Source organism: Crinia signifera, chromosome 7, assembly GCF_055691185.1.
Source record: "Crinia signifera chromosome 7, ASM5569118v1, whole genome shotgun sequence".
Lineage (NCBI taxonomy): Eukaryota > Metazoa > Chordata > Amphibia > Anura > Myobatrachidae > Crinia > Crinia signifera.
The window spans coordinates 61493328-61565416 of record NC_139223.1 but is presented as its reverse complement, the minus strand read 5'-3'; the positions used below and the strand labels follow the sequence as shown (position 1 = coordinate 61565416).

The window sequence follows — 72089 nt, the reverse complement described above, 5'->3', positions numbered from 1 at the left end:
TGGTGCGCACGACTGGTATGGAGTGGTCACCTGACCACAAGGATCACGGTATGATTATGGTAATACCTTGGTCTGGAATGTCAGGAGGCCGTGTACTAGGAAAGGGCTTCCTGATGTTGCCTTCAGAACTCTCCTCTCCATCTTTGCTCTGGCCCTTCCTCTCACTGACATTCCACGTTTTTTCAGGACCTTCAGGGCTACGTCTTTCCTGGTGATGTTATCGTACGCCAGCAGGACCTGAATGTGTCAGAGATACAGATATGTTACAGGGTCAGGGCACACATGGCTGTATCAGTAAATATAAAATAATGCTAAACATAATAAGGACTATTTGCACTATGGACACTTTCCATGTACTGTATTAGACGTTACATGTAAGTGGATGCTGCTTACACAGTCTGTCTGCCTGTCCTCAGTCCCACCCACATTCACACTGTTACTATCTGCACTGGCGACCACCCAATGCTCAGTGAAAACTATACATACAGATGGGTCTTCTCCCATCTTGGCAGGGGATGGCGCTGGCGTCGCCAGCCGCCATCCCCCGCCAGCACCATGGCGATGGTGAGAAGGGGACGCGCGCACGAGCGGCGCGCGCGTCCCCTTCCGACGGCGCTTCCATCCGTTGCCCCGGGTCCCCGCCGGCTTGCCGGCGGTAACCCGGGGTCCCCGCCGCCTGCCCGCACCCCCCCCTAACCCCCGCTAACCCTGTCCGTCTCCCTGAGGTGGAGACGGACAGGGTTTCCGTCGCGCTAGCGACGGAGACTGAGACGCGCGTGCGCGTGAGACGCACGCGCGTCTCAGTCTCCTCGCTGGCGTGGCTGCTGGCGGGTCGCCAGCGCGTACGTTCTGGCGACCCGCCAGCAAGGATGGGACCTGCCCCATCTGTATGAAACAGCCGTCTCATCTCCATCCACCTAGATGCCATACCAATCCTACTAGAACTAGAACAGATGCATGAATTTGCATATAAGAAGCAATAGGTAGCCATAATACAGTCATGGCACTTACCACTCCAAAGCCGCCCCGGCCTATCTCATGTCGGATGGTCAGCCTCTTGATAGAATCCGAGACATTGCCGGGGCAGGGTGCTGACTCGCTGCTTGTTCCTTGTGGGGTAAAATTACAGACAGTTTATATATTGTATAACAAAATGGTGTAATAAGGAGACAGTAAGACAGGGTTGTTGACTTTGTGTCTGCTCTCTCTGGGAAAGGACAGCCAGCTCCAGGAGGTAGGGGCAGGGGCGAATTTAGGGGTCAGGCCGCCCCTAGGCACAAAATGTTTGGCCGCCCCCCCCCCCCCACCATTTTAACATATGTAAGAAAACACAATACAAACGCAATAGATAAACTGCATAATAAATAATAATAATATAATATTAATATAACCAATATTACCCTCTGCTGTCACTAACTAAGGCCTTTATTCAGATCTGATCGCAGTACAAATTTGTTTGGAAAATGGGCAAAACCCATGTGCACTGCAGGTGGGGCAGATGTAACATGTGCAGAGAGAGTTAGATTTGTGTGTTATTTTGTTTCTGCGCAGGGTAAATACTGGCTGCATTATTTTAACACTGCAATTCAGATTTCAGTTTCAACACACCCCACCCAAATGTAACTCTCTCTGCACATGTTACATCTGCCCCACCTGCAGTGCACATGGTTTTGCCCATTTTCCAAACAAATTTGAACTGCAATCAGATCTGAATAAGGGCCATAGAGGGCTCTCTATGGACAAGGGGAAGAAAGTGACTCCGCTGCAGTCATATCCCTCCTTCCTTTGTCAGCCCAACTCCTCTCCTTACCTCCCTCACTCATCCTATGTTCCTCTCCCTCCCTCTGTCTGCAATACACTTCTCCTTTCCTCCCTCTCTCTCTCTCTCTATGGGGTATATTCAATGACTTTTGCGTGCTGTGACAGCGAGCAGTGATGCCTGCTTGCTGTTACAGCGAGCAGGGTCAGTATTCAACTCACCCCCTGCACACGCCATTTTCACGTCGCTGCATTTTTGCAGCGAGGGGGAAACGACATGTGCGGCCACAAAAACAATGAGTCTAGCGGCTAAATGCATTAGCCACAAGCCTGACTCTTTGGGGGAATCCTCACTGGCATCTGACAGCGAGGGTTCCCGGTTGCTCGCCGGTCACATTGAATACAGGCCTATGTACCTCTCCCTGATAAATATATATATCTCTCCTTCCCTCACTCACCCCATGTAGCTCTCCCTCTCCTTGATAGCCATGTATCGCTCCATCCCTCCCTCTCTCATACTATGTACCTCTCCCTCTCTGACAGCCATATACCTATCCAACCCTCCCTCTATCCTTCTGTCTGACAACCATATATCTCTCCATCTCTGACCTGATATACCTATCCCTCTCTCTTTTTCTCTCTGACAGCCCTACACATCTATTTCCCTTACTATGTGACCCTATGTACCTCTTACTTATCAATACAGCACCTTTCACTAGACTGTACCTTACTTCCTGCAGAGGGATGAAGGACAGAAGGGTTTGGCAGCACAGGATGATGGAAGAGGTGCTGTGCAGGAGCTCCGTGCCCAGTACCTGTCACTCGTTTTCATGAGGTGGGGGGAGTGGGGGGTTGTGCGGAGCGGCAATGGATACTCAGTGTCCAGTACCCGGTACTTACATGCCGGGCTCCTCCAGTGGTGACTTGGGCGGCAGGCGCATGTATGCAGGCACTGGCCGGGTGGCTCTGTTTTTAGCTATAATATATATGCTGGGCTCCAACGCTCCTCTGTGGGGGAAAGGACAGTCCATGGCAGTGTTACAGGTGCATCAAACACTGGGGCTTGTGCGGTGCGCATCACAGGAGCTGCCTCCTCTCCTGCTGCTGGCCACTCCCCGCAGCTGACACTGAGGACTGAGCAGTATGCACCCGCTGCCCCACCATCCTCCTTTCTCCCACAGAGGAGCGTTGGAGCCCAGCATATATATTATAGCTAAAAACAGAGCCACCCGGCCAGTACCTGCATACGTGCGCCTGCCGCCCAAGTCACCTCTGGAGGAGCTCGGCATGTAAGTACCGGGTACTGGACACCGAGGATCCATTGCCGCTCCGCACAACTCCCCCCGCCTCATGAAAACGAGTGACAGGCACTGGGCACGGAGCACCTGCTTCTGTCTCACACCTGCCTGAGTCCAAGTCAGCAGCACGTCGCACAGTAGCTTGCTTACGAGGCACATGGGAATTGTCCCTGACTGACCAGGCAGCAAGAGGTGTCTGCCAGCTGCCGACCCTAATAGGTGCCACCCCTAGGCCCGTGCCTCACAGGCCTAGTGATAAATCCGGCCCTGGGTAGGGGGCGATGGTGGTGGAGGACCTGCAAATGGAGTGGAGCCAGGGGTGGGGCTATTTAAATAAGTGTACAAGTGGGCGTGGCCAATGCTATTGCATCATCGTGGCAACTGCTGTGTAATGCCGGTTTTACAGACATTACACAATGGGGAGGAGGGCCACAATGATGAAATTTGCATCATCTGGTCTCCATGGACCCTCCCATTGGACACTTTCACCATTCTAGGGGACGGGAGGTGATCCCGAATATCGGGGGCCTCCCGGTCATTCCAGGAGGATAGGCAACTATGCAGTAAGATGATGATTACTGAACTGGGATAAATGGGAACACTAAATACACGCCTATCTCTTTAAACTCTGTATTATCCTATGTATTGTTATGAAATTCCAGTTCCTACTAGGTATGTACATGTGCATTTGTCTAATGTCAGCTCCTCAGCCATCAATTCACTAGAACAGTGGTTCTCAACCTCGGTCCTCAAGGAACCCCAACAGTGCACGTTTACCAGGGCTCCACTCAGAATCATAGATGGAATAATTAGCTCCACCTGTGATCTATTAAAATGTGACAGTGAATAATGAGTGCACCTGTACAACTGCCAGGAGACATGGAAACCCTGCACTGTTGGGGGTCCTTGAGGACCGAGGTTGAGAACCACTGCACTAGGACATCAGCAGAAGTCTCAGACCGCAATATACTGGTAGTAGTGATGCTGCTTATTTCCATGTTCTCATACCTCCCAACTGTCACAATTACAGCGGGACAGTCCCGATTTTCGGGTCCTGTCCCACCCGCGGCAGGCATTGTCCCGCTGCGGGGGGGTGGCAGTTGGGAGACCCCCCAATGTAGTAGAATAGACGCTGTGCGCTAATACCCCTTCTCCCCCATACCGACCGTTCATACATCTGCCCCACTGTTCTATGTTTCCTAACCTCCCTGTGTATGTGGTCAGTGTCAGACTGGGGCATGAATGGACCACCGGGTGATTGCAGTGGTAGAAGCCCATGCTTAGGGCTGTGGCCTGTCTCCAGAGGGGGTGTGACTAGCCAACATTTAGGGGGTATGGATCATTAGGTCGACATGCATTTAGGTTGACATGAGTTAAGTTTGACATGACTTTAGTTCGACAGGGTCATTAGGTCGACATGGGTAAGGTCGACAGGGTCATTAGTTCAACATGGGTAAGGTCAATTTTTTTTTAACCAGAATGTTAACACAGTCAACATAAACACTAAAATGTAGAACCACGTCCCCTCGCATGGCTCGTTGCACTCTGTATGCTTCGGGCCCAGTGCCTCACTGTGTTCGGCACACTATTTTATTCTCCCACCACACCCTAGTGCAGGGCTGGGCAACACCGGCCCTCCAGATGTTAATGAACTACACATCCCAGCATGCCTTGCATCAGTTTCAGCATGGCCACATAGCAATACTAATGCAAAGCATCCTGGGATGCGTAGTTCATTAACATCTGGAGGGCCGGTGTTGCCCAGCCCTGCCCTAGTGGATGGTAGGGCATGAAATACCGCCTGTCGGCATATGTCGGCTCAAAAAAGCAGTAAAAAACCCCATGTCGGCCTATTGACCCTGTCCACCTTACCCATGTCGACCTAATGACCCTGTCGACCTAACCCATGTTGACCTTAAGTCATGTTGACCTTCCTGCATGTCAACCTAAATGCATGTTGACCTAATGGTGTCAACCTAATGCTTGTCGACCATCATGCTGGAGACCAATGACCGTGTCCCCACTGAGGCTTGGCTAACCACTAGAGAGTGCATAGTCTGGGCCCATTTATACATATATTCCATGCATGATAATAAGTATGGTATCTGTGCACTGGTGTCTCCACCCATTCCCCTTCCTTACATATATAATGATCATTTACAGATTATTGCACTGTAGAATATGCACCATAGTCAGTGGCATAACTAACATTTTTGCGCCCCCAACGCCGAAATTGACATCATGTGTCATGTGTAAGGGGCATTACTGTGTGGTATTATCAGGGGTGCCGAGAGAAAGGGGTAGAGGGTGCAAATTACCCAGACCAAATTCTGATGAGAGGGCCCAGTGGGGTCCCTGGGCCCCCTCCCCTTAAGTGACAGCAGCAGCTGCAGCTCTTCTCCTCTGCCCAGCTCACACTGCTTTGTGCTGGGTTGCAGTGGGCCATGGAGGTGCTTAAAATACAATATTTTCTCAGGATTATTTTCTAAGGGTATAATGTGAATAATGTGAGGAGTAATGTATATAAGGTAAAGTGGTACTACTGTATGGTTTAACGTGAATAAGGGACACCATCGCATGATATAATGTGAAGTTAACAACAGAACAAAAGGACAGAGAAGAATGTCTTTTTTGTTGGCGCACAAAAAGAGGTTTTAAGAGAAATGTATGAATTAAAAAGTTTTTCTTTATTTGATTAAACTTAAAATAAAACTGTCCAGTATGTGAAATATTTTATATGCATATATATGTGTAAAAAACCCTTTCTTAATTTTATAGGTTTTGATTAATAAATTACACTTTACTTGTGATCTGTGTCCTTTATTTTAAATTAAATTATGTTAGGTCCTTATATACTAAGGAGTTTTACTGATTCTGCAAGGTCGTGGGTACGTTTTCGTCCTTAACTGTATTTATTAAATGGTTCGTAACCTATTATTTGCAGTGTTACTCCCTTGTGATGCTATTCTTAGATTATTCTGTCATTGACTGTTCGAATTTTAATGCTTACAAATGGATTACTTGACAATTGTCACTCAATATCAATAATTCATTTCTCACTCTATGTGTACTGAATGGATTGAACCTGTTGTCTATTGTTGCCACTTTTGAAATAGATTGTACTTTGTTGCTTTAACAGCATAAATAGCTGTATTGTAATTTGTACCTGAAATGAAAGTACAGAAGGTTGCTGTAGATCTTATTATTGCTGCTCCAATTCCTTCTATTAATAAATATAAAATTGTCTGTGCAACTTCAATCCCTACAAGTTGTTTTACATGTCTACCATATATCCACTTATGCAGACTGACAGTAGTAGGATTTAAATTGTCCAGCTGGTATTGCCGGTTATCCCATTTGTCAAATCTTGTCTTGTGGAAATTGGTAATTTTAATTTAACATGTTACCAGCATATGGTATTAATAATATTGCTGGTTATACAATCAGTGTGGGAGAATAAGATTTTGTATAGATCTCACAATTAATTCAAGTATAATTGTTGCTAGCCAGTTTCACAAGATATGATTTTAATGCGGGTTCCACTATTATAAATTGTGCTGCCGCAATCTTAATTTATTGCTACCGACTGAGCAACTTGTATATATGCTGAAGGTAATTGGTGTTCCTAAGATCTTATTTCGATTTGTGGCAGGTTTCAACAGGATATATTTGTACAAATGTTACACCTTTATTGGAAAATATAGGAAACAATCGTGGCTGTTACTGCCTTTGCTTCGGCTTTATGTGTGCCATTGATTCCCTGGTGTATATTCTATAATTGGGTGCGTTATCTGCTGGTGTGTATCACCTCTTATATTATTGCAGGTGCACTCTTGTGGATTACCATACAGTATCTGCTGGTGTGTATCACCTTATACGCAGTCATTCTTTTATGGTTTTATCCACTAGAAAACATTTGTACAATTAATTTTTATTTTTTAAATATATGTGCACATATGAGTATGTCGATACTCCTGCTGTGTCGATACAGCCAGCAGAGCATGCACAGATGTACTTTAGGTTTGTGTTAATTCTGCATACATATATAGCGTTTTATTATAGATAAATCAATCGCTATTCCTACTGTCTTTATACAGCCTGGCAGAGCATGATAAACATGATATATCAGGACCATATCATGAATCACAGGTATTCCTAATGGATGATTATATCCAAAGTATAACATATTAATTATAAGAGAATGACAAAACATATCAGATAAATTCTGATTAAATGAAGGGTTATTAAAATATTCAGAAATAATCTATGTATGATATATCCAACAATTCTACAAATGATAAATTAATGATAATATTTACAACACTTTTTCACTAATATATTTTTTCTTCATATTTCATCATATTTAACAAAGATGATCCTCTGCACAATCACAAAGGTTTTCTATTCACAAAGGTTTATCCCGTTTTTGCACATCACCGTTTTACTAATTTTTTCACAATTATCATCCTAATTAATTGAGATATTAAAATATGAAATTATACAACAAGAATTCATTCAATACAGTATAATTATCACCATTTGAAATATGTCCCACGCATTACACTACACTTGCTAGTATTTTTTATTTATTATTTAGTATTTATTATTTTATTTATTTATTTATTTATTATTTATTATTTATTTATATTTTTTATTATTTCTTATTTCAATATTCACAACTTTTACTCTGGAATATTCACTACACAAAATATTTATTTAATTTCATTAATTTTTTGACCTATATATATATGATTTATTTAATATCTGATTCACAATCATGCAAACACCTATATACAAAAAAAAATATGGATTATCAGTGCATGATATATGTAATTGTAATTATACATTCTCTTTTCCCTTTTTGTTTATAATTTATAAGAATTTTGTCTGATATCAGAAATAATCAGAGATTATCCAATGTACTTCCCAGATTTAGGTATACAAAGCTCGATCTATTATAAAGAAACAGGGACTACCGGTACCCTGTATAAGGCATAATTTGATTTCGTGAAGAAATAGTGGATGAGGAAAGCACGTGAACTGAGAGATAGCCTGTCATTGGTGGCAGTGCATTTAAATACCATCCAAACAGGATGATCGGGTTCTGCCTTGAAAAAACTGTCATAGTGAAACGCGCGTCGGCGTTCACATGTCCTAAATGTTAGGTCCAGGATAATTTGTCTATTGTGATGCTAAAACTGTCATAAACTGTAATTTGCGGAGTGACAGTGCAGCGTTAATACACGACTGTACTCGCTCCATTAGTTGTCAGAGTAAAGCTCAAGCAGCGGCTGGCTTGCCCGTTAAAACTGTGATACACAGCATACGGACACAGTGGCAGAGCGGCGCTAGCACGCGGGTGCACCCGCTCTGTCGGCTGTACTTATATAGCTGGAACAGTGGCTGCGCTATGTGTTTGATATCACTATATGTGTGCGCAGCACCAGTATAACCTTGCTGCACCCATATAGTTGCTTAAATTTGCCTAATATTACTATATATGTGCGCAGCATCAGCATAATCTTAACACACCATTGCACTCGCTCTGCCGGCTGTATCAATACAGCAGGAGTAGCGAATGATCTATCTATAAGAACCTCACTCTATATTTGCACAGCCAGTGTAATATCAATGTACTAACTGCAACTGCTCTGCCAGGCTGTATAAAGACAGTAGGAATAGCGATTGATTTATCTATAATAAAATGCTATATATGTATGCAGAATTAACACAAACCTAAAGTACATCTGTGCATGCTCTGCTGGCTGTATCGACACAGCAGGAGTATCGACATACTCATATGTGCACATATATTTAAAAAATAAAAATTAATTGTACAAATGTTTTCTAGTGGATAAAACCATAAAAGAATGACTGCGTATAAGGTGATACACACCAGCAGATACTGTATGGTAATCCACAAGAGTGCACCTGCAATAATATAAGAGGTGATACACACCAGCAGATAACGCACCCAATTATAGAATATACACCAGGGAATCAATGGCACACATAAAGCCGAAGCAAAGGCAGTAACAGCCACGATTGTTTCCTATATTTTCCAATAAAGGTGTAACATTTGTACAAATATATCCTGTTGAAACCTGCCACAAATCGAAATAAGATCTTAGGAACACCAATTACCTTCAGCATATATACAAGTTGCTCAGTCGGTAGCAATAAATTAAGATTGCGGCAGCACAATTTATAATAGTGGAACCCGCATTAAAATCATATCTTGTGAAACTGGCTAGCAACAATTATACTTGAATTAATTGTGAGATCTATACAAAATCTTATTCTCCCACACTGATTGTATAACCAGCAATATTATTAATACCATATGCTGGTAACATGTTAAATTAAAATTACCAATTTCCACAAGACAAGATTTGACAAATGGGATAACCGGCAATACCAGCTGGACAATTTAAATCCTACTACTGTCAGTCTGCATAAGTGGATATATGGTAGACATGTAAAACAACTTGTAGGGATTGAAGTTGCACAGACAATTTTATATTTATTAATAGAAGGAATTGGAGCAGCAATAATAAGATCTACAGCAACCTTCTGTACTTTCATTTCAGGTACAAATTACAATACAGCTATTTATGCTGTTAAAGCAACAAAGTACAATCTATTTCAAAAGTGGCAACAATAGACAACAGGTTCAATCCATTCAGTACACATAGAGTGAGAAATGAATTATTGATATTGAGTGACAATTGTCAAGTAATCCATTTGTAAGCATTAAAATTCGAACAGTCAATGACAGAATAATCTAAGAATAGCATCACAAGGGAGTAACACTGCAAATAATAGGTTACGAACCATTTAATAAATACAGTTAAGGACGAAAACGTACCCACGACCTTGCAGAATCAGTAAAACTCCTTAGTATATAAGGACCTAACATAATTTAATTTAAAATAAAGGACACAGATCACAAGTAAAGTGTAATTTATTAATCAAAACCTATAAAATTAAGAAAGGGTTTTTTACACATATATATGCATATAAAATATTTCACATACTGGACAGTTTTATTTTAAGTTTAATCAAATAAAGAAAAACTTTTTAATTCATACATTTCTCTTAAAACCTCTTTTTGTGCGCCAACAAAAAAGACATTCTTCTCTGTCCTTTTGTTCTGTTGTTAAAATTATTGTCTTTGGCTGCACCCCCTCTGAGATCTATAATTGACAAATATCTCGTTTGGGGCCACTTGGGTGCTGTAGCACCAGCTTGTGCGGATTTATCCCCCTCCCCTTATCCCTAAAAACTTTTATAATGTGAAGTTGCACTACTGTGTGGCCTAATTTCAATTGGGGGTACTATTGTGTGGCCAAGCCCCTCCCAGCAAGAACACACCCCTGTTTGGGCTACGTACCGAATGTGTGCACTGTTTCTATTTAAAATATTGCGAGTAGGAACACCAAAATGATGACTGCTATGATGAGGGTTGATGGTGCTGGGAAAGGGGAGCAGGGTCAGAGGCAGGACTAGTGGCGGTGCTAGGGGGCACCAGCCAAAATCTTGCCTAGGGCATCATTTATCCTAGGGCCGGCTCTGAATTTAGCACTGTGTAATACATACACATTATTGTGTAGATGTGTACTGCCTCCTGTGATAACTGGCTTATTCCATGCCTTCTACCACACTCTTCATGGAAAATTCCATACTTTTGTTCAATTAAATAAAATAGAAAATTTTATGCACCTTTAAGTCTGCACGCGTTTACATTTGTACTTGTGCTATTTTTGCTATCTTCATGTATGTATGTAGTTTTCAGTCAACCTTATTAGTGGATCATCATCACATCGCTTATGCAGAAGTATAATAAGTCTATTATTGTTTACATTCTTATTCCTGTATCATTGTACATCTTATGCAACCCATGTAGTGCAGGAAAGGACGGCAACTCTCCCGCATTGTCTGTGGGGGGGGTCCGTGGGGGTTCCGTGGGTCAAATGACGCAATCGCGTCACTTAAACCACGCTCCCCGCAGTGCAATGCATAAAATACCGGCATTGCACGGGGCGTGGCTAAAATGACGTGATCGCTCTAGCCACGCCCCTAAATGGGTCATCACAGCTGTGGCTCCGCCCTTTTTTCTCCCGGCTTTGGGCCCGCCCCCCTGCCATACTGAGCTGGCTGCTCTCTCCCGGAGAGAGCAGCCAGAAAGTCGGCAACCATGATGTAGTGGCTTCAAATATATTTCAAGCAAGTCTCCCGCATTGTAGTCAATTTCGGGGGTCTGCGGGGAGGGGGGGGGGCTAAAATTAGGTAAATTACATCATTTTGCGCCTTTTTAGCCCCTCCCCCATCTACAAACCCGCAAATTAATGCGACTGCCGGTCGTGGGGGCGGGGCTTGGTGACGTTAGCATCGCCCTGCTCCCAAAACGAAGCCTCGTCCAGCCACCCTTTCACTCCTCCTGGGCTTCTCCCGGAGAGGAGTTTTAAAAAGTCGGCTTGTTTGGGCCTCACAACATACTACATATCTCTGCACAAGATGCGACCTAGACAAATCCCTTGCAATATACCTTTAAGAATTACCAGGCAATAAAACAACTTTAAAAGGAAGCAATATAATTAGTACATTTCCATAAAAAATTGCTGAATCTAGGACAGGTGTCTTTAAATCAACAGCACTATTCAGCATGAGTGTTACAGATAACTTAATGTCCCAGTACTGTAACTCCATAATTGTGCGACACACTCCTTAAACAAAATCTAAGATTTATTATTTGTCTTTCGTGTTTTGACTTTTCTGTAGATTTGGAGTCCTTTGTTGAATAAAACATATGTCTTTAGCTAGTGAGCAGTCTCTAGGTTAAGAATTAGTTTTATGGTCTAGTCAGTGGTGGAACTACCGAGGGGGCAGCATAATGTGTAAGGGTATTACAGTGTGTCGCATATTGTGTAAGGGGCATTGCGGTGTATTGCATAATGCGTAGGGTATTACAGTGTGTCGCATATTGTGTGAGGGGCATTGCAGTGTGTTGCATATTGAGTAATGGGTATTGCAGTGTATTGCATAATGTGTAGGGTATTACAGTGTTTGGCATAGATTGGAATGGGCATTACAGTGGGCTGCATAATGTGTTTTTGGGCTTGCAGTGTCTCACATAATGTGTAAGGGTATTACGGTGTGTTGCATATTGTGTAAGGGGCATTACGATGTGTTGCATAAAGTGTAAGGGGCATTGCGGTGTGTCACATAATGTGTACGGGGCCTTGCGGTGTGTCACATAATGTGTACGGGGCTTTGCGGTGTGTCACATACAGTATTGTGTTAGGGTATTACGGTTTGTCGCATAATGTGTAAGGGGCCTTGTGGTTTGTCGCACATTGTGTAATGGGCATTGCCGGGGGGGGGGGGAGGAGGGGGCATTTTAAACTTTGCTATGGGGCCCACAAAGTTCTAGTTACGCCTCTGGGTCTAGCCTGATGCTGTCCTGGTATATATTTAGTGATAAATCATAGTCAATATAGAAATAAAATAGAGAAACTTCCTATTTAGTGCTTAGATTTCAATGTGGGTGAGTTATTTTTAAAGTGTCAGATTCGGAGGTTGTAGTTATTGTTGTCCCGCTATTTCAATAAGAGTAACATTTATTTAGTGATATATCACCATCGATATAGAAATGAAATAGAGAAAGTTGCTATGTACAGTAGTTGTGCTTGGATTTTTAATAGATGTGAGCTGTGGTGGTTTTTACCTTTGGGCTGCAGGGCTGCAGCCCACCAGGTAAAATCTGCTGCTGTTCTCTGCCTATGAAGCCAGATGCAGTGTGTGAGACTGCTCTGGCTTCAATGTGACTAGCAGGGACTTCCTATTGGAAGTCCGACCTGCCAGTCACTCAAGGCAGTCCCATTGGGAGGTGTTCCCTCCCTCCGGAATGCCTCTTTGTGCGCAAATGCAGGGCAGCCCCAAAAAAGCGTTTTACGCATGTACAGTACCACGGACGACTGCGCATTCGCTGGACTCAGGAACCTGATCAAGCCTCTGGGGGCTGCTGCAAAGGCAGCCCATGGAGACTTGGGCCAGGGCATGCGCAGTACGTATGAAGTTGCTGTGCATGCACTGGCCCCGTGCAGGGGACCGTCAGCAGCATGGAGCACAGCGGTGTCAGCAGCCCCCTCCTCCGCAAGGGTAAGAGCCACCACTGCATATGTATAATGTATAAATTAACTGCACAGTCTGGGACCTGATTCCTAGAGCAGGGGGTGGGTCTTCAGGCAGTGGGGCCCACCGGGGGTTTCCCCTGTACCCCTGTGGGCATGTCCAACAGTGTATATGCTCATTTGTTACTGCTCTATATGTAGGCTTATGGATATTCCCTCTTCTGTGGCACTGCAGGGGGCAGCTGTGATCGGCGATCCCAAAAATATCACCCACCAGCCTGGGCTGTCTGCACTGCAGCAGCGCTACCTCCCCTGCTATCGCCCCCTCCTGGCCAGCCGTGAGCAAAGTATTTTTTTTATACAGAATAAATCATTTTTTTTCCAGAAATGACCCAAAATTTTTGACATTTTTTTTATTCTCAAATTATGTAAATACAAGTTATATAATCTTTGTTCACTATAAGCAGCATATTTATAATACAATTATACTGAATTGGATTTAAATTGCTATAAGGAAGGAACCAAGAAATGCAGCATCAGGTGAACACTATAGCAGCTAATGGGCCAGATGTACTATGTATTGAGAAGTGATAACCTGGAGAAAGATTAACTAAAATCCAACCAGCTCCTGTCAGTCTATATCATGGCAGTTAGGAGCTGATTGGCTGGTACATTATCACGCTCCACTTTATCAGTTTTCAAGGCTTAGTACATCTGATGTTACAAATGTTTTTAAAAACATGCAGCATTTTATCTCATTATGTAATACTGAAGAAAAATAATAAGCACAGGTAGTCCCTATAATACCCTAACATTCAAGAAATGTAGTAAAGAGCGTTCCCTATAATGCCTAAAGTAGGAGATAATCCCAATAATGTCTATGTACCAAATATTGGTTCTCTAGTAACATTTTAAAGATACAACTTTGTCAGTATAACACTCATTAAATATATCAGGCCTCCAACTGACACTGCTGGGTTATTACCAATGCCCCGTACTAAGAAACACTTTGCCTAATAAAGTCACTTTCCTCCCTGTACCTGGTCTAGGCTGATCTCCATGATCAGCCTCTTTCGGTGCACTGGTCCTCCTTTTCTTCTCTCCAATGGTCAAATCCGGTGTGTGTCGTCTTTTTGGGGTGATCTTTATCCTCCTCTTCCCTTTGCCGACATCAGGACGCAGTCTCTTCTGTGTCGGCTCCGAGGTCTTCTCATTCTCACTCTCCCTGCTTCGCTTTCTTCCGTCCATCGTCTCTTTCCGCTGTGATGTCTTCTCCATCTTCTCACTGGACACCATCTTCATCAGAAACGTCAGTTGGAAGTGGCATGCGGCAGTTGGAAGTGGCATGCGGCAGTTTGAAACGTAAACAAGGTGTCATGTGATGTGGCCAGCTTGCTGCTCACCCATATACATTATACTGTATACTGTATACTGTATATTATCCATGAGGATACCTGTATGATGGCTGGTGAAATATATGGATAAATAGTCCAATATTTATTGGGCATATTATTGGAAGTGGGTCCAATGTTCTTATTACTTCTTTATTTATATCTATTTATAATGGCAATAAAGGAATATAGGTTACAATGTACATTTGTATATGAATTGCCAGCATGGTAACTGATCCTAAAAGCTGATACAACAATAAAAAATGAATAGGCAAAACCTGGAGTCACACAGTGACAAGCCACGGACTTAACAGGTGGGGACTAGTAAAATTATTATTTCAACATGGGCCAGAACAGGACACTAGTCTTTGCTGCGCTTGCCCCACCCCCTATACCATGTGATGTCATCATGTCACCCATAGGGGGCAGGTCACTGACTAGAAGTAGAGCAGTGCTTGGAGCATCATACGAATGCTTTGGGCAGCCCCACTAGCTGCAGGCTGCTGCTGCAGGTGCTATTGGCATCAGCTAATACCACTGGTACAGACATAACTGACACATATGCAGCTGTTACCAAGGAGCTTAGCACTACCCCTAGGCTAATACTGACCCCAATGCTAATGTCAACATTTAACAATGTCGACTCTTACATTCTGGTACTGATATCATGAATGTCTATTTACTGGTTATATACAGGAGCATCACCAGCTAGGCTGGGCCCCAGCAAACTAATGAGGGTGTGTGTGGCTATCGGTCCTTGACAAGGAGACAGATGACAGGCTGCTGCTGCAGTTGTCTCTCTCTCTCCAGCTCAGCACACAGCACTGAGCAGCAGGATTTGAGCTGGGGAGAGAGGCTGTGCTGCGGAAGCCTATACTCTCTGCTTCCCACTGCCAGGCTCTCTGCAAAGTGGGCGGGCCCCGGGCCCCTCCAGCAGACCGGGGCATGGGTGGAATGTACCCCCCCCCCCCCTCTCAACGGCCCTGGCTATATACTGTGTCACACACAAGGACAGTGACCACTGCAGTTTTGGGACCTGGACAATCATAATGACTGAGCAGCACATTACATGATGTATTGCAGCAGTGTATGGCCATTAGGGATGCCAATCGCGGGGCACTTTTTCAATCCCAGGATTGGCATTCCTAAAAGAAAAACTCCCCTGTCCCGCTTAGTGGAGCTCGGCAGCAGGAGGCGGCTGGGGATGCAGCTTAAATCCCAGCGGTCGGGATCCCGGCGTTCAAAATCCCGACGCCGGAATCCCGAACGCCGAAATCCCGAACGCCGAAATCCCGACACTTTCTCCCCCCGTTCGTGTCTACGACACCCTCGGAGGGAGAATAAAGTAGTGTGCCGAGCGTAGCGATGCACTGGGCCTGCTGCGTGGCGAGCGCAGCGAGCACGCAAGGGGGGGGGGGGATCCATGTCCCCCCCTTGTCGGGATTTCGGCGTTCGGGATTCCGGCGTCGGGATTTTGAACGTCGTGATCCCGACCGCCGGCTTTTCATGCCGAATTAGGCGGCTGTAACTGTCCTGTGTGAGAGGTTGGGGATGCCGCGAGCAGTTTCCAGCACCGGAGGTGCATCGCTGAGGCCTGCGCAGCGTGACACATAGGTCGCGCTACGCAGGCCGCAGCTCTGCACCTCCTGTGCTGAAACACGCTCACTGCCCGTGCCCTCCAGTGTCGCACCCGCTCGTACCCACGGGACCCGCTCACCGCCAGATGGTGAGTGACAGTGGCTGAAGTCTTGCGACTCTGCCGCACGCTGGGTCGGGAACAGCCGGGCACCGTCTGAGCGGGTGCTCAGACGCTGCCTGGTAACTTACTATGCAATCCCGAAATCCCAGGATTTAAATCCTGGACATATTGTGGCCAAGTCCCGGGATCCGGCCGATCCCGATCCTGGGATTGGCCACCCTAACTAGGGGGATACGGTCATTAGGTCTACACCAACAAGGTCGATAAGCATTGGATCGACACCACTAGGTCGACATGGATTTAGGTCGACATGGGTCAATGTCGACATGTGTCTAGGTCGACATGGGTCTAGGTCGACAGGTCATTCGGTCGACTCAAGCATTAGGTCAACATATGCTAGGTCGACAGGCAAAAGGTCGACATGGGGTTTTTCACTGTTTTTTTGAGCCGACATGTGCCAACAGGCGGTATTTCATGCCCTACCATGCACTAGTATGTGGTGGGAGAATAAAATAGTGTGCCGAGCATATCGAGGCCCCGTGCCCGAAGCATTGCGAGTGAAGTGGTGCACTTCAAACTGTGTCCATGTTCACTGTGTCGACATTCGGGTCAAAAAACTGGAAAACACCCCATGTCGACCTTTTGACTGTCGACCGTGCCCATGTTGACCTAGTGCTTGTGTTGACCTAATGTCCTGTCGACCTAGACCCATGTCGACCTAGACCCATGTCAACATTGACCCATGTTGACCTTGCTGCCTGTCAACCTAGTGGTGTCGACCTAACAACCCACACCCCCTCTAGGGCATGGAGGGAGAATGAAATAGTGTGCAGAGCACAGCGAGACACCGTTCCCGAAGTGCAAGGGGACGCGTTGCTATGTTTAACTGTCTATGTAATCAGATCTGAATCAGGCCCAATATAATGTGCATTGTTTGGTAGTTTGGTTGGTAATGATATATGAGATATAAATGTAGGTAATGACAGCCTCAGTTTGAGCAGCATGTAGGGCTGAACAAAAGACGCGGTGAATAATGCATGTCGACCTAATGGTGTCCACCTAATGCATGTCGACCATCCTGCTGTAGAGCTATTGACCGTATCCCTCTCAGCAAAAGCTGAAGTGAATTTTCTCCAGGATTTAGAGCTTTTTTCCTGGGTTAAATAGCCCCAAAGTGTTGATAGAGAAAGGTTGTTTTCCGGCGGAACGGCCACTCGGTACTAGTGATGCCAATCCCGGGGCACTTTTTCAATCCCGGGAATTGGGATTGAAAAATGCTCAATCCTGGGATTCCCGGGATTGGCATCCCTAAAAGAAAAACTCCCCTGTCCCCATTACTTAGTGGAGCTCGGCAGCAGGAGGCGGCTGTAACATTCCTATGTGAGAGGTTGGGGGTGCCGCGAGCGATTTCCAGCACCGGAGGTGCAGCGCTGAGGCACCTATCCCCTCCAGTGTCGCACCCGCTCGCACCCGCGGGACCTGCTCACCGCCAAACGGTGAGTGAGAGTGGCCTAAACCGCTCATCTTCCGGCCGCACGCCGGGTCGGGAACAGCCGGGCATCGTCTGAGCAGGTGCTCAGATGCTGCCTGGCAATTTACTATGCAGTCCCGAAATCCTGGGATTGGATAGTCCAATCCCGGGATTAAAATCCTGGACATTTTGTGGCCAGATCCCGCCGATCCCGATCCCAGGATTGGCCACCCTACTCGGTACTCAGGAAACTGTGATCTTTACAGCTTACCGAGTCACCCAGAATCAGGCCCTTTGTGTATTGAAGACCCTGGGCAGCATCTTAAACTGCGCAAATTGGTTTTACACATTTACAATGTCACAGATTAAGAAATAAATTAAACTTTTAACAGAAACTAGGCCCCTATTCAGATCTGATCGCAGTACAAATTTGTTCTCAAAATGGGCAAAACCCATGTGCACTGCAGGTGGGGCAGATGTAACATGTGCAGAGAGAGTTAGATTTGTGTGAGTTATTTTGTTTCTGTGCAGGGTAAATACTGGCTGCATTATTTTTACACTGCAATTTAGATTTCAGTTTCAACACACTCCACCCAAATTTAACTCTCTCTGCACAAGTTACATCTGCCCCACCTGCAGTGCACACGTATTTGTCCATTTTGAGAACAAATTTGTACTGCGATCAGATCTGAATAAGGGCCCTAGTGTGCGGAAACTGTGTTTATTCGCATCGGAATCCTTTTTGTACAGATGCAGATGTACAAATGTCTGCTTACACTAATAATACCGTTTGGACACCTCCAGTAGCTTTATTTGTACATATAGGATACACATTATAAATGAAAATCTTCCCCACTCAGAGGTGTCCTGGGATCTGGCGCACCAGGAGAGGCTGCTTAGTGCGACTGGAGCAACACTGTATGTAGGCACATCTGTACTTTCAGAATCCTTAATAATTGAACACTGTAATTATTATAGAACACATACTATATTGTAGTTGTAGGAAAATAAAGCAGTAGTCAACAAGGCAAAAATAGTATTTATTTTTATCATTTATTTTTATAGTGCCACTAGTTTTACACAAAAGCACTATATGAATAATGTCAATTATTTTAATCCCTGCCCCATTGGAGCAGTAATGCTAACCACTACACCACCCACGCTGATGCAGATGTCTTATTTAGACATTGTTGCAGAGACAATGTGTGTGGACTTGTTAGTGTGTACACATTTGTTACTTTGTACACATTTGTACACACATTATTATTATTATAAATTTTATTTATAAGGCGCCACAAGTGTTTCGCAGCGCCGTACAAAGGAACAATACAGGGAGACAAAACTTGGCATAACATTGAATAAATAACAAAAATACAGTACAAATAAAGAGCACCACAGTTCAAAACAGATTACAGCTTAAATGTAAGTAGTGAGGACCCAATCAAAATACAACTAGAGGCTTGAGGCCAATGATGGAGATGAGTATGGAGATGGTCACTGAGTGTTGGAGTAAAGGAGAGCTGTGAGTGAAATGTGAAGAGAAGTGGGCTTTGACAACAGGAGGGAAGAGGGCCCTACTCGGAGGAGCTTACAATCTAGTAGGAAGGGGAGACACAGGGCCGGCGCTACCCACTCAGCAGCTCCTGCAAAGCAGGGAGGCGCCATGCTGAAAAGGCGCTGTCTCCCTCCCTGCTCTGCTAAAGCTGCCTCAGCCCTCACTGTCACTGCCTCCTGCACGCCGCCCGCAGTGCCTGTCTGACAGCGTGCGGCAGTATGGAGAGGCTGAGCAGCTCCCTGCACCGCGCACACACTGTCCTCCTCCTGAGAACTGCCCCCTCTTCCTCACGGACACTTGCGCTGAGGCATGTAGCACTGTCTGTGAATGCCTGGATGACATGTCTTGTCCAGATCCTCCCCCTACCCATTGCTCCCTGTGCCTGTCAGCTTTTAATCCATCGACGGACAGGCAGCAGCACCGCCTCACCTTCCTTCCCTCTTCTCAGTGTGCTGTGCCAGTGCCACTGCCAGTCCTCAACACTCCGCCCCCTCTATCTCCTCCCCTCTTCTCCCATCTCCTCCTTCTCTCCCCTCCTTTCCCTCTCAGTCACGAGAGGGGTGTAATGTGCTGCACATACTTTTTGTACTGCTTTAGGATCGCATCCCATCGCACACACACATGCCGTGCGATGCGATCTAGCCCATAACGTGATTCTCGCAGTGTGTATGGGAACCTTTAGTGCCTGCAACATTTTGCGGACGCAGCATTGAGATGGTGTATGCATACATGTACATGCACCCGAGATCCTCAATAGGATTGGATGTTGCATATATTCCCACAATCGGGCTGCAGCTTGTTGCAATGGCAATGTGAAAGGGTGCAAAATGTATGGTTTGCAGGAGGGCGCCGGACACCTTAGCCCCGGCCCTGGGGAGACAGACAGATTACAAGAGGTGCAAGCGAGGGGGTGGTGGTTAGATAGCAGGATGTAAACAGGCAAGGGGTCGAAGAACCAGCTGGTTTATGCAGTGGAAGGGTATGCTTTGATAAATAGGTGAGTTTTCAGTGCCCGTTTGAAGCTTTGCAAGGTCGGGGAGAGTCTAATGGAGCGAGGGAGTGCTGTGCGTTCCACTGAAGGGGTGCAGCACGGGCAAAGTCCTGTACTCTAGCATGGGAAGCAGTCATCAGGGTGGAGGAGAGACGACATGTACCTGCTCCAGGGCCGGCGCCACCACTAGGCAAGGTTAGGCATTTGCCTAGGGCGCCGGCCACTGGAGGGCGGTAGTGAGCAAGCCAGCAGCAGTAGCAGCAGCAGGAAGCTACCACGCACGCTGCCGCAGTCCGCAGAGGAGAGGATCAAGAAGAAGCTGCCTGCCGAATTAATCAGACGACTACAGCAACAAGTGCAGCTATTGTGTAAGTAATTATTTGGTCCCCAGCCTGTCGTAGTGAGCGGAGCTACATGGAAATGGAGGGGGCGGAGCTACACGGAACTGTGTCAGAGTGTGTATCTTGGCTCAGGGTCAGTGGCAGTTTTGTGATGATTCATCTGCCACTGGCCGGGTCCCTGTCCCCTCTCCCGGTCTGCTTAATGTGCCTGCCTGCTGCTCCTACATTGAAGGAGCTTGTTTTCATAAAAGGGGCGTGGCCACGGAGGTCCGTGATTAGGCCACGCCCCTGACTTTGCATGGGCACGGTGACCTTTGACTGAGCACTGCAGCAACCTTCCAGCTCACCCTATGTCTGACTGGAGCAGGATACCATTATATGGAGCCCTGCCCTGATGGTGCAAGAAAAGGAGCAGACTAGTATCCCAGCAGCCAGGAAGTAGAAGGCAAGGTGTGTTTACAGTGTGTGTGGAGTGTCAGGGTGTGTCACATGGATCTCGCCCCTGTGTCTATCTCTTTATGCCTTTCCTAGTTCCCTGCAATTTACTACATCTTCCCTAGTGCCCTGTGTCTCAAAAAGTCACCATCCGTAGCACCCTGCATCTCACCACACCATCCCTGCATCTCACTACATAATCGCTAGCACCCTCCGTCTCACTAAGCCAACCCTAGCGCCCTGCGTTTCACTACAACCCCCCTCCTGCCCTGCATTATACTATGCCCTCCCTCCTGCCCTGTGCAGTGGCGTAGTTAGAAACTTTTCTCCCCCCTGCCAAAAAATATCTGGTGCCGCCTCCCCCCCTTAACCCAAGAAGGGGCGAGGAGATTAACTATGGGCGCCACTGGCTTAGCTGACCCAGGCAGCAGTGAGCTCTGAGCATATGCACAGAGCGGGACCAGCTCAGCGCTCACTGCTGACTCAGTCGTCTGTCAGTTCAGCCAGCGGCGCCCACCATAGACCCTGCTGGCGCCGCTCCCCCAAGCGGCTGAACTGACAGACGACTGAGTCAGCAGTGAGCGCTGAGCTGGTCCCGCTACATATGTAGCTATGCCACTGGCCCTGCATCTCACTACACCCTTCCTAGCGTTGTGCATCTCACTATGCCCACTCTTCCATCCTGCGTCTCACTATGTCATCCCTACCCACAAGTCTCACTACCCCTTACCTACCACCCCGCATCTCACTATCCCCTCCCTACCGCTCCGCGTCTCACTATTTCTTACCTACCGCTCTGCGTCTCACTATCTTTTACCTACCGCCCCGTGTCTCACTATCCCCACCCTACCGCCCCAAATCTCTCTATCCCCTCCCTACCGCCCCGGCATCCCTCTTTAACCTCTCTACAGTCTTTCTATCCCTACATCTCCCTATACCTTCCTTACTGGCCTGTGTATCTCTGCTTCCTCTGCATCTTTCTGGTGGGATGCTCTAACCCAGAAATGCGGTAAAAACCCAATTATCTGGGTTTTTACTGCATTTGTATATTCTCTAACCCCCCTCCGCAGTGGCAGCGCTGCGGATGGAATCACCAGCAAAAGCTGGCGATTACCTGCAGAAGCCTATGGGCTTTTTACTGCAGCGTTGTGTGAGGGATCCATCACGGATCCCTCCCAGCATGCCCTGCGGCCGGTGCCGTGCTCTGCACTTGCGCAGACGGACTCCCGGGTCTCAGACCCGGAAGTCCAGCACCGTGGCCGCATCGCAAGGGACAGCTCTCATCGTAAGAGCTGTCCCTTGTGTTAATGATTGCATATGTTAGAGCATGAGCGATCATTAAGAATGCGGTGGCCGGTAGAGGGGGGCGGCGGATGTTAGAACATCCCGTCCTCTATCCTCACGAGCAGGTAGCAACTTGTGCTGCACCACTGTGTATCAGTATATTTTGGTATATATTACTAAAGTGTATATCAGTACATCAGTATGGATCTGTGGATCAGTACATCAGTGTGTATTTGTGTCTATCCGTAGATATCAGTACATCGATGGGCAGATTGGCCCTGGCCGGCCCATAATACATTAGAACCGGCTGCTCTCCCCGCTGGCTGGGCCCTGGACCAGGGCTCCATCCTCCTCCCTCTGCTCTCCTGCAGGGAGCGCTGCAGTGTTTGCATGCTGGCCTGAGCTGCGCCGGTGTGGGGTGCTCTGTACGGCTGCAGGCCCTGACTGGGTTGTGTGGCTGACTGTGCAGGGGGGAGAAAAGCAAGACGGAGGACTGTATGGGTGTGTGAGAGAGAGGTGCCAAGGCTTCATGAAAAGGATCCCGGGAACCAGAGGTCCCCGCCGGAGATATGCTTGGGATAGGCATATTGATATCCTTACAAAAAAATAAGGATCAAATATGGTTTGAGGTAACGTTTAAAAAAGAGGCAGACTAGATGGGCCAAGTGGTTCTTATCTGCCGTCACATTCTATGTTTCCAGAGCTGGAGTGCAGTGACATGAAGTAAACCCGGTCCGGTGCATCTTCCAAAAAGCAGGCTCCTTTCAACCACGTGAAGGCCAGGTTAGTAGCTACTACACACCCCACCCCCATGTAGCCTAACCGTATCCATATAAACACACCCATAGCCTAACCCTATCCACACACACACATACGCCTAATCCTATCTACACACATACAGTACACAGAGTAACCCTATCCACACACACACACACACACACCTGTAGCCTAATCCTATCCGAACACATACACAGCCTGACTCTGTCCATACGCACACACATACACACACACACACGTAGCCTAACACTATACATTCATCCCCCCTTCCGCAGCCTAACCCTAATCTTTCATACACCCTGGCCTGCAGCATAAGGGCTATTTCACACGCTCCGGCTCCTATTGGGCGGCGAAACCCCGCACGGCCAAGAATCCGTGCCGCATTCAGGAGTTCCCAGTGGTGGGATCCGGCTGCAACCGGGCAGCCGGGCCGTGGCCGTCCCATGTGAATGGACATAATTGTGTCCATTATTAACTACGGTGTGCGGCACAGCTTTTCGCCGAGCGTGGATTTGCTGCCCGGCAGGGGCCGGAGCGTGCGAAATAGCCCTCACTGTGGTGGGGGCGTAGTCAGCCTGGAGGGGAGAAGTGATATATGAGGTGGGCGTATTCCCTCCCCCTTGACTGACCATGCCCCTCATGAGATCCCACCCTCTTTAGGGCTGCTTTGAGAAATTTCCTGGGCTGGTTTAAAATCCCAATCCGCCCCTGCACCTTGCTTACCTCTATGCAGCAGCCAGCCTGGAGAAAGGCATTCCCCATGGGCTATATGTGAACCTGATGTTTATGGCAACTACTTAGAGAGAATGTGATTGGGGCCTGTGTTCCAGCTATGACGCCATGTTAAATACCCCTGAAAATTATTTCCTTTTTGCCTCATTATCTGATTAGAACTGGTTGGAACTGGCCGGGCTTGATGAGATTAGAGTCTGTCCCCACCCCGAAGTGCCTGACAGCATCTCATCTCCCTATGATGTAGGGACTGATACAGTGGCACAGCAGTAGAAGAACAAGAGACTGCAATAGTAAATTCTGGAGATAATGAGGGCATGGATTCATATTTTTGCATTATGTAGTGTGAGATAAACACATATTTATTCTCAGATGCATGTAAGAGCATTTCGAGAGAAACTGGATGTGGGGGACAAAGGACCGTTCTGTGCTCAGAAAGACACCTACTGTAGGCACACTCAGAGAGCAATGCTTCCTTGAATCTCCGGCCTGGTTCCTACTGTGTGGCATGTGATTTGTGGCCCCTACTGTGCAGCATAATGTGATGTTTGGCTAATACTGTGTGTCATAATGTGATTTTTGGGTCCTACTGTGTGGCATAGTGTGATTTGTGGCCCCTACTGTGCGGCGTAATGTGATTTTTGGCCCCTACTGTGCAGCATAATGTGATGTTTGACTCCTATTGTGCAACTTAATGTAATGTTTGGCTCCTACTGTGCGGCGATTATGTTGTTAATCTAAAAATATAGTAAAAATGTTAAGTCAATTGTGTATGTGGGGGGTGGGGGCGAGAGGGGGGGGGCGGTATCCTGTAGGTTTGCCTAGGGCGCCTAGATGCCTTGCACCGGCCCTGACCTGCTCTGATCTTGTGGTCTCCTCAATGGCATTTCCCAAGAGAAGAGATAATCGGTTTCTTTCTTGACATTTAATGTAGAATTTTTGAAGCACAATTTGAAGTGTTTATGACATTAGCCAGTTACCTGATCACCGTATATGTATCTGTTATACAGTACAATCATTTAAAATAAAGTAGAATCTTGTCAAGTAGCCAATATATTTATTACTACTATTCTTTGGTTTATGTTTGGGAAACAATTCTTTTTCTCCACTATTGGCAATTGTTAGAATTTGAGCTTCACTAGGTCACTTATAGAGGATTCGTTATCCACCACAGTGCTAAGCTGCCATCTTGTGGTAATTATACATTTGTCAATTTGAACAGAACAAAATGTTCAGAGGGATTTTTAAGGGCCTGTACCAGATCAAATTTAAATTGCAGTAAAAAATAAAGCTCCCCACCATGTCTGGGCTACATGCAAAAGCAGCCAGTATTTACCCTGCATGTAAAAAATATATATATATTTGCAACCATTGTAGATGTCCATCTAGAGAGGAAGAGGCCTGTGTGCAGAATTTCTGGGCTTCCCTCTTCTCTAAAGCCCCGTACACACGGGGGGGATATATCGCTCAGTGTCCCGTTTGCATCTCTGGTTGCTGATGAAAAAGAAACTGCCGGGGGAGCCCGGCAGTGGAAATCAGCTGGTCGCAGGAGCATGTTCCTGCGACCAGCGATCACTACGGGGGAGAAAATGGGAGCATGAACCCGGCGATATATCGCCGGTGCACTCTCCCATCGCGGGCAATATGGTAGCTCATATTACACAATCGCCCCCGTGTGTACACAGCCTTACCGGCAAAGCTGTATACTCTGGGCACTATGGTCACTAGAGGACCCCAACACTGTCCCAGAGTCTACTGCGCTTGCAGGTCCCTGGAAAAATGGTTCAGCGGCCATTTTCCCAGTGACATTCCTACGGCACATGCACGAAATGCAGGGAAAATGTTCGCTGTATAATTTTCCTGGTGAACTCTGCAGTACTGCTGCCAATGCGGGACTCCAGAGGGTAAGTATTGAAAAAGATAGGTGCAGGGTGTGCACCCATAGTAAATACGCCAGTGAACACTTGTATTGCAACATGGTGAACATGGTTTATCCAGGAGCACTGTTAAACTGAGTACACACTGGGTGATATATAATCAATGATATGCACGATACCTATAAAGCTATATCACGAACATCTATAAGTGTGTATGCTCAGTATTATTAACGGCCCCCCTATCGCCTGTACATGCAGCTCAATTTGTCAGTATCACCAGGGACTGCATGTACGGAGCGGAGGTCCCGGTGACATAAATGCCGATACAGCTAGCAATATCTTCGGTACCAGAAATTGTCCAGTGTGTACCCAGCTACACTATTAAAAAAAAAAAAAAAACCTGTTAAAACTTTAATAAAATGTCATATAATTCATTCCCGCTGTATAGTGTATAAATGATTAGCTCTAACATTTCTTTTTTAACCCCTTCCCGACATTTGACGTACATTTACGTCATGGTCGGGAAGTACTTCCCGACACATGGCGTAAATGTACGTCATGGCATTTAACTGTCACCGCGTCTATAGACGCGGTGACAGTTTCAACATGTCTGCTGTCCCTGACAGCAGACATGTCCGTGCATGCCCAGGGGGGGCTGCGATGCCGCCCCCCCGTCGGCGATCGCTGTGATTGGCTGTTCAGTGTGAACAGCCAATTACAGCGTTTTCCTGTGTCACCGGCGAATAACGTTCGCCGGTGACACGGGATCAGAGGTGATTGGTGCTGTAAAGTACAGCACCAATCACCGCGGGGTGTAAGGGTGACACTGGTGTCACCCCACCGCACCCCGCCCGCCCCCAAAGGCCGTGATTGGTTCGTCGGACCGACGGACCAATCACAGCCAAGGAGGGGGATTTAAACTAACGGTGACTGCACTGCAGACGCCATTCCGGTCTGGAATAGCGTGCAGTGCGGTCACCGTACCTCCCTGCCGCCATACTGACCAGAACCTTGCTCCATAGCTTGCTCCATACTTACCTGATCGCTGCTTCATCACTGCTTCCTGGATCCTGTTACTACTTGTGCCTTCCTGTGAAATTGTGCTGCTGCAGTGTACTAGCTAGATAGAGAGAGATAGATAGAGAGAGATAGATAGAGAGATAGAGAGAGATAGAGAGAGATAGAGAGAGATAGAGAGAGATAGAGAGAGATAGAGAGAGATAGAGAGAGAGATAGTGTCAGAGAGTGCTATATTTTGTGCTGCTGCAGTGTGATCTAGTTATAGATAGAGAGAGAGAGATAGAGAGAGAGAGATAGATAGAGAGGCCTAGTGACAGAGTGCTATATTTTGTGCTGCTGCAGTGTGATAGTTATAGAGAGATAGAGAGAGATAGAGAGAGATAGAGAGAGAGATAGTGTCAGAGAGTGCTATATTTTGTGCTGCTGCAGTGTGATATAGTTATAGATAGAGAGAGAGAGATAGAGAGAGAGAGATAGATAGAGAGGCCTAGTGACAGAGTGCTATATTTTGTGCTGCTGCAGTGTGATAGTTATAGAGAGATAGAGAGAGATAAAGAGAGAGAGATAGAGAGAGATAGTGACAGATTGTGCTATATATTTTTGATATAACTGACTGCTGCCCCCTCCTTTTGTGCTGATCAGTATAAATTAACTGATCAGCAACTTTTTGGGGGCGCAGGTTTTTTTTTATATATAGATATACCTGTCAGTGCTGCTGCTGCAGTGTCATAGAGTGATAGATAGTGAGAGATAGAGAGATAGAGAGAGATAGTGACAGAGAGTGATAGAGAGTGCTAAATTTTTTGGCTGCTGCCCCCGCCTTTTGTGCTGATCACTATATCTGAGGTGATCAGCAACTTTTTTGGGGGTACAGAGGTTTTTTTTTTTTTATATATACCTGTCAGTTGCACCAAAGGTTGTGCACCTGCTGCACCTCACTGGTAATCAGTGTCGCATCACTGATCACCTTTTTTTTTTGTGTGTGTGCTGTGGGGTCTTTTTTTAATTTTTTTTTTACACACACTGTGATTTTGTGGGTGTCCTGTGGCCGCTGTGCGCTGATCAGTGACGTACATCACTGATCATCTTTTTCGGCACAGGGTTGATCTATATATTTTTTTTTTTGATCAAATTCCTGTTGCCTTTGAGCGCTGTTCAGTGACAGACGTTACTGACCAACATCTGTGCTCAATTTTTGGCGCAGGACCTTTTTTTTTTTTTTTTTTAACCCCTTCAATTTTTTTTTTTAACCCCTTCAATTTTTTTTTTAACCCCTTCAATTTTTTTTTTTTTTTAACCCCTCCATTTTTTTTTTTTGTATAAAGTATTTTTTTTTCCCGCACACTACATACACACTACAACCTACATACCCCCCGGGTTGAAATAAAGTTTGTACCCCCCCTACACTATACACGTGTTGAAACATTTCACTACCTGTAACACAAAAATAAAAATGGCATCCCAAATGTCCTCCCAAATGTCCTCCCAGTCATCCAGGAGAATGTATTCAGTGGAGGAGGCATATGCCATGCTTGCCTCTGACTCTGACACAGGCAGTGATGCAAGCGGGGAATTTGAAGGATTCGCCTTAAGCTCCTCTTCCTCCTCTGGTGATGAGGGACCCCCTCAAAGACGCCCCCGTAGATCAGCTGAGACCCCCCCCCCCAATAATTGATCTCGTATGGACCCCACCACCAGACAATTTTGAGCCCCAGGTTCCTGAGTTTTTGGCCATGCCAGGAATCCAATTTGATTCCACAGGTCTCAGAGAAATTGACTTTTTCAAATTATTTTTCTCTGATGATTTTATAAATTTAATGGTGGACCAAACTAATTTATATGCCCAGCAGTTTATTGCTCAAAACCCCACGTCATCATTTGCTAGGTGGACCCCTGTAGATGCAGTAGAGATGATGACGTTTTGGGGTCTGGTGTTTCATATGGGCATAGTAAAAAAGCCAGAAATTAGGCAATATTGGAGTACAGATGTTCTGTACAGTACTCCATTTTACCGTATGGCCATGCCCCGGACTCGATTTGAGACAATTCTTAAATTTATACATTACACCGATAATGCACAGTGCCCACCCAGAGATGATCCCACCTTTGACCGGCTATTCAAAGTCAGGCCGGTCATTGATCATTTCAGTGCCAAATTTGAAGAGGTGTACATCCCTGAAAAATTTATTTGTATCGACGAGTCCCTTATACATTTTAAAGGAAGGGTTAAATTCCGCCAGTACCTTCCCAGTAAGAGGGCAAGGTATGGCATAAAAATGTATAAACTGTGTGAAAGCACCTCAGGGTACACCCACAGGTTTAGGGTTTATGAAGGGAAGGATTCAAGAATTCAACCGCCAGAATGCCCCCCCTCCCTCGTAGGTGTTAGTGGGAAAATTGTCTGGGATTTAGTGCACCCCTTCCTGGATAAAGGTTATCACCTCTATGTGGATAACTTTTACACCAGCATCCCCCTGTTTAAGGCCCTTGGTTCAAGAGGTACAGCAGCTTGCGGTACTGTGCGCAAGAACCAAAGAGGCCTCCCAAAAACGCACATTGCCCAAGTAATGAGAAGGGGTGAAAGCAGGGGAATATGCACCGAAAATATGTTGTTGGTCAAATATAAGGACAAGAGGGATGTCCTTATACTGACAACAATTCACGGAGACAGTACCACCTCCGTCCCTGTACGAGGTACCAGTACCCACACCTCAAAACCTAATTGTATCCTGGATTACAATAGGTACATGGGCGGAGTGGATCTTTCAGATCAGGTACTGAAGCCGTACAGTGCCCTGCGGAAAACAAAAATCTGGTACAAGAAGGTGGCCGTGTATATCATCCAGATGGCACTGTATAACGCTTACGTGCTATTCCGTTCTACCGGCCAGAGGGGGACATTTATGCACTTTCAAGAGGAAGTCATAAAGGGCCTAATATTTGGGAACCAGCAGGCAGAGGGCCCCAGTACTTCTAGTACTGGCCCCCGTATTGTACCAGGGCAGCATTTTCCTGATGAAATCCCCTCCACTGGAAAAAAGGGCAGGACACAAAAAAGGTGCAAAGTTTGCTATAAAAAGGGAATAAGAAAGCAAACTATTTTCCAGTGTGACACTTGCCCCGACAAACCCGGCCTATGTATAAAGGAGTGTTTTAAAATATACCACACATCTATGGAATATTAGGTTCATAATTTCACCGTGCTTCGGGGGTCTTGCTAATGCCACATAGCACCCACCATTCATTCCACCAGAATCTGAGCCGCAAAATCCAAAAATCACTCCTTCCCTTCTGAGTCCTGCCATGCACCCAACTGGTATTTTTTGGTCACATGTGAGGCATTGCCGTACTCGGGAGAAATTGGGGCACATATTTTGGGGTGCTTTGTCTCCTTCATTCCTTGTGAAAATGAAAAATTTTGAGCCAGAACTGCATTTTTGTGTAAAAAAATGTAATTTTTCATGTTCACTGCCCACTTGTATCAAAATTGGTGAAACCCCTGGGGGTTTGAAATGTACACTATACCCCTAGATGAATTCCCTGAGGGGTGTAGTTTGCAAAATGGGGTCACTTGTGGGGGGGTTCCACTGTATTGGTGCTTTGGGGGTCTTGCTAATGCGACATAGCACCCACCATCATTCCACCAGAATTTGTGCTGCAAAATCCAAATATCACTCCTTCCCTTCTGAGTCCTGCCACTTTTTGGTCACACATGAGGCATTGCCGTACTCGGGAGAAATTGGGGCACATATTTTGGGGTGCTTTTTCTCCTTCATACCTTCTGAAAATGAAAAATTTTGAGCCAGAACTGCATTTTTGTGTAAAAAAATGTAATTTTTCATTTTCACTGCCCACTTGTATCAAAATTGGTGAAACCCCTGGGGGTTTTAAATGTACACTATACCCCTAGATGAATTCCCTGAGGGGTGTAGTTTGCAAAATGGGGTGACTTGTGGGGGGGTTCCACTGTATTGGTGCAACATAGCACCCACCATTCATTCCACCAGAATATGTGCTGCAAAATCCAAAAATCACTCCTTCCCTTCTGAGTCCTGCCATGCACCCAACTGGTATTTTTTGGTCACATGTGAGGCATTGCCGTACTCGGGAGAAATTGGGGCACAGATTTTGGGGTGCTTTTTCTCCTTCATACCTTCTGAAAATGAAAAATTTTGAGCCAGAACTGCATTTTTGTGTAAAAAATGTAATTTTTCTTTTTCACTGCCCACTTGTATCAAAATTGGTGAAACCCCTGGGGGTTTGAAATGTACACTATACCCCTAGATGAATTCCCTGAGGGGTGTAGTTTGCAAAATGGGGTCACTTGTGGGGGGGTTCCACTGTATTGGTGCTTGGGGGGTCTTGCTAATGCGACATAGCACCCACCAAAATTCCACCAGAATCTGAGCTGCAAAATCCAAAAATCACTCCTTCCCTTTTGAGTCCTGCCATGCACCCAACTGGTATTTTTTGGTCACATGTGAGGCATTGCCGTACTCGGGAGAAATTGGGGCACAGATTTTGGGGTGCTTTTTCTCCTTCATACCTTCTGAAAATGAAAAATTTTGAGCCAGAACTGCATTTTTGTGTAAAAAATGTAATTTTTCATGTTCACTGCCCACTTGTATCAAAATTGGTGAAACCCCTGGGGGTTTGAAATGTACACTATACCCCTAGATGAATTCCCTGAGGGGTGTAGTTTGCAAAATGGGGTCACTTGTGGGGGGGTTCCACTGTATTGGTGCTTGGGGGGTCTTGCTAATGCGACATAGCACCCACCAAAATTCCACCAGAATCTGAGCCGCAAAATCCAAAAATCACTCCTTCCGTTCTGAGTCCTGCCATGCACCCAACTGGTATTTTTTGGTCACATGTGAGGCATTGCCGTACTCGGGAGAAATTGGGGCACATATTTTGGGGTGCTTTTTCTCCTTCATACCTTCTGAAAATGAAAAATTTTGAGCCAGAACTGCATTTTTGTGTAAAAAATGTAATTTTTCATGTTCACTGCCCACTTGTATCAAAATTGGTGAAACCCCTGGGGGTTTGAAATGTACACTATACCCCTAGATGAATTCCCTGAGGGGTGTAGTTTGCAAAATGGGGTCACTTGTGGGGGGGTTCCACTGTATTGGTGCTTGGGGGGTCTTGCTAATGCGACATAGCACCCACCAAAATTCCACCAGAATCTGAGCCGCAAAATCCAAAAATCACTCCTTCCGTTCTGAGTCCTGCCATGCACCCAACTGGTATTTTTTGGTCACACGTGAGGCATTGCCGTACTCGGGAGAAATTGGGGCACATATTTTGGGGTGCTTTTTCTCCTTCATACCTTCTGAAAATGAAAAATTTTGAGCCAGAACTGCATTTTTGTGTAAAAAAATGTAATTTTTCATTTTCACTGCCCACTTGTATCAAAATTGGTGAAACCCCTGGGGGTTTGAAATGTACACTATACCCCTAGATGAATTCCCTGAGGGGTGTACTTTGCAAAATGGGGTGACTTGTGGGGGGGTTCCACTGTATTGGTGCAACATAGCACCCACCATTCATTCCACCAGAATCTGTGCTGCAAAATCCAAAAATCACTCCTTCCCTTCTGAGTCCTGCCATGCACCCAACTGGTATTTTTTGGTCACATGTGAGGCATTGCCGTACTCGGGAGAAATTGGGGCACAGATTTTGGGGTGCTTTTTCTCCTTCATACCTTCTGAAAATGAAAAATTTTGAGCCAGAACTGCATTTTTGTGTAAAAAAATGTAATTTTTCATTTTCACTGCCCACTTGTATCAAAATTGGTGAAACCCCTGGGGGTTTGAAATGTACACTATACCCCTAGATGAATTCCCTGAGGGGTGTAGTTTTCAAAATGGGGTGACTTGTGGGGGGGTTCCACTGTATTGGTGCTTGGGGGGTCTTGCTAATGCGACATAGCACCCACCAAAATTCCACCAGAATCTGAGCCGCAAAATCCAAAAATCACTCCTTCCGTTCTGAGTCCTGCCATGCACCCAACTGGTATTTTTTGGTCACATGTGAGGCATTGCCGTACTCGGGAGAAATTGGGGCACATATTTTGGGGTGCTTTTTCTCCTTCATACCTTCTGAAAATGAAAAATTTTGAGCCAGAACTGCATTTTTGTGTAAAAAAATGTAATTTTTCATTTTCACTGCCCACTTGTATCAAAATTGGTGAAACCCCTGGGGGTTTGAAATGTACACTATACCCCTAGATGAATTCCCTGAGGGGTGTAGTTTTCAAAATGGGGTGACTTGTGGGGGGGTTCCACTGTATTGGTGCTTGGGGGGTCTTGCTAATGCGACATAGCACCCACCAAAATTCCACCAGAATCTGAGCTGCAAAATCCAAAAATCACTCCTTCCCTTCTGAGTCCTGCCATGCACCCAACTGGTATTTTTTGGTCACATGTGAGGCATTGCCGTACTCGGGAGAAATTGGGGCACAGATTTTGGGGTGCTTTGTCTCCTTCATACCTTCTGAAAATGACAAATTTGGAGCCAGAACTGCATTTTTGTGTAAAAAAAATAATTTTTCATTTTCACTGCCCAGTTGTACCACAATTGGTGAAACCCCTGGGGGTTTGAAATGTACACTATACCCCTAGATGAATTCCCTGAGGGGTGTAGTTTGCAAAATGGGGTCACTTGTGGGGGGGTTCCTAACTTTTAGCATCTTATGGTGCCTTGAAACCTACATGGTGCCTAAAAAATAATCTCATAAAAAGGAGGCTCCAAAATCAAGTAGGTGCTCCTTCTATTATGAAGCCTGTGGTTTGGTCACCGTGCACACTAGGGCCACATATAGGATATTTATGAAAACAAAAGAATTGGGGGAATCAATTTTTAGTCACATTTCTCTAGTAAAATGTACTGTGTTCCTTATAAAAATGTATTAAAATTGCAAATCTGCAAAAAAAAAGAAATTTTGAAATTTCACCTACACTTTGTTTTAATTCCTGTGAAACACCTAAAGGGTTAACAAACTTCCAAAATGCTGTTTTGAATACTGTGAGGGGTGCAGTTTTTGAAATGGCATCATTTATGGGGGTGTCTCACATACAAGTCCCTCAAAGTCACATCAGAACTGAACTGGTCCCTAAAAAAATCAGTGTTTGAAATTTTCTTGAAAATTTGAGAATTTGCTATTCATATTGTAAGCCTCCTAGTGTCCCAAAAAATTAAAAGGAAGTTGAAATAATGATGTCAACATAAAGTAGACATATGGCCTATGTTAGTTATTCACTATTTTGAGTGGTAAGATTATTTGTCTCACAAGCAGAAAATTTAACATTTTGCAAATCGCTAAATTTTCCATTTTTTCACGATATTTTGGTATTTTTCACAAAAAAACACAGACTGTATCGACCCAAATTTACCACTAATTTGAAGTACAATGTGTCACGAAAAAACAATCTCAAAATCACTGGGATAAGTAAAAGCAAAAAAAAGTTATCCCCACTTAAGTGAGACATGTCAGATTTGAAAAAAAGGGCTCTGTCAGGAACGCAAAAACTGGCTCTGTCAGGAAGGGGTTAATAAACTTTTACATTGAAGCTCCGCTTGTGCAATAAATCACATGATACAGCAAGATAATAATAATAAAAGGCAATGTTAACACATATCAGAAACAACAATGAAAATGACATTAACCCCTTCCTGACAGAGCCAGTTTTTGCGTTCCTGACAGAGCCCTTTTTTTCAAATCTGACATGTCTCACTTAAGTGGGTATAACTTTTTTTTGCTTTTACTTATCCCAGTGATTTTGAGATTGTTTTCTCGTGACACATTGTACTTCAAATTAGTGGTAAATTTGGGTCGATACAGTCTGTGTTTTTTTGTGAAAAATACCAAAATATCGTGAAAAAATGGAAAATTTAGCGATTTGCAAAATGTTAAATTTTCTGCTTGTGAGACAAATAATCTTACCACTCAAAATAGTGAATAACTAACATAGGCCATATGTCTACTTTATGTTGACATCATTATTTCAACTTCCTTTTAATTTTTTGGGACACTAGGAGGCTTACAATATGAATAGCAAATTCTCAAATTTTCAAGAAAATTTCAAACACTGATTTTTTTAGGGACCAGTTCAGTTCTGATGTAACTTTGAGGGACTTGTATGTGAGACACCCCCATAAATGATGCCATTTCAAAAACTGCACCCCTCACAGTATTCAAAACAGCATTTTGGAAGTTTGTTAACCCTTTAGGTGTTTCACAGGAATTAAAACAAAGTGCAGGTGAAATTTCAAAATTTCTTTTTTTTTGCAGATTTGCAATTTTAATACATTTTTATAAGGAACACAGTACATTTTACTAGAGAAATGTGACTAAAAATTGATTCCCCCAATTCTTTTGTTTTCATAAATATCCTATATGTGGCCCTAGTGTGCACGGTGACCAAACCACAGGCTTCATAATAGAAGGAGCACCTACTTGATTTTGGAGCCTCCTTTTTATGAGATTATTTTTTAGGCACCATGTAGGTTTCAAGGCACCATAAGATGCTAAAAGTTAGGAACCCCCCCACAAGTGACCCCATTTTGCAAACTACACCCCTCAGGGAATTCATCTAGGGGTATAGTGTACATTTCAAACCCCCAGGGGTTTCACCAATTGTGGTACAACTGGGCAGTGAAAATGAAAAATTATTTTTTTTACACAAAAATGCAGTTCTGGCTCCAAATTTGTCATTTTCAGAAGGTATGAAGGAGACAAAGCACCCCAAAATCTGTGCCCCAATTTCTCCCGAGTACGGCAATGCCTCACATGTGACCAAAAAATACCAGTTGGGTGCATGGCAGGACTCAGAAGGGAAGGAGTGATTTTTGGATTTTGCAGCTCAGATTCTGGTGGAATTTTGGTGGGTGCTATGTCGCATTAGCAAGACCCCCCAAGCACCAATACAGTGGAACCCCCCCACAAGTCACCCCATTTTGAAAACTACACCCCTCAGGGAATTCATCTAGGGGTATAGTGTACATTTCAAACCCCCAGGGGTTTCACCAATTTTGATACAAGTGGGCAGTGAAAATGAAAAATTACATTTTTTTACACAAAAATGCAGTTCTGGCTCAAAATTTTTCATTTTCAGAAGGTATGAAGGAGAAAAAGCACCCCAAAATCTGTGCCCCAATTTCTCCCGAGTACGGCAATGCCTCACATGTGACCAAAAAATACCAGTTGGGTGCATGGCAGGACTCAGAAGGGAAGGAGTGATTTTTGGATTTTGCAGCACAGATTCTGGTGGAATGAATGGTGGGTGCTATGTTGCACCAATACAGTGGAACCCCTCCACAAGTCACCCCATTTTGCAAAGTACACCCCTCAGGGAATTCATCTAGGGGTATAGTGTACATTTCAAACCCCCAGGGGTTTCACCAATTTTGATACAAGTGGGCAGTGAAAATGAAAAATTACATTTTTTTACACAAAAATGCAGTTCTGGCTCAAAATTTTTCATTTTCAGAAGGTATGAAGGAGAAAAAGCACCCCAAAATATGTGCCCCAATTTCTCCCGAGTACGGCAATGCCTCACATGTGACCAAAAAATACCAGTTGGGTGCATGGCAGGACTCAGAACGGAAGGAGTGATTTTTGGATTTTGCGGCTCAGATTCTGGTGGAATTTTGGTGGGTGCTATGTCGCATTAGCAAGACCCCCCAAGCACCAATACAGTGGAACCCCCCCACAAGTCACCCCATTTTGAAAACTACACCCCTCAGGGAATTCATCTAGGGGTATAGTGTACATTTCAAACCCCCAGGGGTTTCACCAATTTTGATACAAGTGGGCAGTGAACATGAAAAATTACATTTTTTACACAAAAATGCAGTTCTGGCTCAAAATTTTTCATTTTCAGAAGGTATGAAGGAGAAAAAGCACCCCAAAATCTGTGCCCCAATTTCTCCCGAGTACGGCAATGCCTCACATGTGACCAAAAAATACCAGTTGGGTGCATGGCAGGACTCAAAAGGGAAGGAGTGATTTTTGGATTTTGCAGCTCAGATTCTGGTGGAATTTTGGTGGGTGCTATGTCGCATTAGCAAGACCCCCCAAGCACCAATACAGTGGAACCCCCCCACAAGTCACCCCATTTTGAAAACTACACCCCTCAGGGAATTCATCTAGGGGTATAGTGTACATTTCAAACCCCCAGGGGTTTCACCAATTTTGATACAAGTGGGCAGTGAACATGAAAAATTACATTTTTTACACAAAAATGCAGTTCTGGCTCAAAATTTTTCATTTTCAGAAGGTATGAAGGAGAAAAAGCACCCCAAAATATGTGCCCCAATTTCTCCCGAGTACGGCAATGCCTCACATGTGACCAAAAAATACCAGTTGGGTGCATGGCAGGACTCAAAAGGGAAGGAGTGATTTTTGGATTTTGCAGCTCAGATTCTGGTGGAATTTTGGTGGGTGCTATGTCGCATTAGCAAGACCCCCCAAGCACCAATACAGTGGAACCCCCCCACAAGTGACCCCATTTTGCAAACTACACCCCTCAGGGAATTCATCTAGGGGTATAGTGTACATTTCAAACCCCCAGGGGTTTCACCAATTTTGATACAAGTGGGCAGTGAAAATGAAAAATTACATTTTTTTACACAAAAATGCAGTTCTGGCTCAAAATTTTTCATTTTCAGAAGGTATGAAGGAGAAAAAGCACCCCAAAATCTGTGCCCCAATTTCTCCCGAGTACGGCAATGCCTCACATGTGACCAAAAAATACCAGTTGGGTGCATGGCAGGACTCAGAAGGGAAGGAGTGATTTTTGGATTTTGCAGCACATATTCTGGTGGAATGAATGGTGGGTGCTATGTTGCACCAATACAGTGGAACCCCCCCACAAGTCACCCCATTTTGCAAACTACACCCCTCAGGGAATTCATCTAGGGGTATAGTGTACATTTAAAACCCCCAGGGGTTTCACCAATTTTGATACAAGTGGGCAGTGAAAATGAAAAATTACATTTTTTTACACAAAAATGCAGTTCTGGCTCAAAATTTTTCATTTTCAGAAGGAATGAAGGAGACAAAGCACCCCAAAATCTGTGCCCCAATTTTTCCCGAGTACGGCAATGCCTCATGTGTGACCAAAAAGTGGCAGGACTCAGAAGGGAAGGAGTGATATTTGGATTTTGCAGCACAAATTCTGGTGGAATGATGGTGGGTGCTATGTCGCATTAGCAAGACCCCCAAAGCACCAATACAGTGGAACCCCCCCACAAGTGACCCCATTTTGCAAACTACACCCCTCAGGGAATTCATCTAGGGGTATAGTGTACATTTCAAACCCCCAGGGGTTTCACCAATTTTGATACAAGTGGGCAGTGAACATGAAAAATTACATTTTTTTACACAAAAATGCAGTTCTGGCTCAAAATTTTTCATTTTCACAAGGAATGAAGGAGACAAAGCACCCCAAAATATGTGCCCCAATTTCTCCCGAGTACGGCAATGCCTCACATGTGACCAAAAAATACCAGTTGGGTGCATGGCAGGACTCAGAAGGGAAGGAGTGATTTTTGGATTTTGCGGCTCAGATTCTGGTGGAATGAATGGTGGGTGCTATGTGGCATTAGCAAGACCCCCGAAGCACGGTGAAATTATGAACCTAATATTCCATAGATGTGTGGTATATTTTAAAACACTCCTTTATACATAGGCCGGGTTTGTCGGGGCAAGTGTCACACTGGAAAATAGTTTGCTTTCTTATTCCCTTTTTATAGCAAACTTTGCACCTTTTTTGTGTCCTGCCCTTTTTTCCAGTGGAGGGGATTTCATCAGGAAAATGCTGCCCTGGTACAATACGGGGGCCAGTACTAGAAGTACTGGGGCCCTCTGCCTGCTGGTTCCCAAATATTAGGCCCTTTATGACTTCCTCTTGAAAGTGCATAAATGTCCCCCTCTGGCCGGTAGAACGGAATAGCACGTAAGCGTTATACAGTGCCATCTGGATGATATACACGGCCACCTTCTTGTACCAGATTTTTGTTTTCCGCAGGGCACTGTACGGCTTCAGTACCTGATCAGAAAGATCCACTCCGCCCATGTACCTATTGTAATCCAGGATACAATTAGGTTTGGAGGTGTGGGTACTGGTACCTCGTACAGGGACGGAGGTGGTACTGTCTCCGTGAATTGTTGTCAGTATAAGGACATCCCTCTTGTCCTTATATTTGACCAACAACATATTTTCGGTGCATATTCCCCTGCTTTCACCCCTTCTCATTACTTGGGCAATGTGCGTTTTTGGGAGGCCTCTTTGGTTCTTGCGCACAGTACCGCAAGCTGCTGTACCTCTTGAACCAAGGGCCTTAAACAGGGGGATGCTGGTGTAAAAGTTATCCACATAGAGGTGATAACCTTTATCCAGGAAGGGGTGCACTAAATCCCAGACAATTTTCCCACTAACACCTATGAGGGAGGGGGGGCATTCTGGCGGTTCAATTCTTGAATCCTTCCCTTCATAAACCCTAAACCTGTGGGTGTACCCTGAGGTGCTTTCACACAGTTTGTACATTTTTATGCCATACCTTGCCCTCTTACTGGGAAGGTACTGGCGGAATTTAACCCTTCCTTTAAAATGTATAAGGGACTCGTCGATACAAATAAATTTTTCAGGGATGTACACCTCTTCAAATTTGGCACTGAAATGATCAATGACCGGCCTGACTTTGAATAGCCGGTCAAAGGTGGGATCATCTCTGGGTGGGCACTGTGCATTATCGGTGTAATGTATAAATTTAAGAATTGTCTCAAATCGAGTCCGGGGCATGGCCATACGGTAAAATGGAGTACTGTACAGAACATCTGTACTCCAATATTGCCTAATTTCTGGCTTTTTTACTATGCCCATATGAAACACCAGACCCCAAAACGTCATCATCTCTACTGCATCTACAGGGGTCCACCTAGCAAATGATGACGTGGGGTTTTGAGCAATAAACTGCTGGGCATATAAATTAGTTTGGTCCACCATTAAATTTATAAAATCATCAGAGAAAAATAATTTGAAAAAGTCAATTTCTCTGAGACCTGTGGAATCAAATTGGATTCCTGGCATGGCCAAAAACTCAGGAACCTGGGGCTCAAAATTGTCTGGTGGTGGGGTCCATACGAGATCAATTATTGGGGGGGGGGTCTCAGCTGCTCTACGGGGGCGTCTTTGAGGGGGTCCCTCATCACCAGAGGAGGAAGAGGAGCTTAAGGCGAATCCTTCAAATTCCCCGCTTGCATCACTGGCTGTGTCAGAGTCAGAAGCAAGCAGGGCATATGCCTCCTCCGCTGAATACATTCTCCTGGATGACTGGGAGGACATTTGGGAGGACATTTGGGAGGACATTTGGGATGCCATTTTTATTTTTGTGTTACTGGTAGTGAAATGTTTCAACACGTGTATAGTGTAGGGGGGGGTACAAACTTTATTTCAATCCGGGGGGTATGTAGTGTGTAGTGTGTATGTGGTGCAGAAAAAAAAAAAATACTTTATACCAATAAAAAAAAAAAAAATGAAGGGGTTAAAAATAAAAAATTTAAGGGGTTAAAAAAAAAAAAAGGTCCTGCGCCAAAAATTGAGCACAGATGTTGGTCAGTAACGTCTGTCACTGAACAGCGCTCAAAGGCAACAGGAATTTGATCAAAAAAAAAAAAATATAGATCAACCCTGTACCGAAAAAGATGATCAGTGATGTACGTCACTGATCAGCGCACAGCGGCCACAGGACACCCACAAAATCACAGTGTGTGTAAAAAAAAAATTAAAAAAAGACCCCACAGCACACACACAAAAAAAAAAAAGGTGATCAGTGATGCGACACTGATTACCAGTGAGGTGCAGCAGGTGCACAACCTTTGGTGCAACTGACAGGTATATATAAAAAAAAAAAAACCTCTGTACCCCCAAAAAAGTTGCTGATCACCTCAGATATAGTGATCAGCACAAAAGGCGGGGGCAGCAGACAAAAAATTTAGCACTCTCTATCACTCTCTGTCACTATCTCTCTCTATCTCTCTATCTCTCACTATCTATCACTCTATGACACTGCAGCAGCAGCACTGACAGGTATATCTATATATAAAAAAAAACCTGCGCCCCCAAAAAGTTGCTGATCAGTTAATTTATACTGATCAGCACAAAAGGAGGGGGCAGCAGTCAGTTATATCAAAAATATATAGCACAATCTGTCACTATCTCTCTCTATCTCTCTCTCTCTATCTCTCTATAACTATCACACTGCAGCAGCACAAAATATAGCACTCTGTCACTAGGCCTCTCTATCTATCTCTCTCTCTCTATCTCTCTCTATCTATAACTATATCACACTGCAGCAGCACAAAATATAGCACTCTCTGACACTATCTCTCTCTATCTCTCTCTATCTCTCTATAACTATCACACTGCAGCAGCACAAAATATAGCACTCTGTCACTAGGCCTCTCTATCTATCTCTCTCTCTCTATCTCTCTCTATCTCTCTATCTATCTCTCTATCTAGCTAGTACACTGCAGCAGCACAATTTCACAGGAAGGCACAAGTAGCAACAGGATCCAGGAAGCAGTGATGAAGCAGCGATCAGCACTCTCTGACACTATCTCTCTCTCTATCTCTCTCTATCTCTCTCTATCTCTCTCTATCTCTCTCTATCTCTCTATCTCTCTATCTCTCTATCTATCTAGCTAGTACACTGCAGCAGCACAATTTCACAGGAAGGCACAAGTAGTAACAGGATCCAGGAAGCAGTGATGAAGCAGCGATCAGGTAAGTATGGAGCAAGCTATGGAGCAAGGTTCTGGTCAGTATGGCGGCAGGGAGGTACGGTGACCGCACTGCACGCTATTCCAGACCGGAATGGCGTCTGCAGTGCAGTCACCGTTAGTTTAAATCCCCCTCCTTGGCTGTGATTGGTCCGTCGGTCCGACGAACCAATCACGGCCTTTGGGGGCGGGCGGGGTGCGGTGGGGTGACACCAGTGTCACCCTCACACCCCGCGGTGATTGGTGCTGTACTTTACAGCACCAATCACCTCTGATCCCGTGTCACCGGCGAACGTTATTCGCCGGTGACACAGGAAAACGCTGTAATTGGCTGTTCACACTGAACAGCCAATCACAGCGATCGCCGACGGGGGGGCGGCATCGCAGCCCCCCCTGGGCATGCACGGACATGTCTGCTGTCAGGGACAGCAGACATGTTGAAACTGTCACCGCGTCTATAGACGCGGTGACAGTTAAATGCCATGACGTACATTTACGCCATGTGTCGGGAAGTACTTCCCGACCATGACGTAAATGTACGTCAAATGTCGGGAAGGGGTTAACATAGTAAGAAATAGTACAACAATAACAAAGTAAAAACAAAGTAGAGCGCCTGCGCAAGAAATAATCATAAAGCATTCAGATCAAATAAATAAATTAAACTGTAAAAGAAAAAAAAGAAAAGGAAAATAAATTAAAGATTTTTTTTTTAAATTAAGTAATTTTTATTGAGATTTTTGAGAAACAAGACAAAAATCAAAACAAAACTCCCATAACAAGTAACAGGAGTATCAGACACATATTGTAAATATCACAATTGACACAATCGTAGGCAACTAGGATAGCATGGTAGAGAACAAAATATTATATCAGGAAGTGGTCGTGAATTGAGTCACCCAACCCACCCCCAATGTTAAGAGAATAGCCATAGAGATGTCAGAATTATAGATCAACATTGCAATAGCTATTAAATATATATCGCCAAATCGTGTCAGATCAACCGGATAAAAAAAAAATATAGAAATAGAGTTAAATAAAATAAAACTTCCCAACACAAACCTCCCCCAAAAAAACCACCCTGTATGGCCTAACCCAACCCTAGGCATACTTGGATCCCAATAAACTGCAACCTTCCCCAATCTATATTAAATGACATTAACTCAAGAGGAATTAGATTAGTGGCCATCAGCTAAATATTAACTAATCTACCCCAAGTAGCTAATCTAGCCCTCCCATCCCACCCACCCTCCCCCCCAACTATTTAAATATTCCCTATCTAAACCCCCCCCCCCCCCTTCCTTCCCCATAAAGGATAAGAGAAACGGATGGCTGACAGGGGTAATACAAGACAGGAGCAAATTATTTTAAGACCCAAGGGCATAATATTCAACCACCGCTCCCCCGGTGCCAATGGTGAGAAAGGAGTAAACATAAGATAAAAAAATACGTTTGCCACACAACCCCAATATTTTGTCTGCAGGATGTGTAAAAATACATTTACATAGCATTAAGGTTTACTCAAGTATGGGCTATGTAAGCAACATTGCAATATGACACATATAGAGAAACATGAAGGCTCAAATAGGATATTTGGTTATATAACAGAAAGCAGGCAAATAAAAATGTAGAAATTCACAGAAATTATAAATGCACATCTGCATGAGGAATAATAGACGTGGTGATTTGTGGTAGTGATCGACATATCAAATTTAGCACAATCAGTCCGGCCAACTCTCGACATCCCGTCCCAAAACGGATAAGGTACCACCCCTGCCCTGAGGCCCTCCAGAGCCGAGGCACGAGGTGTACCACCTCAGAGGCATGTCCACCAAGTTCCAAAGTCCCATGACATCCAGTAAGTGAACAGGAGAAAATTTTAGACAGTCCATGACGACTTTATAATAATTGAATATGTAATAATCAGACACTGTATTGTTAGGCATAGGTACAGGCACGGGCATGTTCAAGATGGAGTCAGCTATTGGGAGTCGAACAGTGGATGGTTCACAGGGTATACATATCTCCGATTTAAACTCCATCATCGTAGGAGGATGGAGCCGTATCCACTGTAGGTTCCTCAAACATATTAAGTAGCCTTTGCGTAGAGGCATGGATAGCTTCCAGGATATGGGATATGTTATAAGACATAATATATGCGGATATTGCACAGGAGATGTCCAGTTCAATAATCAGACCAATCAGCAACTGCAGAAGTGGTGGTGGCTAGCACACCGCAAACAGAGTAGGGCAACAGATCGGTGAGGAGCTGCAGGTCTTGTAAATACGGAGTAGCAAAAGGCAGTTGGAGACAGCGGTAGGGCAGTCACTGAGGGGGTGGATCGGAGCTACCCAATCACTCATTATTTAGTAGATATGTTTATGAACACTTGTTTTTGTGTTACTGGGCAACAGGAAAACCCACTGGGTGCACCATTAAACAGGAAATCATTTAGTGTTTTGCCAGTAAGACTTGGTTTCACCCAAAGCTCCATCAAAGCTTAAAGCTACAGAAGTGGGAGCTGCTGTGGGTATCAGAGCCCTTCTGATTGGGCCCTGCAACAGGTAGGAACGTGTGCGGATTGGAAATTTGGGCACACATGATAATGTGTATGGTGGAATGGTGCACCTGGTTCTAATTCCTAAAACATCATACAGTGGTTGCACACTTTTTTTAAGCTTAAAAAAAATCTAAGATTCTCTGTCTAAAGGGGATACAAACCGATAACTGGTGGGCGGGATGCCTCCAACCATAACCCCCTACCCGGCAACCAAACCATAACTAGAGATGTGCAGGCTGTGATTTACTCTGATTTCAAAGCACGATCTTATTGGCTATCCCAAATCACATGACAGTTGTTGACAGTTGATAGCCAATAAGATCCTGCTTTGAAATCATAGTAAATCTGAGTAAATTAGAGCCTGCAAATCTCTAACCATAACCCCCCCACACACATAGTCTAACCCTCCCCGCTAGTGCCTAACCCTAACTCCATCGCCTAAACCTAAACCTCACTTCCCAGCCTAACGCTAACCCGCCCTAGTACAAAAACAGCTTTAATCGCTGGAACCAAGTGTTAATGTGTAAAAAAGCATAAGAACAATGGGGATAATGATAATAGTAACAAAAAATTATAATAATTATAAGGATTCTCGGCATCTATCGTCACCCGAAAGTGCTGCAGAAACTTTGGTCCAGCCTGCCCTATAGCTAGGACCACTGGAGAACACTACATCATACAATGGCACTGAGGACAGGGTAAGCTAGGGTCAGACCCACCGCAGCCTAACAGGGCCCAAGATTATGCTATAAACACCAGACCTCCTCACCCCCAATCTAATTATTCCTAAAGGGTTATAAAAATTCTGGTCACAACGTAACTGTGCTCTAACATGTATGCCCTGCATGTTCTATTCTTTCCTTGTCTCATTTTTTTTATTGCATAATTAAAATTATTATTTTTATCCTCATTGTTACATATATTATTATGTATACATGCTTTCTGCCATATGGGGTTAAATGCTCGTTGCCAGGGGGGAATACATGCTTGCTGCCATGGGGGTTAAATGCTCATTGCCAAGGGGGAGTTAAATCTTAATTGTGGGGGGGAGCAGCGCCGCCAGTCATTGGCGGCCATTTTTGGAGAGGCACGGGGTCTCTGTATTGCTGTCAGAGACTCTGCGCCTTTGTGATGCCACTACCCCTGCCGGGGGGCACAGTATTGAATAAGTATAACGTATTAGGGGGGCACAACATTGAAGAATTATATAATAGGGACCTCATGTAATAATAATAATAATTTATACAAAGGCAACACAATAAATAGTGATATATATAGGGTACTGTCAGTCTCTGCTGACTTAGATTTGTGGTGTCCTGCTCCGGCTGATGTCCGGTTACATTAGCCGACTGCCCCGGCAGGCAGGTTTCCTGAAGGCCGTGCGTTCCATGTATTTCTGGAACGTGCGTTCCAAGACCCGGCAGTGGACTCACGTAGGCTTCGGGGCGGATGTCACGTGGCGCACGACGGAGGGACCACTCTGGGGCGTGTCATAGGCCCTGCCGCCCTGCTGATAGACAGTCGCCCGGCGAATGGGTTTCCACCATTAAGTAAGTAGCGTCACCATAGGACGCTGATTGACACTGTAACTATTACTGGCCCAGATATCCGTGCATTCCAAGCACGTGGAACGCACGAGATTTTTCCTACAATTTAACCAGCATTATTTTAGTTCATTTATGTTATTGTAATGTTGATTTGATAGATAACATCAGAGGTTTTTTTGTTTTTCCTTATGAAGTTTATAAATGTTTTCATGGAAGTGCCCTCGCCATGGTCCCTGCTCTTCCGTGAACACTTACTTCATGGTCTTTGAGTATAAATATGGACACAGTGCAGTCCAGAGACAGGCCTTGATAAAGATTTGAAATTGAAATGCATTGACTGGCTATCTGGACCTGCACTCCCTTTTTTGGACTACTTTCTTGTCACTGCTGGACATTGATCTATAAGGTATCTGGTGGTATACTCACCAACACTCTTGACTTATCCCGAAGGTCTTTTTTGTTGTATAGAGAGCTTTTCTATCATCATCCACCTACCTTTGGATTTATTAACTCAGTGTATTTAAGTGTGATCCAATTTAAAAAAAATATATATTTTTTAGTAATAAAATTTTTTTTTATGTGAATTCTCTGTCATTGGTTGCTTCAAAATTCTCCAAGCAAAAGAAAACTTGATGTGTTTGGAAACCCCCCGTGAATTGTGAGTCACTGGTACGCTTACTCAAAAGAAACCATTATACTGTATGCTTTACATCTTCTAATTCTAAGTGAGTGGAAATGTACGTCTAAAAAGCTCTTTGGACACGTTGGTGTATTCTGGTGAAGGTTATCAACACCATCACAAAGATACCTTTATGAGTCTTTAACACACACACTTTTTGTGATTGTGGGATGTTCTATTCTAGTCCTAATTTATCTTCCTTCTGAAGAAAGTAACAATCCTACTCATTTAATCCTTCTCTTTGTTTCACATAAACACCGCCTGTGAGAACTGGAGGAGAACCATATACAGACAGCTCTTTGGATATATCCTAAATATTGTTTTAGGTTTACGCCTGTGTTTGCATGGGGATGCCCAACGTTTTGATGGGTATGCATGTGAGCGCCACAGAGACTATGTAAGTCTCCGAAGGTGCCCGCAGAGAAGCGTTGCACATAAGTGAATATTCACATGCCAGAGCTTAAGAATCGGTCCCCCGTGGGAACACACGGGAGGACCAATAAGACCAGAATCAGGGCCAAAGGTAGGGTGGATAATAGATAAGAAGGGTGGCAAGGAGAGGTACCCCTGCCAAGGAGGCTGCCCTGCTCATAAGCTCACAATCTATAGGGAAATAGGCATTGGTACACAAGGATGACCAGAAATGCTGGCATGGGGTCAGAGGCTGGAAAGAGAAAATAAGCGAGCATTTGTGTGCTGCACAGTGGGGATGTAATAGGGCAGGAAAGGTTTTTGAAGATTATGTGGGCAGTTTTGGAATTTGATGAGCTGCCTGAAGGCGTGAGTTTCCAGGGAACACCTAAAGGTTTGGAGACTGGAGTCTTATTGCGCATGAGAAGACATTCCACAAAGTGAATGCAGCCTTGTGTGTAAGCAAAAAAAATATTTTAAATATAATACAGGTAACAGTTTATCAAATGATGAATGTCTGGCAAGGAAAATCAGAGCATATTAAAAGCAAAGAATAAAAATAAGAGTGTCTTTACAATAGTACGATAGACACATCCAGAATAGCAGACATCACAAATGGAAAGACTTTCTTCCCAAGAGGCGAGGGAAAGACTCCACCTCAGATAGCATTGACCTAGAGATCAAGTCTTCTCTTGGCATTGTCATTGATCCTTGTTCCATTGATGCTCCAGGTAACAAACACGCTCAGCAATAACCAATTTCAAAGCAGAAGCAGGTCAGAGTCACCTGCCTATAGTGTACTGGCACCACAATGACCAATGTCTTATATTGTAACGACTCCATGCTGTTGTAGAGAAGAGCGACTGCTGACATGTGTGGTGGTCCCACTTTATACATTAAATGGGTGTGTTTCTTTTGCAGATTAGAAATGCCAGTTTTAATTTAGACAAAGTACTAAAATGCCCAAACGCGGTGCTAGGTGTGTTTTGCACTAGATGCGATCTAGTACAAAAAGTACTGCCTGACAAGATGACGACAGGTAAAACACAATGGCTCACAGTCTAAAGGCCGCCATACACTACTGTACCTTCTACAAGGAGACGGCACAGCCGATCCCCTTGAACCACCCAGGAGCAGGAATAAATAGAATATATCATATAGGTTCCTATTCCCACTACAGGTCGGCTGTCCGAGTCGGAGGTCAGACGTGCAGCACATCCGATCTGATGCACACGGGGCTGCGCATCAGATTGGATGTTAAATGTGATTTGGACACAATTTCTCAGCCCGATCCATTAGAATCAGTTGAAAAGTGGACAAATTGCACTAGTGTATGTCCAGCTTATGTATTGCAGTAGACAATCATCCTTTAAATCAATGTATTTAAAAATAAATAAATACATTTTTCGGTACTTCTGTAGTTTCACGGCGCCGGAAGTGCAGAGGCTCGCGTGCTGCTCTAGCTATGAAACTTGGCAGCCTGCCAGAGGCTCTGATTAACCATGCGCGTGCCACTCTAGGTCAGACAGTGTGCTCGCGCCGCTCTAGCTGTATTGACAGCTACGCAAACAGCGTATAGCTGTATTGACAGCATAGCGGCCGGCCAGCAGCAGCAGCGCGCTGCCCAGGCGCTGAGAGGTCACTGTCACTGTGGCACTTGCAGTGCCACAGTGAAATAGGCAGCGCCTGGGCAGCGCTGACAGCGGGGGTATGTTAAAGTGGACACCCCGGCACAGCGATGCCGGGGCTTCTAAACTGTACGCGAGATTCAGACACAACTGCGTCTGAATCTCGAGTCGCATAGATAGCCGCTAAGAAGTTTAGATGGCCCTAGGGGAACACTATTGAAACCCACCCTCAGTGCCACTAGTGGACGCCACAGCTGTGGACGTGTAAATCCCACTATCCACGCCCACCCGAAGCGTGGTGAGCGCAGCGAGCGGCGGCGGTACGCATCCTACGACCTTTTCATACCCCCACTATCCACGTCGTCGTGGAGTTGACAATAGATTAGTGTGGCGAGCCACCGAGCCCCGCGGATACCTTCACAGCTATCCGCGTCCCCTCGCGGGCTTCACAGGTGTCAGCGTCCGCTCGCCACGCACCGAGCCCGAAGCGTGGCGAGCGGACGCTGACACCTGTAAAGCCCGCGAGGGGACGCGGATAGCTGTGAAGGTATCCGCGACCCCTCGCTGCGCTCGCCACGCTTTGGGCTCGCCACACTAATCTATTCTCAACTCCACGCCGACGTGGATAGTGGGGGTATGAAAAGGTCGTAGGACGCGTACCGCTGCCCCTCGCCACGCTTCGGGTGGGCGTGGATAGTGGGATTTACACGGTCCACAGCTGTGGCGTCCACTAGTGGCACTGAGGGTGGGTTTCAATAGTGTTCCCCTAGGGCCACGTCTGAATCCAGGCTTTCCGGCTTCTTAGCGGCTATCTATGCGACTCGAGATTCAGACGCAGTTGCGTCTGAATCTCGTGTACAGTTTAGAAGCCCCGGCATCGCTGTGCCGGGGTGTCCACTTTAACATACCCCCGTTGTCAGCGGTGCCCAGACGCTGCCTATTTCACTGTGGAACTACAAGTGCTACAGTGACATTGACCTGTCAGCGCCTGGGCAGCGCTGCTGCTGCTGCTGCTGGCCGGCCGCTACGCTGTTTACGTACAGCTATAGCGGCACAAGCTCAGTCAGACAGAGCTAGAGCAGCACGCGCACAGTGAAACAGAGCCTCTGGCAGGCTGCCAAGTTTCTGTTACAGACTGTGCGCGCGGTGGCGCCCTGAAACTACAGAAGTACCCATTTTTCTACTTACCACTAAATGCTTGTCTCTGAGTCCATCTGGGGTCACTGGATCATGGGGTTGCTTGAGGGATCCGTAGGAGCAACTCATGGTCTAGTGTTCCACAGATTGGATGAAAGAAAAAAAGACAATAGCACAAGAAAAAACAAAAACTGTTTATCACTAGAACATGGGCACTTCATTAGGGACACCTTTCTAGTGTTGGGTATGACCACAATTAACCAGCAGGCCAGTGTGAAATGTGTGTGGCACAGATGCAAGGGGCTGAAAGTCTCTGGTCCGGGGTGGCATTATGGGATACCACCATTACTGCCTTCTGCACATTCATTCTACAAATATCTACTTCCACTACATCCCAAATGTGCTATAATGCATTGCAATATGGTGACATGCAGTGAACCCATGGTCATATTTGTGTAATGCGAATGAGGTGACATACTTCATATTTTATAACATTACACATTATGCTGCTGGCACTAAAAGATGGGAAAACTGTAGCCATAAAGGGATGTTATACTGGTTCACTCGCAAAGGCCAATTCCTTCTCAAATGGACAAAACCATATGCACTGCAGGTGGGGCAGATGTAACATGTGCAAACAGAGTTACATTTGGGCAAGTTATTTGGTCTCTGTGCAGAGTAAATACTGGCTGCTTTATTTTTACACTGCAATATAGATCTCAGTTGGAAGTAAAACTCCACCCAAATCTAACTTGCTGCACATCTACCCCACCTGCAGTGCATATGGTTTTGTCCATCTAAGAAGGATTTTGTTAGAAAGAGTGAACTAGAAAAAGGCCCTATGTCCTTTGAGAAGTCAAGGCTTCACTAAAGCAGCACCCAATGCACTTGGGGGCCAATTCAATTAGCCAAAAACAGCAATTCCATTACACACAAACGGCTACCAGTAGTTTGGCCGGATGTGGCAGCCACTGGTTTTCTGTCCCCAGTCTATAGAGGTACAAACAATAATTACCATTATTGTGCTTAGTGGCTTGTGTCTGACTGCCTCATTATCTATTCAGAGGGCTCCAAACATTTAAGAAAACGTACTTTTAAAGGCAGGCTAACATGTGGTCCTTTAAACAGCCTTCAGAAAGCAGCAGTAAACCAGGTTGTTGTTTGAGAAACCTACTGAAAGCAGTATATCAAAGGGTGGAAACACTGCAGTATCTTATATTTAACATACATGTAGTACATTCCCCTTGGCACATTCTAGATGGGATAGCAGCTCTCCCCCCTAGGGTGCACCAGACATGTGGGGGCTATGATATGAAACGGTTTAGGCAACTGTCTATGTTGTGCTGAAATGCATGCAGAAGGACTTAGGGGGGGTATGCAATCGTCCAACGCTATTTCCGATGGGGGAAATAGCAGCGGGGCCCTATTCAATGCTGTCTTTACCAACAGCATTGAAGAGGGATCACAGCAGAACGCGTCCGAATTTAGAAGCGGACGGGCCCATTCTGCCGATAACGGCCATGGATTGTCACGATTCCGGTCGTAGATTGACAATCCATAGCCGTTTTTGTGGCTACACCCCCTTTTTGCTGATCGTCAGGCAGTACTTTGATTCCCGTCTGCCAATTTGCTGTCGGGCAAACCGCAAATGGGCCAGGATCACGGCTGTCAGGAAGGATCAACACCCGTGATCCTGAATTGCATACCCCCTTACCTTATAGCAGATTATGCTTCTGTAGAATAAAAAGGAGCCATCTTCTACAGCTACAGTAGCAGGTTGTACAATAACATTCATCACATACTCAAACTGAAGGATATAACCTGAGCACATATATCATACCTCAACATTCAATATGTGTTTTCCAGAGAAAGAAAATCAAGTGCTCAACATAAATATTTGCCAACATCTTCATATGCTCTTACACGTTGCTGCATATTTTGCAAACTGGAATGTCTCGCTCACAATATGCTGATCTGGAACTCCTGGGAGGCTGCATGCAGTGCACATTGGAATTCCATTCTAGTTATGTCTTGTTGCTTGAGTAGAACACATCTGTTCATCATCAAGGAAATATCTGGCTGCAGAAGACTCCGCAGGAAGTAGATTCCAGGTAAAAACAAGCCAACATTGTCATCCAACGGAAGTACAAACTACACATTACACAAGTTACCAATTTTATTTTTGTCATTTTATATCATGGACTAAAAGCAAAAATAAAAAGATACAGTATTAAGGCTCTTTGAGACAATGCCATCTAAGCAATGTTTGAAAAGTAAGGACTGTTGGAAACCTGTTCAGGTTACATAGTAAATGGCCCCTATGCTGTTAGCCAATCTGAAGGAGGGACAACTGAATACATCTACTCAGATCAAAATAAGACATTATATTCTGGTTTATTGTATCAACTAAATTATTCTGGAAAGACTTTGTTCTCCTGTGCTGTGAACGCAAATGACTGCCCTTCAGATAATCTGTGCAATAGGCTGCATTGGATGAGCCCCTGAACTTGCTACATTAACAGGGTGGGGGAGAAAGTGTTTAGCAACAGTCAGCCCTTACCACAGACTTCAAGTTTTAGCAAAGTAAATGTGGGTAGTAACCAGTATCTATGTGGTTTGCAGAATGCAGTGAATTATAAAAGCAATGGGGAATAAAGGGAACACGGTCACTAGGTCGACATACATTAGGTTGAGTGGGCTTAGGTCGACACCTGAAATAGGCTGACAGTCAGAAAGACGACACAAGCATCAGATTGACAATGAAAAGGTTTTTCCTTTTGTATATTTATTTTAGCAGACTTGTGCCGACAGGCGGCATTTCATACCCTACCATCCACTACGGCAATTATTTTCAACCTTTTTACCTTGCAGCAAATAGAAATTAGATTTTAAAATTGCCAAGGCACACCATGAGATCCTCACAGGGAAAATCACATTGGCCCCCACAGCAAAAATAAAAACCTTTTGGTATATATAAAAAAAAATCACAACGGTCCCCACAGGTAATAAAAATAAAACACCATGGCCCTTTACATGAATCTAGATCTGGGGGCACACCTGAGAACAGCTCCAGGCACACTAGTTGTGGGATGGTGGGAGAATATAATAGTGTGCCGAGCGCAGCAAAGCACCATGCCCAAAGTATGCAAGGGGATGAGGTACTCTCAAACGTTGTCCATGTTGACATTTGGGGCAAAAAAACGTGAAGAACTCATGTCAACCTTTCCATTGTCAACCTAATGCGGGTGTCGACCTTCCAACCCTATCGACCAATTTCAGATGTCAACCTAATGCATGTCTACCTTCACTGAGTGGAACCTATGACCCATATCCGATTAAAAGGAAGGTGCCATGCAATTAGGGTAATGCCACCAAAATATTCCAAAAAATGTCAACTGAAAAACAATCATGCAATAAAGTAAAAAGCTGTGCACAAGAGGTTGTAGTTTAAGGATTTATTAATTCAAACATGCATGTAAAACACTAAATTGCATTAGCAAAAGATCAATGTAAAAACACTGTTCACAATTTTTATGCAACATCCGCAAATGCGCTTTGAATTTGTTCACGTTGTAGAAAGGTTGAGTCATTTGTCCCTTCAAATAGTGTTTAGACAGGGGTGTGCATCATACCATTAATACTTGCTCTATAATTAAGACCTCACAGACCCTAGAGAACAGAACTGATAAATGCAATTATAGAAAAAGTCCCCCTCCAAAGTAAAAAAAAAAAAAGAAAAAAGTATATCTAGACTACAATATTTAGCAGCTGCTGCGCTTGTATGTGAGCTGTAAGGGCTCGCTCACACATATACGATGGACAAAACTACATCGGAGTCATTGCGTTCTTTAGATACATTCCTAAAGCAATTTCCACACATTTCTCTTTAACCAATACAATCTATTGCAGGAACATTGCGCTATTAATGCCTGCAAAATAGGATGTTTTGCATTCTAAAATTTTAAATACAATCTACATTTTAGAATGCAATGGTATAAACGGCACTATAAGCTCTTGTCCTATTTTTAAGGTGATTTCAGGTGTTTAATGTGTGAGAATTGCAATAATAATATATTTGTGAACGAGCCATGAATAAAAAAATAGCTAAGAAAAAGCAATGTATAGCAGTTTCACATGATTTGTACACCTAGTGTTATAGGAAAGGTTCAAAAGAGGACGCAGTTAAGCAAACATTGAATAGAAAAAAAAAATAATCAAAAAACAGTTTCAGGTATAATTTCATGAACTACAAAATAAGCAAGTTACAATAATTCAAGAGATATTAGAATACAAGATAATATATAAGCAAGCCAACATGAAAAGCTTGTACATTTTAGAATCTGTGGGAATGAGCACTATTAACCTTAGTTGATCCCAGCCCCCCACCCCCATAGACAGGCACAGGTATTACACTGTAATCTGCAATACAGAAATCAGCACATACCATGTCAGTATCGTATCTCCCACTAAAGTGTTCTGCCCACCCCGGTTCACAAGAGGGACCCAATGCCCTTATATAACATGGGGAAAAGGGATTCGATGCTGCCAAATACTCACCTAAAGTAGTCTCTCCCTACTGCATTCATAACACATCCTGTTTGACTAGTTCCAAAGCGGTAGTGTCCTTTAAATACTGCTGCTTACTAAAACCCTGAAACCTATTTTATGTATTGTCACCTGTGTGGTTTATCCAAAAGAGCAGATTAGTACCCTTTAAGCAAAACTTTATTTTTAACCCAAGCAGTAAAAAGAGACATAATAGATCTAACATTCCTAGATAACCATTCTGATTTACAATGCAATACAGTGAATTAGATTAATAAAGTATTTAATATATGCAGTAAGTCTCTTACCTACTGTCAGTATATGAACAGTATCAGCTTGTATAAGTACAGTTTGTTTTTAAATCCAGAAATGAAATCTGAGTACAAAGTCATGTCTTTCTAGAGGCGATGGCTCATGTCTGACGGACACAGAGTAGGTAACCGTGCTGAGTGGGGGGGGGGGGGGGGGGTTTGGCAACATTTAGTAAAGGAAAACCGTTGTCAGTAGAATAGGGGCTAAGTATATAGGAGGGCATTTTTAGTAGAGCCTGGAAAGATACATGTGTCACTTACGGGATGAAGTATTTCTTCATAGATTCAAGATTTTATAAGGTAGAGAATGATTTATTAAAAACAGGGCTGGGATTTGGCATTTTGAGTCTCAGACTGGAGTGGGCTGAGGAGTGTAAGGATTACAAAATCAGGCATTTTCTCTTCCCCTTCTTCACTGGGGGTGGGCAGAGGACAGCTCTTATTGCTTCATCAAACACGGTCTTCAGCCCCCGCTGTGTCAGTGCCGAGCATTCTAAGTATTTCACTGCACCTGTTGGAAGAAAGCCAGCGTTGTCATTTCCTCATGCTCTAGGGGGAGTTTCTCAGTCTGATCTATAATAACTTACACATGAGGCAAAACGCCAGGCTGTGCCACGCCAGGCGCAAAGCCTGTCCAGAGGTAGCAATAGAGGATGTAAAGCCTTCGCTTTCCCTGTATGAGGCACCACTAAGCACAAACTTAAACGATCGGTAAGTTGCCTTTAAAAAAACATTTGTAATGGAAACAAAGCTGGGAACAAAATGTTATCTGTTTATTCACTAGCACAAATCAGGGGGTTCCCAACCAACTCAAGGCCATACTTGAGCACAGGTGACTTAAGTACAGATACGTCCTTGTCACGCCATGACGTGCGACACTCCTCTAGCATTGGGCGTTTTTGTTGTTGTTGCTGAAAACGCAACATGACTGGGTCAAGTGAGGAGACCATGCTGAATAATGGGATATATGACCATTATATATGTGTGTGTGTGTGTGTGTGTGTGGCTGATGCTCTTAATCTTGTAGACTTATGGTCCATAAACACGGGGCGATAGAGCCTCTGTGCTGAGCAATCTGTCACGGTCAGTGTTCTCTCAGCAGAGAAGGCCGCTGCCGCCGTTTCCCAACACAAGTTCTGTTCTGCTCCAGAAAAAGACTATGCAGTCTCCTCATGCGTCATAGTGGCACAGCATTGTGACAAAGACTCATTTTTACGGCAACTGATTTTAGCAGGGCTGCAGGGACCTGGCTGCTCACTTGCGGTAGGCATCGCGTGGTGTGTGGTGTATTGAGGCTAGATGTACGAGGACACAGTTGTAGTAACTCGCATGGATATCACTTAAACTTGCACCTCGAGAACCTAGACTGTATATCCAATCTAACAAGTCTACTTATCAGCAGAAATGTAGTTGCTCTTTCTTTGCCCCCCTCTTAGTAGCTATTATATAAACACGTGACTACCATGGCAACTACAGACAGAGGACATGTTGTAGTGGACACAGAGGTGTTCACCATGCAGTTCTCACAATGGGGCAGATGTATTAAGCCTTAACAAGAGATAATGCAAGGGTGATAAAGCCTGTATCATGGCAGTTAGCAGGTGATTGGCTGGACATTATCTCTCTGTATCACCCTTGCATTTATCTCTTGTTAAAGCTTAATACCCTTCCACTTTATCCCCACCTTTCCTTGTCAGAATAAAGGTAATAAAATGCAGAGTCTACCTAATACATTATCTGTGGACTCATTTGATAGATTCCTGATAGAACAACTGAGCTTCCTTTTGCTGAAATGATGTCAGGTCCATTACCTGTAATCTATCTTCAATTGTCCTAAAGCTACACACCCATATATATATATATATATGTTTTTTAGTGGTGAGGAGGGGTGATTTCTCTCTCTCTCCATTGAACTATAGCAAAGACCAAGGTGTGTGTGTGTCCGGTGACATCATTTGCCTTTAGAACAGTATAGCTATTATAGTTTATCTTATTTCACTTCCTCCTACTGAGTTTACTTTAGCAGGAGTGGAGATCTGTAAATATCAGACTGTACCTGCTGTAAAAATAAGGAACACTTGAAGTTTAAAGCCTTTACACAATACTTCATTTTTAAATTGTTATCTGTAGTTGGTAAAAGCGTACAAAACAGAGTGAATTTTGTAAATGTGGGAAGCGGCAAACGAACAGGTGTGACAAGTGCCAATTACACATTACTAGAGTGAGGTCAATGCGAGACAGGCACAGGATCTCCTCAGAGGTAAGAAATATGTTATCTCTGAGGGATCAGATGGCCATACACTGCATAGATACATTACATCGCAGTAGCGTATGGACACCTTAAGAAATAATGATGTGTAATATCTTAAGGAGAGTAACACAATGTTTGTCTACAACATGGTCTCTAGACAATGTGGGTCTAGAGCACAGACTGACTGCGGCACGGCGATCAGTCAGCGGATGTTCGGTTAGGTAAAAAGCAGCTACCCAGCGAGAGTTTACATACCAATCTCTTTTGCCATGGCAAGTCCCTGAGGATAGGTAATGGGCGTAAGTTTCTTCTCTTTAAGCTTCTCAATGGTGTCTTTATCATCTCTCAAATCAAGTTTTGTTCCCACGAGGATAATGGGGGTGTTAGGGCAATGATGTCGTACTTCTGGGTACCACTATTTAAAAATAAATAAAACACAAAAAGTAAATAACCACAAACAAGCTTAATTCAAAATCTAAAAGCAAATGGGCTAACAAGTTCCCCTGATGCTTTTAAAACAAACAATGAAGCAGCTTAATGCATACACAGGTCGGAACATCAGCCCGCCAGTCCAAACACTACAGTACGCGGCTCCAGTCTCTATTTAGGTCACCGCACCATTTATGTTGATTCATTTCAGCAGGCTCTGAACTTCTCACCCCATAGAACAAAAACCTCCCACTCGCTGCATATAAACATCCCCACATCCCTGTAAATATAACCAACGCCTGTGGAAAGGGAGTGTTTACCTTAGCGCGGACATTTTCAAACGATGCCGGGCTCACAAGTGAAAAGCAGATTAGGAACACGTCCTAGAAACGGAAACACGGAAATGGTAAGTTTCAGCTTAAATGTACACTTTAGACAGACAATTTTGAAATCAGGAAAGTGACGTACACAATAAAAACATGTAATAAAATTACGCCTTCCTTTTATTTTCCCCAGTCAGCGTGCTTTTAGATTTCAGATCAAGGACGACATAAAAAGCATTTTGCTTTGCAAGCGGTAACATCTGTAAATTATAGCCCACACCGACAGAAAGTGGCAGCACTGACAGATTAGGACAACAGCGCTGCCAGCAAGCGGGTAATTAACTAACTCACCGAAACATTGGAAGCAGGGGGGCTCGGGCTTAAAGCCTAATAAAAAATATTCAGATTCAAAAGCAGATTATAGCGCTTCACAGTAGCGGTGCTCCCTTTATTTTTTGGAAGGGAGACTTAAGAAACATGTCAGGCAATGTTTTCTACAATAGAGACCCAGAAACTAAACCTCGGGGTATCAGCGTCACCTTAGAGATGAAAGTGATGATTAGCTTAATACTTAACATGGACAATACTAAAGTGGTCACTGTAGAAAAGTGAAGCAGAAGCTAAGCAGAGCAAGTATGGATTTAAGTTATTTGAGACCTACTAGGTTTATATTGAATACACAGTTGCTCCTGTGAACCAGATATTGCTGTATACTATTAATAGGATCATTAATCTGTCTACAAAGTCCAAAGAAATACTTACTAGGCAGACAATGACTCAATAGGTAAAATAGTCACCAAATCTAATCTGCTGATATTACAGTAGAAGGTAATCTCATCGCTTCCTAATCTGGCTGGGAAAGTACAAGTAGAAAGGCCATCTCCTAATCTGTAATACCACCATATGGATGCTCTTTATACTGAATACAATCCTGATTATTTCAGGAGGAAAGGCAAATAAACAAGATTGTGACTGCATAGCCGTACAAGGAACTGGGAACGTCTGGGAGTAATCCCAGACAAAAGGCGGCTTCACACTGGGATACAGGAGAGCTGCAGACCCTAAACCTTGTATCTGTTGCACAACACAATAAGAAAAGGATCCATAAGCAGACTTCACAGGCTTATAATTACCGTTTGTGGATAAGATAAAGGTCGCAATCTGTCGTAATCTTCTTGTCCAGCTGTATCCCACAAGCCCAAATTGACTGGCTTTCCATCCACCATAACATTGGCAGAATAGTTATCAAATCTAAATTGGAGATAAAAATATTTTTTTATAGATCAATAATAAATGTAAGCAGTAACTAAAAGTTCATTAGTTTGCTCTAATCAAGACCAAATAGTAGAAGCAAACGATGCAAAGGTGTGCTATAAACAGATTTTCCTCTGACAATACACAGTAGTCTCTACATTAACCACTTGCCCGGCAAAACCATATAGGATATGACCACAGTCAGGAGTGCATTAAATGACCAGGTCTTATCCCATACATCTGGCATGCCCTACTGTACCCCCATCTGGTATGGAAACACCATCTGCTGCAGTCCTTTGGGCATGATGCCGTGGGCTCTCTCAGCCAATATAACCCTTCGAAACCGCACAAGCCGGAAATAAGAGTGTGATGGGGGATCAACACCCATAGTACTCTAAAGGCCTTAATACACTAGTCCGACTTGTCCCCGGCAGCTTACTTACAAATTGCCAATTGATGTGGCTTTGTGATAAATCTCATGTGATTTATCACATGTAAACTCCCACCCAGATGAGAATTCTCTCAGCCAATCAGTGGCTGGCCAGTCTTTTGAAAATATTTTTAAAAATTCTGCTGCCACTTCCTGCTGCTGCCCCCCTCGTGGCACCCACTGTTGTACGCCCCTGCACATAGGTGTGTGCCAGCAGTGCTGGGCCGATGGCACACACCTACGGATCGGACACAATACATCATAAGTGCCAAAAATAGTATCTGCGACATGCCGCTGATGGGTCCGATCAGATAGATTGCACCTGCAGCAGGTTCAAGCTGTCGGGTCCGACTCGATGCACGCGGGACCGCACATCGGGTCAGATGGGTTGTCACACATACGATTTGGGTCAATTTCTCGGCAAAATCCATCGGGATCGAGTGAAATCAGCCCAACTCTTACTAGTGTATGGGGGCCTAAACTATGCTGATCTCTGCATGTGCACCCATTTGCAATCTACTACAAAAGGTGTGGGTATAGGGTTAGGATGCCAGTTGGGGAGGGGATGGGCCACATTCTGGCATTGGGGGTGGGATTGCTGGACCAAAAGAGTTTTTTTGATTGGGTTGTGGATATACTAATATGTATAGTGACACATGGGGAGGAGTGGCACTAAACAGAGACTTGGAACAATGGTGGAAATTAATTTTACAATGGGCATCTATGAACATGGTGGATGTACAAGTATAATTATTTTTAAATAAAATATTGAAACAAATATATATATATATATATATATATATATATATATAATTTGCGTGTTTTACTTTTATATTCTCTGATGCATATTTGTTTTGATATGGTTCTTTAAACTAATCACAGTCCATGCAATGTATTTATTCTTTGTCTATTTTCTTTCTTATTGGTGTGGTTACTTTGTCACTCTCTCCTCTATCTCTCCCCAGTCGGCACAACAGCAGAGCCCAGACTTGTGAAGGCACGGCGCTGTGGCGGGTTGCCATGGATACCGGCACGCTAGCGGTGCACCTCACTGACAGGCGACTAGTGTGATGCGGTCCATTGACAGGAATCACCGTTGGTCGATGACGTCATCAGAATGGGATTTGCTGCACGCTGCCACCGGGAGACTGTTTTCACTTGGTGCTCTGATCTTATATAAAAAGTAAGAATTGGTATGTGTAACTTGTTATCCCTGACGAAAAATCTAGTAAAAGATTTGAAACGTTGGAAGCAGAACACATTTGTGTCAGACTCTTATTAAATCCTTTGAGTGCCGCCTCACCATCCCCGCCGTGTTATTGCAGCTCTACCAAGAACTGGAGGAAGGCAACCAGGTCATATTTCTATACGTTAACGGAGTGCCGATTGGACAAATTTATATATATTTCATTTTTTTTTTCAGTTGCAATTTCTGAGTGGTTTTAGGAAAAAATATAGTCAATTGGTTAAATTACCAGATTTAAAATGTATCTTATTACAGGTTACAGTTTGATTCTGATTTACATTTTATCATATAGACTTTCTATACTTGCCAATAAGTTACTAACATTATTTCCAGATTGTCAGGCTAATACACCAAAAGCTATTGTACATGTAACTGACACATTTCCATTTTGTAGAAGAGAACAGAAAGACAATATTCTGCTACACTGCTACACAGACCACGCCTGACCCTGGCTAGGGCTAACACCATATACAGTTAGCTAGGGTAGGCGCGCCTGTTCTAAGCTGTGAATTCCAACAAGTCGCAGACCTCCTGGTCTCGTTTTTGTTCCTCTGTATAGGACAATGTTATTGCTTATTTGTCCTATAGATCTTGAAATACTCCGTGCTACTTACACAGTTGGGATGTATTCCCCAGGGAATGCATTTGTGGTATAACTGATCAGCAAACAAGTTTTACCAACAGCTCTGGAAAATAAGAGAAGAAAAAAAAAGTTAGTTGAAACAAACACTTATTGCTATAACTGATTGTTATATGTTGCGGTGTCATTTGTGTGGTATACAGCTGCTATTACACTATGCTAAGTGTTCTTCACACAACACAAATAAGATTCTTCAAATTTCTTTGCAATTATTAATTCTGAGGTTAATTGTAAAATCACAGAATGAATGTCAGTCCTAAATGGATTCCAGTCAGGTTACATTTTATGTACACATGGGAACCATCCTCCACATTGTATAGCAGTGTGTAAACAGGATAGGCTGATGTCTCCTGCATACACAATTTACCATCCCTGTACAGTTGGCTGAGTTACTAAGCGCAGGAGGCAGTGCCAAGGGACCATCACCCCAGTCCCTGAAGCACTGTTCTGTCTCAACACTGCTATGGCATTCCACTAATATACACAGCCCGCTGCCACAGGATCACATATCATTAGTTCAAGAAAACTGGTTAAGGGTTCCAAAAAATAAAGATATATTAACTAGTTTAGCTAAGGACTACCATTTTTCAGCCAGTGAAGTGTCACACATCATGGCATACTGCATGGGCTCCAGAGGAGAAGTTTTGTGATTATAGCACCTTGGCTAACTAACATCATGATAACATGTAGCCCTTTACCTGGCAAACACATATAACAGCAGGCTTATAATGTGTGTGGCCAGTTTATAATACAATTTGGAACACTACCCTGCACCTGTGAACTAGGATACTTTCAGATGGATGTTTGCTGTTACTGAGAAAATAACAAGCTCAGTTATAAACACCACTATGTAATCCTCAAAGCAATGGCACCAGTAGCGCTGGTAAAACAATTACAGTGAAGTACCAAGCACAGGGGAACACCTACAATGACAGATGTGTGCATTACCTCTCTAACTATATACAGTAGCTGTTATCTGCCAAACTATTTCAGTGCCTTCTACATTGTTATTTTTGAGGGATCCATGTAAGAGGTTTATGGTCTTTCTGGGCAAAGCTGCAGTATTTTTCTTAAGGCCCATACACACTGGGCAACTTTGAGCTGAAAGACGCTCAAAACAGCCTGTTTAAGCGGCTTTCAGCTCAAAGCCACCCAGTGGTGATCGCTGGTGCGTGCTCCCGCATCATCGTCAGGAAAGCCGCTCATCTGCTGGCTAAACAGCACGTATGCACTGAGCGGCTTTCCCTGCAGCTCTGTCATCGCTGTCCATACATGCTGCGCATAGTCGCCCAGTGTGTATGGACCTTTAGTGTAGGTTGTCTATGCATATAGATTGGATATCTTCAGTTATAGTAGTGGGCAACTCACCAAGTAATCCTTTTCTTGATGTGCCCTTGTTAGTCAAACTGGGAACACACTTTTACGACCACGTGACTGATTGGGTAAATGCTTCAAGCCGAGTATGTCCACAGATTCATCCCCTTTGATAGAAATAGCCCGGTGTGCACAGGCATCCCAGTATGCCCTACTTCCGTTTTACTATTTGGCCATGCTAAAACTGATGCAGGGATGTGTAGTTCAACAGCTGGATTGTCAAGGTTATCCATCACTGTTCTATGGGATTGGGAAGTCAGGCCGACATCATTAAGTAGCACATAATGATACAGCCTTCCGATCCCCACTGCTGCAAGAGCGTCATAAGCAGTTTATCAGCTTCCACTCCTGCAACACTCACACACCTATACAATCATTGGCCTATTTACCCAATACCGCGTCATTGATTGTATACGTGTGCGTTTCCTGCATTAAGCTGGGTACACACTTCTGTCAAACACTGGAACAGAGTGCATGAACACGCAACCCCCGCCTCCAAGCCTGATCAGATCATAACTTTTTTAAAGTGTTTAAAAATTAGGGAGACTATTCTGGTACTTATGTAATATCTGGGCTACCGTTTTTCTTATGAGACCGTGTCCCCTTGCGGGGCTCGCTGCGCTTGCCACGCTTCAGGCACGGTGGCTCGCTGCGCTCGCCACACTATATAAAATCAACTCCATGCGTAGTTGGATAGTAGGGGTATGAAAAAATGGGGTGCATTTAACATGGGAGCCCAGATAATACATAAGTACCACTATTCTTAAGCTTGCGCGCCTGCAACCGACTTATCCTCCCAAATCAATCCATGTGGGTGGCAGCCGCTCTTTCAAATAGCACCTGCTGCCCATAGGCGCAGCCCATCGCCCGCTTACCTCTGCTTCTACAGCTAAATCACAGACTCAAGCAAAGGGACCAGAGGATTCATCTTAAATCTCTATCTGCAAAAGCAGAGCGATTTAATTCAGTAGTAGGCGCCCATCATTTCATCTGTCACTTTAGACAGGGTGCTATGCAAATTTTTAGGGCTCTCCTTTTCTCGCATTGATTTGCGTCTTACTAATCGTTTCGTAAACCCCTTCTATAATGAATTTAGCCATCAATGCCATTTAAAAATTAAAACTGGTGTGAGTGGTTATGAATGAAAAAGGAGAGTCTTCTATATGAAAAGTCTGGTTATGCTTGCATTAAGAAGCCTGGCCTTTCTCCAGACCACAGTTTAAGGTGTTTTAAATTTATAATGGACTTGGTTCTACAAATCTGGTAGACAGACCCTGCAGGATTATTTACAGATATACTGGTTTATAATTTCACTCCTTTAACATTTTCTATTAGTACGCTAGTAAAAGGTGGTTTTATTTAATGCACAATTCATTTTCCCCTGTTTGAATAATCATGCTTTAAACATTTCTGTTCTACATTCAGGAACAAATAAGGTATTCAGCAGTGATGACCACCTTCCTTACAGAATCATGATACACCTAAATCAGAGGCAAGACACGAGACAAGTGGTAGATGTTAAGAAATGGATACTGCAATGAGGCAGTGATGTGTTATGAATGTACAACATGTTTATTGACCTGGGTAACCCAAGTACACTACTACTACTAGCAACATACCTTTCAATTCTTACTTAGCAGATATATGAATTATACAGCAATCAATGCTGATGCAAACACAACTGGCACCAGAATGTTGACATAGCAGAGGGTGGTGTGTGTGTGTGTGTGTGTGTGTGTGTGTGTGTGTGTGTGTGTGTGTGTGTGTGTGTGTGTAAGGGGGGGGAGGTTGTAATTACCAGAGGTAACATCTTAGTGGACCACTGTTCTGACCACCGGCATCTGTATGTACTACAGTGGGAAGACTACAGTCTGTTTACCTCAGACTGGCAGATGCCAGGGATGTTACCATGGAAAGAAAAGTTTCATTGGTAACAAACATGATCACCTCACTGCTCATTAAAAGATGTAAAAACACAGAATTTTTGTAAAGAGTCACAATACAAGCTGGATTTGTCAGGAGTAACAGCATGTATGTGGAATGATATAATTTAGGGTAGAGGGATATTTTTGGGCATAACTTGCTCTGTTTCAGTGTTTCCCAACCTTGATACACAAGGCACATTAAGGGGAGAACACAATTGTTTAATGGGTGCCAACATTTCTTCTCCGAGTCTCCCACCATGGTGAGTAGAAATGTGTAAAAAGTGTCCCTTGTGGCTGCCAAAATGGCACTTTTCACGTCACTCCCACAACTAGTCAGGGTTACCCATTCTACATTGCTAAAGCCGGTACTTCTGGCTGCAATAAGAAAAAAAGAACCTCCCACAACATAAAACAATATATACTAATAATCTAAAATAATCCTTAAAATTACAAGATCAGGTATAAAATATACCCAGGTCATCATGATCTACCTCGCTATCTGTAACAATCACCTTGATGGCGGCAAGTACCCAGGATTTGGGTATGATATTGCCAGAGCAATCTGTGTCATGCGTTAATGAAAATCAAACTGGGTTACTGTTACACAGCCTTGAAAAAAACCTGGGGACCCCCTTCCCCAGGTTTGCCAGGAAGGCCACTGCAGCTAACAAAAAAAAAAAATCTGCTGCTACATCATTTTTGGGACACATTTATATTAATGTCAATAGGGATAAGTCTTAAGGGGCCTTCACACGGGGTGACTTCAGCCCTGTGCTGAGTGATGCAGTTTAGCACAGATCGCTCATTGGTGGCACACCTGCTATACACCAGTGATGTGTGCCGAGCATCTGTGCTAACCAGTGTTCTTTGGTGAAAATGAACTAGATTTATACTGCATGCTTGAATGCTCTAGCTCATCGATAGTGACATGCAGGATCACATATCGCCATCGCTCGGAGGAATACACAAGGAGCGATTCTTGTTCAGATCGCTTAAAAAATAGGCAAAAATCGCTATGTGTGTAGGGGCCATTAAACGGGCCCTATACCTCTGTCTTTTCCTGGTTGTCATTTTTTGTTCCAATTGACCACTTGTTCCCAAACAGTGGAAATTTTGGCCGCGCGCCAGTGTCCTTCCTCGCCATAACTACAAGTTGGGAGGTATGCAGTAGTCAAGGCATACATCATTAAATTGATTGAGGTACTAATTAATAAGTTACCTGTGGCCAAGCATGGATACACTTAAAACCTGGACTGTACAGATGCCTTGAGGACCGCATTTCAGTGCTTCTCTTACCAATTTGGCTGAACATTTGGACAATTATCATTTGCGCTCAGCCATTACAAGGTTTTCGTTGCAACCAGTGTTTTGAGCTGGTTACATATAGCACTGTTGGATGGTGTGTGGGCGGTATAATTTCTGTGACTAGCTCGGAGGCTGCACATACTGCAGATTTCTCCTGAGGTGCCAGCAACAATCTGCGTTAATTAGGGCTTTGGGGCTGGTGTAGAGTGCTGGGTGTGCTGTAACTGCATTATGGGCCTAAATCACGTTTGCAGGAATTTGCAGAAGCCGAAGGAAGCAGTTGTGCTATTCTGTGTAATTGGAATGTTACTGTAGCAGGGGTCTGATGGAAATAAATGCATTTCACAGTGTTTAAAGGCATCTTTCTGCCTGTGTAAGCACCTGGACTCCATGATCTAGTTAGTCTGCCTCCACTACCACTGTGGATGGTAAAGCATGAATAAATCAAAGATCTTTCATGTGTCGATCATTGTCATTGTCCACATTATGCCTGCCGACCTTTTTGGTGTCAACCTATTGACTATCTATCTAGATACTGTTAGTCTATCATCCAGACACCTGTACTGTTACAATGTCATGGTTAAGATAGTAATAGTATATTTTATTTACACAGCACTGACATTCTGCAGCGCTGTGCAGAGTAATGTTCTGGGCCATACACTCAGGGTGATTACAGCCTCATTTCTAAGCATTCTAGATCGCTTAGAAATGAAGCACAGATCGCTCCGTGTATGTTGGTGCCACCCATCGTTATCACTTGACTAGATTTAGTGTCATATGTACTAAGCTGCAAAAGTAATAAAATGGAGAGTGATAAACCATCAGCCAATCAGCTCCTACCTGCCATGTCGCAGGCCGATTGTTAAATGCAGGGGTTCCAAATCTTAGGCACCCTAGAGCAGTGGTAGCCAACCCTAGCCCTCGAGAGCTACCAACAGTTCACATTTTCCAGACAAACTAGCTGCTGCACAGCTGCACTCATTAATCACTGACACATTTTAAAAGATACACAGATGGAGCTAATTAGCTCACTTGTGATTCTGTGAGGAGACCTGCAAAACATGCACTGTTGGTAGCTCTCGAGGACTAGGGTTGGCTACCCCAGCCCTAGAGTATAAGGTTTTTTTTCACGGCTTCTGTTTTACACATATCATATGATTGGCAGGCACCAGCACTGGTTTTGCTCATAAATAATTAACCATTAATAATTTGAGTTGATCCTGGACCACCAACCCAGGGCACCCCTGCATGTGTCCCAAGGCACCGCAGGGAGCCACGGCACACAGTTTGGAAACCACTGGGTTAGTGGTTTATCACGCTGCATTTTATCACTGGTGTAGCGATCTGTGCTTAACTAGATTACTCGGCACACTGTTCCCGTCGCCCCAAGTGTACTGGACATTCGGAAGAAGAAGTATATACTCTGTCACATTTCAGAAAAGGCCTCTTCCACATGGGAAGATCCAACATTTGACTTTTTTTGCAGGTCAACGAGCAAGTTCACAAGTGTATTCATTACTCACTGACACATTATAAAAGATCCACAGGTGGGGCTAACTATTTCACTTGTGATACTGGGAGGATACCTAGACAGCATGAGCAGAGTTTGAGAACATATGGATTACTGTAATCTCCTATACTCTGGCCTACCCATACATTGTCACGTCAAGCTTTAATCCCTTATCTCAGCAACACATCTCATTTTCCTCGCTGGCTGCTCCACCTCTGCCAATCTCTAGACTGGCTCCCTACAGCATACCAAATCAATTTAAAACTCCTCTCATTCAATCACGCTCTCCGACCTACATTGTCACTCACACTCCTGTCTGCTGCCCCCAGCCAACAACTACCTCCTCTCTGCCACCATTTACTGTCGCACTCCCACCCTGCGATTCCTTCCCAGGTTTTCAAAGTGCCTTCCACAGCTGCAGATTATGGACCCACTGCTCAGCACCCCACACCTCCTTCACAAAACTTCCCTTTAGAATGCAAGCTACCTTGTCATGTTTGTTACTTACAGTAATTGTGCATTTTGTGGGTTGTAATTATGTATATGTTTAGCCTTCAGGCATCACCGAAATGGATAGAAAAACAAAGCAAATGCCTGTCAAAACTGAGTGTACAAGGCTACACGCTTACATAATTTTTTGGACTATCACCATGAAGGGTGTTTAGTATGATCTGAATATATACCCAGTTCCAGAAAAAAACAAAAATAGAGGTTTTTGCCCTGGCTACTGTTACTTGTACAGCCTTAACAATAAAAACATACCAAAATATACCTATTAATATTGCAGGCAATGTACTAGTAGTGCCTTTGTTTACTCTTAACTCTTTGAGTGCCAAGGGAATTTGTCAAAATAGGTGTGAAAATTGTTAAGCATACATTTTTATTCATCATAATGACCTTTAATGTTTACCTTACATAGGAAAATATTATATATATATATATATATATATATATATATATATATATATATATATATATATATATATATATATATATATATACACACACACAGACTTTCAGCTGCTGTTATATGTGTGATTTTGCGCAGAATTTGTATTTTTTTTTTTTTACACATTTCTTACTTGAATTTATATAACAAATGTGAGCGACGCTGACATTTTTAGCAGATATTATGCACCTCTCACAGATGTTGACACTCAAAGAGTTAATAGTGACTTCAATGTATATGGAGGAGTTACCACATTGGATCTTTGCACTCCAATGGTCACCACACATGCCTTACACATCTCATTGCACTATGTACTGTCCCCAAAAACCTCAGGCAAAAAGTTTTTTAGTACTTTAGTAAAAAGATACTAAACTAAATAAATTGTGTTGATGTCATCTGTTCAGTTATGGGGTGGGAGACAGGAATCACTTCTGTTTGTCCACATAGTTTATGATTGGAAGCCACAAGCACTGGTTTTGTCTATTGCACTGACCATAAATAATTTGAATTGGTCCTGGACCACCAATCCAAGGCACCCCTGCAAGTGCTACATGGCACACAGTTTGGGAACCACTGCCATACACATTAAAATAACATTATACATAGATGCTCTCATTATAATAAATGGCAAAATACATAAAACTCAGATTTATAACCCTTTGACGCCAGCTCTTATAACCTGTTTTTTGCACGAGCTTGCACAAACTCCAGTGTGCATTTAACCCAGCAAATGTTCTGGGTATATGCGCTCATCTCCCAGGTCCGGCCCGTCTACGGTGACATCATCTGCTCGGCATTGTGGGACGCGGTTGTAAAAGGGGTCAAAAGCCAGCTTGCACCAGGGTTGGAGCCTGGTCCAAAATCTTGGGTGCTACCCGGCTTTCAGGTGTAAAAAGGGGTGTTAATGAGATGCAAGATTCTCACTACTGAAAAGTGAACCTTGTTTTGCCAATATTTTTATATGCAAATTAAAACCAAAGTCTACTATAAAATTATGTCCTTGCAGCAATATGGCTTATTCTGATCAACAGTGACCGTGAGTGTACAGAGACAAAAAATATTCTCTGCCTGCTGTAGTTCTTACACCAAAAGTTATGCCACCTATGGCACTCCAGCTACAGCGGAGACACACAAATGCTACATATACTGTCATTATTTTGGTAGGATTTATCAGTAAAGCTGTGATTTGTAGTTCTACAACAGCTGGAATGCTGCAGGTTGCCTACTCCTGGTGTATACAATACATCCGATTCCGACAATTAACTCTGTATGTATATGCTGGTAATTAATACAGAACTTTGAATATACCGCTCAGCTCCCTGGTCCAACGGGTTTGATACGAAATCCCAGCGGTCAAAATCCCGACAGGTGGGGGGGGGGACGACACGTGGATCGGCCCCCCTTGCGGGCTCTCTATGCTCGGTACACTAATTTATTCTCCGTCTATGGGTGTCGTGGACACCCATTGAGGGAGAAAGTGTCAGGATTTTGAACGTCGGAATTATAACTACATCCCGGTCCAACTATCTCTTAAATAAATGGTTTTAAGTCAGGTAGAAGGATTTCAGTAACTACTGTGCATGTGCAGTCATTTACAGGTCAAGTCTGTAGGTGACAGTGGGGCAGATGTATTAATCTGCCTATAACGTTTGGCGAATAACGGGCAAACGTTATAGGCAGATGTATTAAGCAGATAAGGAGTGCCGTTATCCCCAGCGTGAACGGCTCTCCTTATCGGCTTCCTCACCGCCCCGCACATGCGCACTCGCAGTCCCCCGATCCCAGCCGGCTTTCTGGGCATGCGCGAGATCTCCAGCGCAGCCAAAGCCAGTCGCAGGGCTAGCATTGTCCCCACAGTGGGGGATAGGACAACGCTAGCCCTGAGCTGGCGAAGCGGCCAGGGTGAATTAACGCCTTGAAAGCTGTTAATACATCGCCCCGGCCGTTAATCCCTGGGGGGGGATTGCAGGGGACAGCCCTGGTATTACCAGCAGATGAACAGCTTTCCCGTTGATGATGCGAGAGCACGCAGCAGCGCACATCGCTGGGGCATACACACTGGGTGGCTTTGAGCTGAATGATGCTCAAACATGCTGTTTTGAGCTGCTTTTAGCTCAAAGTCGCCCAATGTGTATGGGCCTTAAGTTTGAAATAGTGATTAATTGGAGAGTGATAAACAACCAACCAAAGGTCCATACACATTGGGCGACTTTGAGCTAAAAGCAGCTCAAAACAGCATGTTTGAGCATCATTCAGCTCAAAGCCACCCAGTGTGTATGCCTCAGCGATGTGCGCTGCTGCGTGCTCCCGCATCATCAACGGGAAAGCCGTTCATCTGCTGGTATTACCAGCAGATGAGCGGCTTTGAGGACAGCATTGTATAGCACTGCGTTATGCAAAGTCATCCTCTCCCCGCTGGTGGCGCCGGGCAGGGGGAAAACCGCTCTGTATGTATGCCCTGAGCGGCTTTCCCCCCCAGTGATGATAGCGATCATCGCTGTCCATACAGGCTGGGCATAGTCACCCAGTGTGTATGGACCTTTAGTGCATCTGGCCCCCTGTCTATAGAGAGATAGTGCCTTTGTATCTGTATATACTGTACAAGTCAGATATCTTCCGCAGGCAGGGCAGCACCACGGGGCCACAGGCAACGCAGCACCATGGGGCCACTGCGGCCGCAGGCAGCGCAGCTCCACGGGGCCACTGCGGCCGCAGGCAGGGCAGCTCCACGGGGCCACTGCGGCCGCAGGCAGGGCAGCTCCACGGGGCCACTGCGGCCGCAGGCAGGGCAGCTCCACGGGGCCACTGCGACAGGTGTACTGGGGCACTGCATCCGCAGACAGGGCAGGGTACACGGGCACTAAGGCTGCATACAGGGCAGCTCTACAGGAACACTGTGGCTGCATACAGGGCAGGTGTACAGGAGACTGTAGCTATGGCTCTGTCGGACGGTATATACATAAAGATGCTGGGGGGACACTGGCTGCAGTCACGGTATATGGAGGATGAGCGGCCTCCGCACCACTCCCAACTATCCCCTCCCCCGGCCCCTAGTCAGAGTGCTAGGCCGATGCTCCGGAGGAGTAGGAGGGCGGGTGCCCCCAGGCCGTGTGCAGGGAGAGAGAGGTGAGGAAGGGGGATGGCACCGGTGACATGTTTCCCCCCTGCTCCCCGTCATCAGCGGCTACTCACCCGTCTCCCACCACCACACATTTGATGGCTTGCATGGTTGCTGGGCGTCACGGCTCCCGGGGAGCGGAAAAAGGAGATTTTATGGACTTAATCCCGGGGTGACCGGCCTTGGTGCTTCTCCTCCGGGTACGTGTGATGCGGGCACCGTTTCTGTGAGGAGTAGGAGGATACCACCGCCCTGCTGCTGCTGCTGCTGCTGCTGCGAGAGAGATACAGGAAGCGCCGCGCCCGCGTCACTACCGGCCTCGCCTCACTCCTAGTGCCGAGCACTGACTGACTGCCGGCCGCGCCCGGGCTCCCGGGGCCGCGCATGCTGGAATGACGTCATGGGGGAAGCCGCGGGCAGGGGGAAGGGCTACCTTAGAAGGGGGCGGTACCCTGCCTGCAGGTCAGTCACATCATTCATCTACCCCTTCTCATCCTAGAGATGCAGGGCAGGCAGCAGGCTCACCCCTGCCCCCGGTGCCCCGTCGTGTACATGGCATGGCGCCACCAGGAAACAACACAGTGTATTGTTGTCAGGGGAATTCTCAGCACATGTTCTACCCAGAGTTCCCATTTGCAGACACATATATTGGTCAGTGAGTGCAGTGGTCTCTGTACTTATACATATGATTATCTGGTTCCCATGATTTATGCGCAGCCAAATTGCACCTTTATTGTTGTGGCCCTGCTTCTCCTATGCTGTTGTTAAAGCTTGGAGAGTGGGGCTGTTGCAGACTAGCCCTGGATAACTGAAAGCTGCAGGGGAAGCCCACCTACTCCCCAGGGGGCAAGGGAAGCCAAGCACCATCACACCCAGTGATGAGGGAAGAATGATCCCATCCCAAAAGTATGAGTGTGCTGTATGACATCACAAAATGTGTTACTGTTGTTTACCCTACTTGAAAAAAGC

At 44.6% G+C, this 72089-nt stretch overlaps 1 protein-coding gene and 1 long non-coding RNA gene across 2 annotated transcripts; one reads left to right on the top strand and one right to left on the bottom strand.

Moving 5' to 3' along the window:
* Positions 1-20921: 20921 nt before the first annotated feature.
* Positions 20922-60265, top strand: LOC146020240 (uncharacterized). Its single transcript, XR_014450757.1, has 3 exons — positions 20922-21087; positions 23058-23139; positions 60019-60265. It is a non-coding gene; the product is annotated as an uncharacterized LOC146020240 (long non-coding RNA).
* RAC1 (Rac family small GTPase 1) lies at positions 52951-71487 on the bottom strand. The gene is made up of 6 exons (XM_083153212.1): positions 71195-71487; positions 60914-60985; positions 58503-58620; positions 57367-57429; positions 56873-57032; positions 52951-54877 (listed from the first exon to the last, which is right to left on the bottom strand). Exons 1-6 carry the CDS (start codon positions 71227-71229, stop codon positions 54747-54749), a joined length of 579 nt encoding a protein of 192 aa, XP_083009338.1. The 5' UTR covers positions 71230-71487; the 3' UTR covers positions 52951-54746.
* Between the last annotated feature and the right edge of the window lie 602 nt (positions 71488-72089).

Coding starts and splice junctions, on each gene's coding strand:
- RAC1 (XM_083153212.1), bottom strand. CDS start 71,229: ATGCAAGCCATCAAATGTGTGGTGGTGGGAGACGG. Junction 60,986..71,194: donor TGTGTGGTGGTGGGAGACGG/GTGAGTAGCCGC, acceptor CTTATTTTCCAG/AGCTGTTGGTAAAACTTGTT. Junction 54,878..56,872: donor TGCCATGGCAAAAGAGATTG/GTATGTAAACTC, acceptor TTCTTCCAACAG/GTGCAGTGAAATACTTAGAA.